Here is a 72089-nt window from a genome sequence, read left to right as displayed (position 1 = left end):
TCTTGTATTCATCAAGCATCGTCCGGGCCATCTCAATAAGTGTTCTGTTCTTGCATTCCACGACGCCATTCTGCTGCGGCGTGTATGGAGCTGAGAATTCATGTGTGATGCCCAAAGTATCAAGATACATATCTAGGCCAGTGTTCTTGAATTCAGTGCCATTGTCACTTCTGATGTGCTTTATCTTGACGCCATAGTTGTTCATGGCTTGATTGGTGAAGCGTCTGAAGACATCCTGCACTTCAGTCTTGTAGAGGATTATATGCACCCAAGTATATCTTGAATAATCATCAAAATGACAAAGCCATAGAGACAAGCAGTAATAGTAAGAGTTGAGTAATGAGTGGGACCAAAAAGGTCCCTGTGGAGCAGTTCGAAGGGTTGAGTCATTGTCATGATTGTCTTCGAGGGATGCTTGGCCCTCGTCATCTTTCCTGCTTCACAGGCACCGCATAAGTGATCCTTTTTGAACTTGACGCCCTCGATGCCTATGACATGCTTCTTTCTTGCAAGAGTGTGCAAGTTCCTCATGCCAGCATGCCCTAGCCTCCGATGCCAGAGCCAGCGTTCTGAAGCTTTTGCTAGAAGACATACGGCAAGTTGTGGTCTTGCTGAGAAATCTACCACGTACAAATCATCTTTTCGATACCCTTCAAAAACTAGAGACTTGTCAGATTCCATTAGAACAAGGCAATGATATTTTACAAACATCACAATCATGTTTAAATCGCAAAGCATTGAGACAGACATTAAGTTGAAACCAAGGGATTCAACTAGCATGACTTTACCCATGTGTTGATCCCTTGAGATTGCAACTCTACCTAGACCCAATACCTTTCTTTTACCAGTGTCAGCAAATGTGATGTGACTTTTGTCAGATGGACGTAAGGTTGAGTCCATAAGAAGACTTCGCTTGCCAGTCATGTGATTAGTACACCCACTATCAATAATCCATTCTGAAGCAGTTGGTGTCGTACCCTACAGTGCAGTTAGGGGGATAGGCTTCACGAAGAGAATTGTGAAGCATAAACATTTGATGAGCAAGTGGATTATGAAAGCTTAGATCAAGGTTAGGACTGATCGCGAAAGTAGCAAGCGACTCAGGAACAAAATACATAATAAGACCATTTGGGCATTTGATCTTGCGCCCTACAAGATGTTTAAGGTCCCCAGCAATAGCTTCAGACAATTTTGGTTTTCGGCTGGAGACCTTTCCCTGCAAAAGAGAGTTACGCTTTCTTAGCCACCCACATCTTCAAGGGTGGCTTCGAAGCAATGAGTCTAAGTGCAGCATCTGAAAACTTTGGCTTTGGAGCCCTAGCAAAAAGTCTTGCAGGTGGACAATAATACTCATAAGAATAAGCAGAGTAGTTCTTGGTCTTATGAACATGGCGGTTTGATGAAACGCGCTCATATTCATAGGCCTGAGTATGGCTTCCCTGCAAAACTTTTGCATTAGTGCGACGCAGGTGAGTCCTTTGTCTGTATGAAGCCTTTGGACCATATGAAGCCTGTGGTCTGGGGTTTGTCTTCTTCACTTGTGGTGTCATGACGACATTCATAGGAAGATTCTCCAAACACCTTTTCGGCACCCAGACTTTCTTCATAGGCGGCCCATTCCTGCAGTTAGTACCAACATACTTGGCAAAAACTTCACCATTCTGATTCTTAAACAATTTATAGTTTGCATCAAAGGATTCATCAATAACAATGGCATTAGCACAAGTGAAGCCAGATAGGGTGGATGGATCCACTGAAGGTTCCTTTGCAGTAACCCATGTGGTTTGGGGTACTGCTCAGGTTTCCATTAAGAGCCATCAGCATTCATTTTCTTTTCGAACCCAACACCCTCTTTCCTAGGGTTTCAGTTCAGGATCTGCCTTTTGAGAACATCACATAGTGTCTGATGCCCTTTGAGACTTTTGAACATACCTGTTTCAAGCAATGTCTTCAACCTAGCATTCTCATCAGCAATAGCAGTGGTATCCTCAGTAGAGGGGTTAGTTACCACATCAGCAGTTGAAGATATTGAAACAGAAGCAGCAGTAGAACATTCAGCAACAGAAGTACCGTTATCACGCTCAATGCATTTAAGACATGGTGGTTCAAATCCTTCCTGAGTGGAACTGAACTGTTTGGCGCGAAGTGACTCATTTTCCTTTTGAAGATCTTCATTACCCGCTCTCAATTTCTCAAGATCTTGCTTCCTTTGAAGATAATCATAGGAAAGCTTTTCATGAGTTGTTGAGAGCGTTTCATGACGACTTTCAAGTTCCTCATACTTAACATGAAGATTTTTTATGTCTTCAATTAAGGACTGAGATCGAGTCATTTCAGCGTCTAACAGGTCATCGCTTTTGTCTAATAGTTTTTGAATATGTTCCATAGCTTTCTGTTGTTCAGTTGCAATTTTAGCAAGTGTTTTGTAGCTGGGTTTGGAACCACAATCAGAGTCATCTTCACTTGATGTTTGATAGTGAGTGGTGCGTGAGTTTACCTTGGCACCGCGTGCCATGAAGAAGTAGGTGGGAGTGGAGTTGTCCTTGTCATTAGCATCGGCGTTGGTGATGAAGTCATTGTCTTCAGGGTTGAAGATGGACTTGGCAACGTAGGCTGTAGCCAGACTTGCAACGCCAGAATCAGACTCCTCCTCAGACTCCACCTCTGCCTCCTCAGAAGCAGACTCCTCCTCTGAATCCATTTCCTTGCTGACAAACGCGCGGGCTTTGCCAGATGAGCTCTTCTTGTGTGATGAAGACTTTGAGGAAGACTTGGAAGAAGACTTTGAGTATTTCTTCTTCTTCTTCTTGTCGTCAGAATCATACTCCTTTCTCTTCTTCTTCTTCTTCTTCTCATTGTTCCACTGCAGACACTCAGAGATGTAGTGACCAGGTTTCTTGCACTTGTGGCATGTTCTCTTCTTGTAGTCATGAGCAGAAGCTTCATCATTTCTTGAGCTGGATCGTGAAGACTTTCTGAAGTCTTTCTTCTTGGTGAATCTCTGGAACTTCTTCACAAGCATAGCAAGCTCCCTTCCAATGTCTTCAGGATCATCAGAACTCCAGTTAGATTCTTCATCAGATAAGGAAACAGCTTTTGCCTTCAAGGCGCGAGTTCGCCCATAGTTGGGGCCGTAGATGTCTCTTTTCTCAGAAAGCTGAAACTCATGTGTGTTGAGCCTTTCAAGTATGTCAGACGGATCGAGTGTCTTGAAGTCAGGACGTTCTTGAATCATTAGGGCTAGGGTGTCAAACGAGGTGTCAAGTGATCTCAGGAGTGTCTTGACGATTTCATGCTTGGTGATCTCAGTAGCGCCAAGAGCTCGAAGCTCATTTGTGATGTCAGTGAGGCGATCAAACGTGAGCTGGACATTCTCATTGTCGTTTTATTGAAGCGGTTGAAGAGGTTGCGAAGGACACTGATTCTTTGATCTCTCCGGGTTGAGACGCCTTCGTTGACCTTGGAGAGCCAGTCCCAGACTTGCTTGGATGTTTCCACAGCACTCACACGGCCATACTGTCCTTTGGTCAGATGACCACAGATGATGTTCTTGGCAGTGCAATCCAGTTGAACAAACTTCTTGACATCAGCAGCGGTGACACCTTCACCAGCCTTGGGAACACCATTCTTGACGACATACCAGAGGTCGACATCAATGGGTTCAAGATGCATGCACATCTTATTCTTCCAGTAGGGATATTCAGTTCCATCGAAGACGGGGCACATAGCGAAGACTTTGATTATCCCTGCAGTCGGCATAGCTAAAACTCTAGGTGGTTAAACCGAATCACACAGAGCAAGGGAGTACCTTGCTCTGATACCAATTGAAAGTGCTAGTGATCGACTAGAGGGGGGTGAATAGGCGATTTTTATGAAAGTCTTCAAAACATGGAAGTTTTGAAGACAAACGATAGAAATAAACCTATTACCATGCAACGGAAGGTAGACTACACTAAGCAAGCCATAGTCAAGTATTCATTGAAGTGAAAGCACAATGACTAATAGCAGCTAGGCAGTATAGATCAGGTAGGAAGATAGTGTGAAGCCAATCAGAACAATCAGTTACTAAGTGAAGACAAAAGATAATGCAATGACTTCACCAGGGTCAACAGTAAGTAAAGGAATGGGAAGGACGAAACCAGTGACTCGTTGAAGACAATGATTTGTTGGACCAGTTCCAGTTGCTGTGACAACTGTACGTCTGGTTAGGGAGGCTGAGATTCAACTCAGAAGACCGCGTCTTCACCTTATTCCCCTTGAGCTAAGGACACCCAGTCCTCACCCAATCACTCTGGTAAGTCTTCAAGGTGGACTCCCAAACCTTCACAGAATTTGTTCACCGGCGATCCATAATGACTCTTGGATGCTCAGAACGCGATGCCTAACCTGCTGGAGGATTCACAGTCCTCAAGTGTAATAAGTCTTCAGATCACACAGACAGGAAGACTTCAGTGATGCCTAACACTCTTTGGCTCTGGGTGGTTAGGGCTTTATCCTCGCAAGGAATTCTCTCTCAAAGGCTTCGAGGTGGGTTGCTCTCAAACGACAAAAGCCGTACACTAACTCTGAGCAGCCAACCGTTTATGGTTGTAGGGGGTGGGCTATTTATAGCCACTAGGCAACCCGGCCTGATTTGTCCGAAATGACCCTGGGTCACTAAGGAACTGACACATGTTCCAACGGTCAGATTTCAAACACACGCGGCAACTTTACTTGGGCTACAAGCAAAGCTGACTCATCCAGCTCTGGATAAGATTTGCTCTCATTGTCTTCATTCGAAGACATAGGATTTTGGTTGAGCATCACTTCAGTCACTCTAACTTTGTTCACTTGGACCCCACTTAACAGTACGGTGGTTCCTATGACTCAACAAAGAATAAAAGGAGACAACGAAACATCTAAGTCTTCGCGCCCATAGTGTTCACGCAATGTCTTCTCTTGTCATAGTCTTCAATGTGAATATCTTCACATACCACCATTGTCTTCAATGTCTTCATACATTTTTAGGGGTCATCTCCGGTAGATAAAGCGAATCAATGAGGGACTACTACCTGTGTTATCCTGCAATTCTCACAAACACATTAGTCCCTCAACCAGGTTTGTCGTCAATACTCCAAAACCAACTAGGGGTGGCGCTAGATGCACTTACAGAGGTTGGTCACTGGTCGAGGCAGTCGAGGCCTCAGGAGCTTCGTCCTGAGGGGCTTGGTCTTCTATTGGGGTAGTCGAGGCCTTAGGAGTGCCATCCTGGAACCGGTCCGTTCCAGCCGGCCGCGGGGTGCTGCTTTGGGAGTCCTTGGCCGGGCGTTCCTCCTAGAGCGCCATCAGCACCACGCTGGCCGAGTGACGGGTGGCGGCCAGGTAAAGTACCAGCGGCTCGAGGTGGGTTACGTTACCATCACTGGTGGGCTCATGAGGTACATCTTGAGGTCTTGGAACACCGCATCGGCCTCCGGAGTCCACTCGAGTGGTCCCTTCTTTTTCATCAGCTTGAAGAATGGGATGGCGCGCTCCCCCAGCTTGGAGATGTAGCGCCCTAGCGAGGTTACACTGGCCGCCAGCTTCTGCATATCCTTGAGGGTCTATGGCGGGCTCATCCCTTCTATGGCCTTGACCTTCTTGGGCTTGGTCTCGATTCCCATATGCGACACCAGAAAGCCCAGCAGCTTGCCGGAGGGGATGCCAAACATGTATTTCTATGGATTGAGCCATAGATCCACCTTGTGCAGGCTAGCGAGCATTTCCCCCAAGTCTTCAATGAGATTCCTTGCCTCCCAAGATTTCGCCACTATATCATCAACATAGGCCTCAGCGTTCCACCCGAGCTGCCGGCCTAGAGTGATGTGCATCAGCCGCTGGAAGGTTGCTCCGGTGTTACGCAGCCCGAATGCATGTAGGTGTAGCAATACACCCCGCATGGGGTCAGGAAAGCCGTCTTGCACTACCATCTAGATTTGGTGATAGCCTGAGAAGGCGTCCGAAAAACACAGCAGGTCGCAGTCAGCGGTGGAGTCGATGATCTGATCGATGCGTGGAAGCGGGAAGGGGTCTTGGGGGCAAGCCTTGTTGAGGTTGGTGAAGTCAACGCACATGCGCTCCTTCCGACCCTTCTTGGGGACGACAATCGGATTCACCATCCACTCTGGGTACCACGCCTCCCGAATGACACCGGCTTCTTGCAGTTTGCGTGTCTCCTAGACGATGAACGAATGCTTTTCTTTGGACTGCCACCGCGCCTTTTGCTTCACTTGGTGCACATTAGGGCATACCCTTAGGTGATGCTCGATTATCCACCTTAGGATCCTGACCAGATCCTTCGGCTCCCATGCAAACACATCCTTGTTCTTGCGCAAGAAGCTGACCAATGCCTCCTCTTGATCTGAAGGGAGGCCGGCACCTATGGTGAAGGTGGCGCCCGATGCCCCGTCCTCGTCAACTGGTTCTTGCTTCATCTTGGCGCGATCATGGGAGAACAGTTGCTTCTTCTTTGCTGGCGCAGCCCCAGAAGCCTCTAGGGCTCCTTCCTCACCTGGCCGCATGGCAGCCGCGGCCCTGAGGGCGAGCTTGAGGGCCGACAAGGCTTCCTTGGTGTCCACGGGCACAGTGAGGACACCGCTGCTCCCCGACATCTTCATGAGATTGTAGGCGGGGTGGGTCACTGCCATGAACTGGTCCAAGGCCGGGTACCTGAGAATGGCATTGTAAGGGAGGCCAATGTGGGCGATGTCGAAGTCGATGAGCTCGGTGCAGTAGTTGTCGCGGGTGCCGAAGGTAACGCGGAGGAGGATCTGCCCCAAGGGGCTAGTGGAGCCGTCGACGACCCCCGGAGAAGGGTTTGGCGGGGTGGATCCGACCATGTGGTACATGAAGCAAGCCGAACACCTCCACAGAGAGCACATTGAGGCGGGCTCCACCGGCAATGAGGGTCTTGGTGACTGCCACATTGCAAATGGAGGGGGTGCAGAACATCTGGAGCGCGCCGGTGCCCGTGGTGCTCCCGGGATGGTCCCTCGAGTCGAAGGTGAGGTCTGTGTTGGGTACCGCCCAACCCAGCGGAGGCCCCCATTGCTCGCAGGTGGCACCCACCTGGCGAAGGAACTTCTTGACGTGGCAGTCCGAGGGAGGTGCCCACAAACCACTGAGTAGGGCTGCGACAGCGCGAGGCGCCAGAGCTGCGAAGCGCGCGGTGAAGAGGCTGCGCAATTCTTCCTAGGAGGCCATAGAAGACCCCGGCAGGTTAAGCAGCCAGGCGCGCCTGCGAGGGCCATAGGAAGCCAGTTGGCCATTGCCTTGTCGTCGCCGCCGGCCGTCAACACAGCTTCCCTGTACGCCTGGAGGAAGACTGTCGGGTCAGCCGCGCCGTTGTATCGGGGCGGCAGCTCTAGCTTGAACTTGGCTGGCCACTACACCTGGCATAGGGCGGGAGTGAAAGGTCGGAGGCCCTCGGCCTCCATGAAGGTGCGCATCAATTCGGTCTATCGATGAGCGGCCGCCATGAGAGCCGACAGCGGATCGCAGCGGACAGAGCGGCGGCTCTTCGATGCACCCCTACCTGGCGCGTCAAATGTCGAATTTGGGGTTCCGCAGACCCTTGAGAGGTTTGAACTCTGGGGTGCATGTAAAGAACTCGTCCTCCCCAGTCTGCCTGCTCGCTAATCTTACAGCCTTGCTCGACGAACCGAATGGACAAGAGTCACAGCAGTTTACCTAGTTTCGGGCCACCTTGCGGTGTAAAACCCTACTCCTGCTTTGTGGTGGATTGACCTCGAGGGGCTGAGGATGAACTAGTACAGTGGAGAACGACCTCAGGAGGAGAGGTGTTCTTGTGCTTGATGAGCTGGTGGGTGTGAGGATGATCTGAATGACCCGTCCCCTCTATGGTGGTGGCTAGGTCCTATTTATAGTGGCCTTGGTCCTCTTCCCAAATGAAGGCGGGAAGGGATCCCACAACGACCAAATTTGAAGGAAGCCAACTAGTACATGCTATCCTGACAAAAGTAGTCTTCACCTGCAAGAGTCTCTAGTGGTGACGCCACGGTGGGCGCGGTGATAACCTCCATCCTGCCGTCCTGTCGGCCTTGGTCTTGTTGCACCTGAATGGAAACCTTTGCTTGATTCCTCGGGACTCCGCACCCGTGATTGCCTCCTTAGCACCAAAGAGGAAACTAGTACATTGCACCCACCTGGCCTTGGTCATCATGGCTCACGTCATCTGAACCTCACGACGTGAACCTTGCATAGATATCTCCGCTCCTCGGGAGCCATCCTGGGGAGGCCGCCCCACCTAGAGGTCCCAGTGTCGTCCACCTTGCGAGGCTTGGCCCCTTGCAAGGGTCTTGAGTTGTTGATGTTGAAGCTGGGCCGTACTAGGCCATCGATGGAGCCACACCATGGGCCACAGGCAAGCAAGTATGGGTACCCCCGTTGCCAGAATGCCGATAGGCTGGTTGAATAGTAGTCGGTTGAGGGCTGGATGAACAGTAGCCCGTGGACGAACAATAGCTGGTGGAGGTAGAAGGAAGACGCGGTGGATGAATAGTGTAGGTGGAGGCTGAAGGAAGTCGACGGTGGGTGAAGTGTAGCCCATGGAGTCCTGTTTTGTGGTACGCCACACCCCTCCCGTTGAACAGAACCCCCGTTTCGACCGTAGCACTCCAACACAAGTCTGTTTCCTCCGTTTTGCAGTACTCCACACCCCTCCCGATGAACAGGATGCCATTTCGACCGTAACCGGTCGAAGAGAAGGCCGTTTCCTCCATACTGCGGTATGCCAGACCCCTCTCAATGAGCAGGATGTCGTTTCGACCATAGCCGGTCGAACATAAGGCTGTTTCCTTCGTACTGCAGTAAGCCAGGCCCCGTTTTGGCTGTTCCGTCCAAGTTGGTTGGCTCCTGTTGAACAGGATGCATTCCAACCCAGTCTGTTGCCTCCCGATGAACATGATGATGTATCTCCGTTCCGACCCAGACGGTTGGCTACCCGATGAACATGACGTCGTTGTTGTCGTCCTTTGCCTCTGCATGTACACGAGCCCTCGCTGTACATATGCGTGAGTAGGCGTTCGTGACGCCCCCCCACATGTACGTACGTGGCCGTATTTTTTGGCATGTGGTTGTATGTATGTGTACAAGGTTTAGAAGGAACTGCCTGAACTGGTACGTCAGGGGCTCTACTACTACACGTGCCGCTGCTTCCTCGACCATGGTTCATCGTTGCAGAGAGACCGATTGACCAGTATGTACGTACACGTTCACGACTAGAATGACAACGCTACGTACGCTTCAACCAAGTGGGTCCTGGCTATCAGGGAGGATAAGGAGGCATTTGCTTGCGTGCGAAGTTATTGATGGTGGGTCCGAGCTATCAGGGGGAGGATTCATTTTTTTGCGTCTAATATGGAGGCACTTCCTTGCGTCCCAAGATATAGCTGGTGGGTCCCAGCTGTCATGGGGAAAACGTTTTTTCGAAAAATACTGAGGCCCTTTCGGTAGGTCCCCGCTGTCAGGTGGAGCCATCATTATTTTGCGCGTAATAAGGAGGCACTTCCTTGTTGCGGCCGTGGACCCAGCTGTCAGTCTCTCCACATGCAGTCCTCTTCCGATGTAAGTCGTTCCTTGACCACGTTGATCACACCACACCGAGAGCACCAAGGCAGTGGACGATGGCGAGGCCTAGGAAGGGAATGACCCGGAGCCAGGGAAGACTCGGCAGCTGTTTCCCACGCGGAGGGGAGTACGAGGGTTTACTAGTTGGGCTGCAGTGTGAGGTTTCCGTCACCAGAGAATAACAGGAGGTCTGGGTGAGTATAGGGATGGCCAGGCTAGCGATGGGAGTAGGGTGGGGCGGTGAGGCCTGCACGGAAGCTGAGTCGACCACGGGAGGCAGGAGTAGGAGGCACAACCGGCACTGGTTTGGGCAGCTGGAGCAAGAAGACTAGACCTCGTGTTATTCTCCGGTGACGGCATCCTCACACTGCAGCCCAACTAGTATTCTCGAAGGGTCTCTCATAACAATTACATGTAGTATCATGAGCAAATTCAACAATATAGCTATCACAAAACATATTCTTAACACGATCCACATGTATGCAAAGTTGACACTCTTCCAAAATAGTGGGATTAACATTAACTAAAGTCATGACCTCTCCAAACCCACTTTTATCAAAAACTTCATAAGATTGAACATTCTCCAAATATGTGGGATCTAAAGTGGAGACTCTTCCAAACCCACTTTCAATATTATTGCAAACATTATAATCAATCACATATTCATCATGGGGCTTAAATAAATTTTCAAGATCATAAGAAGAATCACCCCAATCATGATCATTGCAACAAGTAGTGGACATAGCAAAGCTAGCATCCCCAAGCTTAGGGTTTTGCATATTATGAGCACAATTGACGTGTTTTTGGCATGTGGTTGTATGTATGTGTACACGGTTTAGAAGGCACTGCCTGAACTGGTAAGTCAGGGGCTCTACTACTACACGTGCTGCTGCTTCCTCGACCATGGTTCATCGTTGCAGAGAGACCGATTGGCCAGTATGTATGTACATGTTCACGACCAGAATGACAACGCTACGTATGCTTCGACCAAGTGGGTCCCGGCTATCAGGCAGGATAAGGAGGCATTTCCTTGCATGCAATGTTATTGATGGTGGGTCTGAGCTATCGGGGGGAGGATTCATTATTTTGCGTCTACTATGGAGGCACTTCCTTGTGTCCCAAGATATAGCTGGTGGGTCCCAGTTATCATGGGGAAAAACATTTTTTCGCTAAACACTGAGGCCCTTTCGGTAGGTCCCCGCTGTCAGGTGGAGCCATCATTATTTTGCGCGTAATAAGGAGGCACTTCCTTGTTGGGGCCGTGGACCCAGCTGTCAGCCTCTCCACATGCAGTCCTCTTCCGATGTAAGTCGTTCCTTGACCACGTTGATCATGTCACACCGCGAGCACCAAGGCGATGGACGACGGCGAGGCCTAGGAAGGGAATGACCCGGAGCCAGGGAAGACTCGGCGGTTGTTTTCCACGCGGAGGGGAGTACGAGGGTTTACTAGTTGGGCAGCAGCGTGAGGTTGCCGTCACCGGAGAATAACAGGAGGTCTGGGTGAGTATAGGGATGGCCAGGCTAGCGATGGGAGTAGGGTGGGGTGGTGAGGCCTGCGCGGCAGCAAAGCCGGCCATGGGGGGCAGGAGCAGGAGGCACGACCGGCGCTGGTTGGGGCAGCTGGAGCAAGAAGACCAGAGGTTGAAGAAGCACGACGGTCGTTGGATGGACATCGTACGGTCACCGCAGCTAGAATCGTTTATATTGACTAAGTTGACAAAGCCTTGCATCCGCGTCAACTTAGTAGGCCCACAAGTTAGCCTCCAAATATGGTGGGTCCCACTTAGCAACGGGGGTATTCATTTTTGTGTGCGTAATAAGGAGGCACTTCCTTGCGTGCGAAGATAAAGGTGGTGGGTCCGAGCGGTCAGCGAGGGATTTTTTTTTATGAAATACAAAGGCCCTTCCGGTGGGTCCCCCCTGTCAGGTGGTGGAATCATTAGTTTGCGCGTAATACGGAGGCACTTCCTACTCACAAAAAAGGAGGCACTTCCTACTCACAAAAAAGGAGGCACTTCCTTGCGTGTGGCCGTAGACCCAGCTGTCAGCATCTCCACATACAGTCCTCTTCCGATAGATGTCGTTCGTTGACCACGCCGTGCCGATAGCACCAAGGTGGTGGACGACGGCGAGGCCAAGTAAGGGAACGACCCAGAGCCGAGGAAGACTCGACAGTTGTTTCCCACACGGAGTGTGCACGACCGTATGAGGGTTTACTGGTTCGGCTGCAGTGTGGGGCTGTCGTCGCTGGAGAATGTCAAGAGGTCTGGGTAGAGGGATGGCCAGGCCAGGGATGCGAGTAGGGTGGGGCTGTGAGGCATGCCCGACAGCACAGCCGGCCACGGGAGGCGGGAGCAGGCGGTTCCGCCGGCACTAGTTTGGGCGGCTGGAGCAGGAAGATTGGAGAGTGAATAAGCACGATTGCCATTGGATTGACATCTAACGGTATGACGCTGGTAGAGTCAATTGTTGACTAAGTTTCTTTTTTTGAGAAACCTTGTGTACGCAGGAACTTAGTTGGCCCATAAGTCAACCTCCAAATCTGTGGCAGACAACATAGAGCACATATGCTATTTTTTAATAATTTGTAGCCCATTTGCTAATTCTTAAGGAATTTATAACAGCCCATTTTCTTCCCAGCACCACGGTCAAAAAGTTCAACCTAATTTTGCATATTTGGGTGGAGTACGAACTGTTTTAATCCAGAAATGACAAACATTTATTTTTTAAGAACTTATTGATTTGCCAAAAATTTGTTTTATTTTTGTAAGCTAATAAGACGTGCGACAATTGAGTTGGTTTTAGGGAAAACCAGTGGTAAAAAAACAGCGCTGGGAAGGAAAACAACCACTACTGCAGGATGCTGCTAAGGCGACACTACAATCAGAGACCCTTCGACGAAACTGTGCGCGATGCAATAATTCCAAACGGTGGTGTAAAAACCCGTCAAAAATGTGCAAAACATTTGCGATGGAGGATGCATCAAACAAGGTTCAGATTTTAGTTGCGTGTGCGATGTAGGGCATACAGTTCAGTTCAATTAATTGTTTGATGAGGAGGGACAAAAGAAACGGGTAGCCAGATGAATGTGTGTGCGATATACAACATACGGTTCACTCGGATGAACTATTTGTGATTAGGAAACACAAAAGAAACGGTCAGTCAGATCAAGGTGTGTGCGATATATGGCATGCGGTTCACTTGGATGAACTGTTTCCGTTGAGACAAGAGAACAGAAACGGTTCAATATAACAAGATGTGTGTGATATGCGGCAAACAGGTCTATAATCAGAAATGTGTGCGAAGACTGATAATAACACAGACGATTGCTTCTAATAAGACGTATGTCATATGCTCTGTCTACACAACATCTATTGGCCATTGGGGGACGGGCGGTCATCCGTATACGCCATAAGTATGCGAAGAGCCATCCTATATCAGCAAGGACTAGTTGTTCCACCAGTAGCTTATGTAAGAGAACTCTAAAGTTAAGTGTGCTCAGGCTGGAGCAGCCATCAGATGAGTGACTGGATGGGAAGTTGTGTTGATGTTAAATTAATTGATAGGATGGGTCATATTTGTCAAATTAAATGACTGATACGACCCATCCCATGGGTTAATTTAACCTCGAGGTCCTTGTTTTATTATTTTTATATTTTTTAAGACATGTTAAAGAAGGTCTACCACATTAATTTTTGACAATGTGCGATACGTGGCATACAGTTGATCCATGCGACCTGTTTGTGATGGAATAATCCGTGTGTGATGTGGGCAAACACTTGCTAGTATTCAACCGTCTGCGATTGATGAATTCATCACCGACGGGTTCCCTAGTGTGGTCCGTGTTCATCTGATTAGCATCTACTTCTTGTGCTAGCTCGATGTTCCTTCTATCCTAAGTTTCCATTAACTAGTGGCATTTTACGAACACGCCACCGTTTCCCGCCATTTCCTCACATGTTTCCCGCCACACTACGATATTGTGCATAAACCTAGGCGGCGCGTGATGCACGGAGGCGACAAGTGCAGCCTGTAGCACATCCACCTTTTCCAAGCATGCCAACCCACCAATGCGCCGCCTCTGCCATCAACCTCGTCGACGAGGAAAATGAGCAGGCGCCATGGCCCGTCGAGGCCGAGGCGCTCCTCGGAAACGCGGTGGACGACGCCGTGATGTGCGTCATCGCCAGGGTTGAGCGGACCTTTGGCGCACGACGCTTGAGCGCCGCGGATCAAGATAGGCATGTCAGTGCCGACAGGCTGCAGCTTGCCGCACAACATGATCGATGGCGCGCCGCAGAGCAAGCTAGGCGCATCCGCGCCGATAGGCTGCGGCTCGCGCATGGTGAGACCGTTGGAGTGCCGCAGAGCGAGAGGCGCAGTGCGCCGCACAGAAAGAGCGGATCCATCGGCGCTTGCATGCTGTCGACACGGCGTCACAGCTGGGTACACGTCCCGTAAGTACCCCCATTCCTCGCCAAGAGTGGGCAAAGGCCCTCAGCGCCATACTTGCATCGAACGCCCTCCGCGCCGTTCACGTGGGTGGCTCCATTCGCCTTGTCCGCGGCCCACTGGATACCAACGCGCTGGTCTGTAGGCTCGACCGCCTCCTTGGCCCAGGTGTCCACCTGGGTGTAGTAGAGGAACATGGCCGTCGCATCCTTGAGCTGGTGATCTCTGGTAAAATAGCCAACTTGGAGCTCGAGATCGCGCTCCAGATGTACCGCGAGCATGTCGACCGCTTGGACGAATGCCTACACGAGTTCAGGTAGAGCCAAGAGCTACCATAGGCAAGGGCTGCTGGTCATGGTCTCACGGACGCATTTTATTTTGTTGAGTCATTTCGACGTGCATAGCTATGTATTCAGAGCAATCATAATATTGCTTTGTTTATTCTATGTTTCAATGTGTGTACTCTGTTTTCCATTCATATATGTTCTGTTTCAATGTGTGTGTATATACGCTTTCCATTCTGTATATGTGGATGATAACAGCTATATTCAAATTAGTATACAAAAACAGTTATAAAATGGAATTCATAATATATATATTAATTGTTCATTAGTCCATCAAAGAATATATATATATATAATATCATCACATATACGTGATGATACTTAACTACTAGGTACAATGCATAAAATTGGAAATGAACAATACTAAAACTAATAATCCCTCCTGGGGCCAGTATTCCGGCAGCCCTTCACCAGCAGCTCCCTGGTGCGTGGCGTCTTCCCAGTGCGAAGGCAGTACTCCGCCTCCTGCGCCTCGCAACGTTTGACGTACTGATCTGCCTATTCCTGGTGGACGCACACGAACGATCCTGCCATTTCGTTGGGCACCCACCGAAGCTCCTCATCGGTGGCACGCTCGAGCTTATCGGCCCACCTTCATGCAGCGACGAGGTGCCCAGCGCCTATGACCTTCCTCGCGAAGTACCCGTCTTCGTACACCTCCTCAGCACGAGGACGCGCCCGCCCCCAAAGCTCCGTTGCCTCCTTTTTCCCGGTGGCATCACGGACTTCACAGGCCGCCTGGTAGCTGGCTTCCTCCTCTGCCATCTCCTTCTTGAATGCCACTTGCCTGGCTTTCTCAGCCGGTGGCAGCGACTTCCACACACAAAGATTGTACTGGCCCCAAAGCCAATCCAAAGTTGGGGGGGCCGGCGCAACCTCGTCTGGCGGTGCGTAGGGGTCCTTTTCGGTGATATTCGAGTGAGCATCCTCGGGGGGCGGCAACTCCTCGTCGGCACGTGGGCTGACCGGCGGCGCCATGGCAGAGATTTGAGAGAGAGAGAGAGAGGTGCGAGCAAGGGGAGGATGTAGATGAGAATGCAGGGGGGACGTGAGGAAGTTAGTATTTATTGGTGGCCAGAATCTAGATCGACGGGGATAGTACACACGCCGGTCGCCAAAATTTACGAGTATTGTAGTTTGAATTACACACGATTCCCGCAGCAAAATGAGTGTGTGATCATAAAAGCTGACGGTTTCCAATACAGAACCGTGTCTGATTAATGATCCCCGCCACTCACCTACCAAACCTCGAGCCGCGAGATAGAGTGCCAATCGTGTGGGGGCGGTTGTCTTGCCAGATCTTTACATTTTCTTTTCTGAACACCAGATATTTACATCGTCTAATAAATTTTTAACTCGCACACAAGTACACAAAATATGATTTTTCAAACCTTCATGGTTAGGCGTTTCATGTAGATGTAGTTCAAATTTGAATTATGGTAATTAAATGGCTAGAAAATCACTTAATTGTCTTTAAAAGGTCAAATTACCCCTGAAATTTTGCAAATTTTCACACGACAGTTATATTAGTGCACGTTAAACATAGAAAAAATTCAAAGCCCGTAATAGGAAGCAATCTCCCGTTCATCATCAAACATGCATTGTTGCCTCTCGAAACCACGAACCTTCTAGTGAGTTGCTCCGGTTTATGAGGGGTGTATGTCCAAACTTTTGTCACACATGCCAATTTTTTTACCACATCATCTTGGTGGCATGACATTACATCAAGCAAGGTTTCCTGTTTTTCCGATCAATTTTTAATTTTTTGGAATTTAAATGCCATGGCACTCCATGCATGTGCCTATGCCGTGAGACCAATATGTTTGAAAAATCCTTCTAACTTACTGCACATGGAATTAACTCGCACACAAGTACACAAATGTGATTTTTCAAACCGTTATGGTTAGGCGTTGCAGGTTGATGTAGTTCAAATTTGAATTACGGTCGTTAAATGGCTAGAAAATGACTTAAATGTCTTTAAAAGGCTAAATGACTGCTAGAATTTTCCAAATTTTCACAGTATAGTTGTAGTAGTGCACGTTAAACGTAGAATAAAATTTGAAGCCCGTAAGAGGAAGTTATCTCTTGTTCGTCATCAAACATGCATTCTTCCCTCTTGGAACCACGAGCCTTCTAGTGAGTTGCTCCGGTTTGTGAGGGGTGTGTGTCCAAACTTTCGTCACACATACCAATTTTTTTACCACATCATCTTGGTGGCATGACATTACAGCAAGCAAGGTTCATGTTTTTCTGGTCATTTTTTAATTTTTTGGAATTAAAATGCCATGGCACTCCATGCATGCGTATGCATGTGTCCATGTCGTCAGACCAATATGTTTGAAAATTCCTTCTAATTTAGTGCACATGGAATTAACTCACACACAAGTACACAAATATGATTTTTCAAACCGTTATGGTTAGGCGTTGCATGTAGATGTACTTCAAATTTGAGTTACGGTCATTAAATGGCTAGAAAATCACTTAAATGTCTTTAAAAGATCAAATGACCGCTAGAATTTTCCAAATTTTCACATTATAGTTGTAGTAGTGCACGTTAGACATAGAAAAAAATTGAAGGCCGTAAGATAAAGCTATCTCCCGTTCGTCATCAAACATTCATTATTCCCTCTCAGAACCACGAGCCTTCTACTGAGTTGCTCCGGTTTGTGAGGGGTGTGTGTCCAAACTTTCGTCAAACATGCAATTTTTTTACCACATCATCTTGGTGACATGACATTACATCAAGAAAGGTTTCATGTTTTTCGGATTTTTTTAAATATTTTGGAATTAAAATGCCATTTCACTCCATGCATACATATGCATGTGCCCATGTCGTGAAACAAATATGTTTAAAAATTCCTTATAATTTACTACACATGGAATTAACTCGCACACAAGTACACAAATATGATTTTTCAAACCGTTATGGTTAGGCGTTGCATGTAGATGTAGTTCAAATTTGAATTACAGTCATTAAATGTCTAGAAAATCATATAAATGCCTTTAAAAGGTCAAATGACCCCTAGTATTATCCTAAATTTCACATTATAGTTGTAGTATTGCACGTTAGACGTAGAAACAATTGAAGGCCGTAAGAGTAATCTATCTCCCATTCGTCATCAAACATGCATTGTTCCCTCTCAGAACCACGAGCCTTCTAGTGTGTTGCTCTGGTTTGTGAGGGGGTGTGTGTCCAAACTTTCTTCAAACATGCCATTTTTTTACCACGTCATCTTGGTGGCATTGTTGTGGAACGTAGTAATTTCAAAAAAATCAAATGCACACGCAAGATCATGGTGATGCATAGCAACGAGAGGGGAGAGTGTCGTCCATGTACCTTCATAGACCGTAAGCGGAAGCGTTATGACAACGTGGTTGGTGTAGTCGTACGTCTTCACGATCGACCGATCCTAGTACTGAACGTACGACACCTCCGTGATATGCACACGTTCAGCTTGGTGACGTCCCACGAACTCATGATCCAGTAGAGCTTCGAGGGAGAGCTTCATTAGCACAACAACGTGGTGACGGTGATGATGTTGCTACCGGAACAGGGCTTCGCCTAAGCACCGCTACGATATTACCGAGGTGGATTATGGTGGAGGGGGTCGCCGCACACGGCTAAAGATCAATGATCAACTTGTGTGTCCATGGGGTGCCCCCTGCCCCTGTATATAAAGGAGCAAGGGGGGAGGCCGGCTGGCCCTAGGAGGGCACGCCAAGAGGAGGAGTCCTCCACCTAGTGGGAGTAGGACTCCCCTTTCCTAGTCCCACTAGGAGGGGGAAGGAAGGAGTGGGAGAGGGGAAAGGAAAGGGTGGCGCCTCCCCCCTTTCCTTGTCCTATTCGTACTCAAGGGGAGGGGGCGTGCGGCCTGCCCTGCCCGGCCCCTCTCTCTCTCCACTAGGGCCCATCAAGGCCCATTAGCCCCCGGGGGGTACCAGTAACCCCTCCGGCACTCCGGTTTTCTCCGAGATCACCGAAAACCCTTCCGGTGTCTGAATATAGCCATCCAATATATCAATATTTTTGTCTCGACCATTTCGAGACTCCTTGTCATCTCCGTGGTCACATCCGGGACTCCGAACTACCTTCGGTACATCAAAACACATAAACTCAAAATACCAATCGTCACCAAACATTAAGCGTGCGGACCCTACGGGTTCGAGAACTATGTAGACATGATCAAGACTCATCCCCGGTCAATAACCAATAGCGGAACCTGGATGCTCATATTGGTTCCTACATATTCTACGAAGATCTTTATCGGTCAAACCGCATAACAACATACGTTGTTCCCATTGTCATTAGTATGTTACTTGCCCGAGATTCGATCGTCGGTATCTCAATGCCTAGTTTAATCTCGTTACCGGCAAGTCTCTTTACTCATTCCATAATACATCATCCTGCAACTAACTCATTAGTTGCATTGCTTGCATGGCTTATAGTGATGTGCATTACCGAGAGGGCCCAGAGATACCCCTCCGACAATCGGATTGAGAAATCCTAATCTCCATCTATGCCAACTCAACAAGTACCATCGGAGACACCTCTAGAGCACCTTTATAATCACCTAGTTACGTTGTGACGTTTGGTAGCACACAAAGTGTTCCTCCGGTATTCGGGATTTGCATAATCTCATAGTCATAGGAACATGTATAAGTCTTGAAGAAAGCAATAGCAATATACTAAGAGATCAAATGCTAAGCTAACGGAATGGGTCAAGTCCATACCATCTTCACTCTTTGGGTAACATAATTTCCAGCAAGAATACCAATGCATTTTTCTTATTTTCCTCATCATCTCCCCACCAGAAACTAGCGATAATATCTGTGATTTCCTTGCAAATACCTTTTGGTAGACAAAAGACAGACATAGCAAAAATAGGAATAGCTTGTGCCACAGCTTTAAGAAGAATTTCTTTACCTCCAAATCATAATTGTTTTTCCATCCATCCTTGTATTGTTTTTTTAATCTTATCAATGAAGTGCTTGAAACAGTCACTACGATCAGCTCCTACCATAGCCGGAAGGCCTAGGTACTTATCAGATAATGCCTCAGTATCAATATGTAATTGTTGGCAAACTTCAGATCTTGAAACTGCACTGGTATTAGGACTGAAAAGAACACTAGACTTTGCCAAACTTACCAATTCTCCAGAATTTTGGCAATAGGTATCTAGCACTTGCTGTAAGGAAGCTGCATTTAAAACATCCACGCTCATGAGAATCAAAGAATCGTCAGCAAATAAAAGGTGTGAGACTGACGGTGCATTCCTGCACACTTTAATTCCATCAATGACACCATCTTCTTCTTCATACTGCAATAGACTAGAAAGACCTTCTGCACAAAGGAGAAATAGATAGGGAGAAAGGTGGTCTCCCTGCCTAATTCTCTAGTAGGTATGAATATCTCAGTTTCTTGCGAAATTGTACCTTACTTTGTATCTTGCAGATCCAACGCAAGCCATCATCATTTGCACGAAACTTTCATGAAATCCCAACTTCAACATCACGTTCCTTAGAAACACCCATTCTACTCGATCATATGCTTTATGCATATCCAACTTGACTGCACATAGACCTGATCAGCCCACTCTTTTATTTTTTATTTTACGAATACATTCATAAGCAATGAGAATGTTATCAGTAATGAGCCTCCCAGGACCAAAGGCACTTTGGGTTGGAGAAATAATATCAGGAAGAATTATTTTCAACCGAGCGGCAAGCATCTTTGATATAATCTTGTACAAAACATTGCAAAGGCTAATGGGTCTGAACTGAGTTACCATCTCTGGAGTGTCAACTTTAGGAATCAAAACAATCATTGTATCATTCCATTCAGCTGGGATCTGCCTTGCATTAATTGCAATAAGAACTTCTTGTGATATCTCCTCCCCTAATATATGCCAGTATTTTTTGAAAAGACTGCATGGAGGCCATCAGGCCCTAGTGCCTTAAGATCACCGATGCTAAAAACAACTTTACGAACATTATCCGGAGTATAAGGAGCTAATAACATGTTGTTCATCTGAGCTGTAACTTTGGAATTGACCTTAGAAAGAATAGATGGATCGGTGTATTATACCTCCGACGTAAAAAGGTTGGAGAAGTAACTCTGAATATGTGGGTTTAGTTCTGTTGTACGTTCCATCCAATTTCCATCTGAGTATTTCAACTATTTGTTAAAATTTATTTTTCTCCTTGCCGAAGCATAGGCTTGAAAGAAGACCATATTTCTATCACCATTTTTCAGCCAAGAAATACGTGACATTTGCATCATATGAATTTCTTCAAGTTCTAGTAGGTATTCAATTAGCTCTGAAAGCTCTTTGTGCGCTTCTTCACTGTCGTCATTAATTGGGCCTCTCATCACCCTCTCAAGACCACGCTGCGCCTTATGGAGGCGCTGTTTAGGTTTCTTCAAAACCCTCTGGTTCCAATCGTGGAACATCGCATGCATGCGATTTAACTTCTCATAAACCGAATTGGCTGTAGGGTCCGATCCTACTTTCTGCCAAGCGTCCATTATAGTATCATTGAAATTTGCTTCTCGCAACCACCTCGACTCAAATATCAATGGTCTTGCATCGCCATGAACGGGCACAGTATAGTGTTCAGTGTTGATCAACAATGGTCTATGATCCGAGTGGTTGTACTGTAAGTTTTCCAAAGCTGCCATGGGGAAAAGATTATCCCATGCTTCATTCACCAAACCCCTGTCTATTCGTTCTCGGATCCGTCCTCGATGCCATGTGAATTTATCACCCAAAAACCCATATCCCTTAGCTCACAATCATCAATAGCATTTTGAACTGCATACATATACTGTTGTGGGCGTGGATTCCCACCCTCTTTTTCGTGTAGAAACTGAATTTCCTTTAAGTCCCCAATCAGCAACCAGGGAAGATTGTGAGCATGATGGAGATGGTGCATGCGATCCCAGGTTTTGTACTTGTTTTCCCATCTAAATTCACCATACATGCCCGTAATTCTCCACACCAAGCTATTTGAGTCTTCCACTGTCATGTCTATATACATCGGATCTAGGTTCAGCCGCTGCACTTTGATATCCTTTTTCCAAAACAAGATCAGTCCTCCCTTTCTACCATCTCCAGGGCACAAAAAATTTTGGTCCATGTGCAATCTCTTCCTCAAACACTCCGATGGATAACTTTCAAGATGTGTCTTTGACAAAAACATCACCTCAGGGTTGCATGCTCGCTGGACATCCAGTAGAGCTCGAACGGCCGCAGCATTCCCAAGCCCGCGACAATTCCAACTCAAGACTTTCATGATGACCAGTCCACCTGCGAGGAGGAGACCGTACACCCGGTATTCGACAAAGAAGAAACTCTCGGTCAGCACAGCCGCCGGAGGACAGCAGATCTCCACTTTACAGCGGTGATTAACGAAGAGGACTCACGGTCAGCGGAGCCATCGGAGGACATCAAACCCTAGCTTCGTCTGCTAGGGGATAGAAAATTGAGTAGGGAGTACCTCATCAGTACATCAAGCTAGCCTCACGAGAAGGCCACAGCCCACAGGATCAGCGGCCGCCGCCGGAGGCGGCGACGCACTAAACCTAATCGCCAGGAACTTCGCTTCCAGAAAAAACGCTTCAAGGCTAGTATTGCTAGCGGTGCTTCCAGGACGTAATTCTTCTGTGCAGCAATGAGGATAATACTCAATTCACGGACCCAGTCTGTGTAATCGCTACCATCATCTTTCAACTTTGCTTTCTCAAGGAACGCATTAAAATTCAATGGAACAACAGCACGGGCCATCTATCTACAACAACATAGACATGCAAAATACTATCAGGTACTAAGTTCATGATAAATTAAAGTTCAATTAATCAAATTACTTAAGAACTCCCACTTTGACAGACACCCCTCTAATCATCTAAGTGATCACATGATCCATATCAACTAAACCATGTCTAATCATCACGTGAGATGGAGTAGTTTTCAATGGTGAACATCACTATGTTGATCATATCTACTATATGATTCACGCTCGACCTTTCAGTCTTAGTGTTCCGAGGCCATATCTGCATATGCTAGGCTCGTCAAGTTTAACTCGAGTATTCTGCGTGTGCAAAACTGGCTTGCACCTGTTGTATGTGAACGTAGAGCTTATCACACCCGATCATCACGTGGTGTCTCGGCACGACGAACTTTCGCAACGGTGCATACTCAGGGAGAACACTTATACCTTGAAATTTAGTGAGAGATCATCTTATAATGCTACCGTCGATCTAAGCAAAATAAGATGCATAAAAGATAAACATCACATGCAATCAATATAAGTGATATGATATGGCCATCATCATCTTATTCCTTTGATCTCCATCTCCAAAGCATCATCATGATCACCATCGTCACCGGCGCGACACCTTGATCTCCATCGTAGCATCATTGTCGTCTCGCCAACTATTGCTTCTACGACTATCGCTACCGCTTAGTGATAAAGTAAAGCAATTACATGGCGGTTGCATTTCATACAATAAAGCGACAACCATATGGCTCCTGCCAGTTGCCGATAACTGTGTTACAAAACATGATCATCTCATACAATAAAATTTAGCATCATGTCTTGACCATATCACATCACAACATGCCCTACAAAAACAAGTTAGACGTCCTCTACTTTGTTGTTGCAAGTTTTACGTGGCTGCTATGGGCTGAGCAAGAACCGTTCTTACCTACACATCAAAAACCACAACACGGTATAGTGATTGCTTTTTGATCTTCAGAAAGAACCATGTTCATTGAATCTGATTCAACTAAAGCTGGAGAAATAGACACCCACTTGCCACCTGTGTGCGAAGCACGTCGGTAGAACCAATCTCGCGTAAGCGTACGCGTAATGTCGGTCTGGGCCGCTTCATCCAACAATGCCGCTGAATCAAGAATCAACTAGTGACGGCAAGCAATATGTATATACCCACACCCACAACTCCTTTGTGTTCTACTCGTGCATATAACATCTACGCATAAACCTGGCTCGGATGCCACTATTGGGGAATGTAGTAATTTCAAAAAAACTCCTACGCACACGCAAGATCATGGTGATGCATAGCAACGAGAGGGGAGAGTGTCGTCCACGTACCCTCGTAGACCGTAAGCGGAAGCGTTATGACAACGCGGTTGATGTAGTCGTACGTCTTCACGATCGACCAATCCTAGTACCGAATGTACGCCACCTCCGCGATCGACACACGTTTAGCTCGGTGACGTCCCACGAACTCACGATCCAGTAGAGCTTCGAGGGAGAGCTTCTTTAGCACGACGGCCTGATGACGGTGATGATGTTGCTACGGGAACAGGGCTTCGCCTAAGCAACGCTATGATATTACCGAGGTGGATTATGGTGGAGAGGGGCACCGCACACGGCTAAAGATCAATGATCAACTTGTGTGTCCATGGGGTGTCCCCCTGCCCCCGTATATAAAGGAGCAAGGGGGGAGGCCGGCCGGCCCTAGGAGGGCGCACCAAGAGGAGGAGTCCTCCTCCTAGTGGGAGTAGGACTCCCCTTTCATAGTCCCACTAGGAGGGGGACGGAAGGAGTGGGGGAGGGGAAAGGCAAGGGGGCGCCGCCCCCCCTTGCCTTGTCCTATTTGGACTCAAGGGGAGGGGGCGTGCGGCCTGCCCTGGCCGGCCCCTCTCTCTCCACTAGGGCCCATCAAGGCCATTAGCCCCTGGGGGGGTTCCAGCAACCCCTCCGGCACTCCGGTTTTCTCCGAGATCACCAGAAACCCTTATGGTGTCCGAATATAGCCGTCCAATATATCAATCTTTATGTCTCGACCATTTCGAGACTCCTCGTCATGTCCGTGATCACATCCGGGACTCCGAACTACCTTGGGTACATCAAAACACATAAACTCATAATACCGATCATCACCAAACGTTAAGCGTGTGGACCCTATGGGTTCAATAACTATGTAGACATGACCGAGACTCATATCTCCGGTCAATAACCAATAGCGGAACCTCGATATTCTACGAAGATCTTTATTGGTCAAACCGCATAACAACATACGTTGTTCCCTTTGTCATCGGTATGTTACTTGCCTGAGATTCGATCGTCGGTATATCAATACCTAGTTTAATCTCGTTACCGGCAAGTCTCTTTACTCGTTCCGTAATACATCATATTGCAACTAACTCATTAGTTGCATTGCTTGCAAGGCTTATGGTGATGTGCATTACCGAGTGGGACGAGAGATACCCCTCCGACAATCGGAGTGACAAATCCTAATCTCGATCTATGCCAACTCAATAAGTACCATCGGTGACACCTGTAGAGCACCTTTATAATCACCCAATTACGTTGTGAAGTTTGGTAGCACACAAAGTGTTCCTCCGGTATTCGGGATTTGCATAATCTCATAGTCATAGGAACATGTATAAGTCATGAATAAAGCAATAGCAATATACTAAACGATCAAATGCTAAGCTAACGGAATGGGTCAAGTCAATCACATCATTCTCTAATGATGTGATCCCGTTAATCAAATGAAAACTCATGTCTATGGTTAGGAAACTTAACCATCTTTGATTCAACGAGCTAGTCAAGTAGAGGCATACTAGTGACACTTTGTTTGTCTATGTATTCACACATGTACTAAGTTCCCGGTGAATACAATTCTAGCATGAATAATAAACATTTATCATGATATAAGGAAATATAAAATAACAACTTTATTATTGCCTCTAGGGCATATTTCCTTCAGGCATGACATGACATCAAGTAAGGTTTCATGTGTTTCTAGTATTTTTTTTATTTCTTGGAATTAAAATGCCATGTCACTCCATGCATACATATGCATGTGCCCATGTTGTGAGACAAATATGTTTGAAAATTCCTTCTAATTTACTGCACATGGAATTAACTCGCACACAAGTACACAAATATGATTTTTCAAACCGCTATGGTCAGGCGTTGCAAGTAGATGTAGTTCATTTTTGAATTACAGTCATTAAATGGCTAGAAAATCACTTAAATGTCTTTAAAATGTCAAATGACCCCTAGAATTTTCCAAAATTTCACATTACAGTTGTAGTAGTGCACGTTAGACGTAGAAAAAAAATTGAAGGCCGTAAGACGAAGTTATCTCCCGTTCGTCATCAAACATGCATTATTCCCTCTCGGAACCATGAGCCTTCTAGTGAGTTGCTCCAGTTTGTGAGGGGTGTGTGTCCAAACTTTCGTCAAACATGCCAAATTTTTTACCACATCATATTGGTGGCATGACATTACATCAATGAAGGTTTTATGTGTTCCTGATATATTTTCATTTTTTTGGAATTAAAATGCCATGTCACTCCATGCTTAATTGTGTCATAGACGTTAGACCAATATGTTTGAAAATTTCATCCAATTTACTGCACATGGAATTAAATCGCACACAAGTACACAAAATATGAGTTTCCAAACCATTATGGTTAGTTGTTGCGTGTATATGTAGTTCAAATTTCAATTACGGTCATTAAATGGCTAGAAAATCACATAAATGTCTTAAAAGGTCAAATGACCCCTGAAATTTTCCAAAATTTGACATGACAGTTGTATTAGTACTACAAAATTTCTCGTACATTTAAAACACCATCCGTTGCCACTTTACTCCAAATTTGTCTTTCACAGCTAATAAAAAATATCTACAACATCACATACAGTTGTTTTCTACGAACCGTTTGCAATGAAAATATTGAGTCTATTTAAGTCTCCCTCTTAAGATTCGCCAACTCGTCAGCTCCAGCGCCGGCAACCCCCGAATCCACGAATCCCGATCCCCATTCCCGCACCCCCTTCTTGCAAAGATGACGCCGTGGAAACGCTTCGTGAAGGCCCATATGATGGCCGCGTCCCCTCGAGCACCGCCGCCTGTGCCGAGAGCGCGGCCGCCTACGCCGGGAGTGCCACCGCATCCGCATTAAGCATGGCCGCTTCCAATGAGAGGGTGTCTGCTGCAGCCGACAGGGCAGCTGCAGCAGCCGAGATGGCTACAGATGCTACTGCGATGGCGGCTGCAAACACCGAGAGCGCTCGAGCTCCCATCCGTGCCACCGATGTCACCCTTGCCCGGGTCGAGGCCATCCACGCAAAGATCGAGGATGCAAACGCCAAGATATTCTAGGACACCTCAGACTCCACATACAACCCATGTCTGAAAAGGTGGCGGTGGCCATGGAGCCCCTTCTTCCTCATGAGGTCACCGAGCGGGAGCTAGAGATGCAGGAGATGGCGGAGATCAAGGAGCGCCGGGAGGAGGAGTTGCGCATGGCCGAGGTTGAGGTAGAGAAGAGTCTGTTCGTCGACGAATCGGCGTTGGAGTACCAACGCGAGCTCTGGCACAACCACTACTATGAGTACTACAACCTTGAGGGCGGCGCCGAGGACGAGGACGAGGATGCGGTTGACTTCAGCAGGGGGACACAGAGTACACCAACGGCAGCATGTCGCCAGGACAAGTCATCGACATCTCATCTCACAACGGCGATGCATAGGCCGGCGCGGCGGCTGATTTGTTAAAATTATGCGTACTTAGGATTTGTTTTTAATGCTAGTCTTTTGTTAGAGCAATGTTTAGGTCAACTGGCTCTGTTTAATTACTAAAATTGCTCGATTTAGTAAGTGTGGTCTGTCTGCTGTACGCTCTTTTGTGTGCCCAAATTAGCAAGCGATGCTTAAATTATGCAATGACGTACCCAGGGAAATTTCCACCAAAAATTGAATTATCAAACTCATCCCATGTGCGTAAAGCAGAAGAATCATTTGTGATGCACACAATTGTTCAAAGTGAATGGTCCAACGGCACCGCGCGCAAAGTTTCCCTCCACATTTCCAAAATTTTGGCCTACCGCCAAAATATCTACCCCCGCCCCCTCCCCCTTCCCCACCCCCTTTTCTCCCCGACCACAAGTCACATTTCCCCTGTTTCCTCCTTCCTTCCTTCCTAAGCTATAGCTGCTTCCTCGCTCTCGTCGTCTCGCATCCTACCACCGGGTCGCCATGGTCTTCTTCAAAGACCTCTCTAGCGGTTCCTCCTCCGGCGACGACTACTTCACCACCCGGGTATGCCTCTCTTCTCTCTCTCGGGCTATGACTTGGAATGAAGGATTTTTACCCGGCGATCGATTTGAGTCATTCTTCCTCTTGTAACTCCCTAGGACCATCAGTGGCAACGAATGGAGTGGGGTGGCTGAAGATCTCTCCGCTCGTTGTCACCATCAATCTCCATGCGTGAAGCTAGTTGCGTTTGAATCTGTGGATAGTGGGAGGAAGTTTCTGGCATATGTAGAGAAGGTTAGACCCTCTTTCGTTGTTACAAATCATTTGTTAGATGTGATTCAGACACTGTCATGGTCCCAACCCATTCATACCACACCTTCAACCAAGCGCATCCTAAGACAGTGTCACAATTTTTACCTAGTATCTTAAATTGTTGACATCTCATCAGCGGTGCCATTAGAAAATTATTTGGCACCACTTTAGTAGTTTGTGCAGCCAACTTTGGTCCACACATCCGAGCAGCCAAGCAGTAAAATACTAAATCTTTATGGCATGAACGGACTAGGCATCGAAGCAACTACGTGCTCCGGAGTCCGGGTCCGTGATTTTTTCCGCTACATCGGCTCGCCAGTGCAGGGCACCGGTGCAAGATGTAGCAACAGTTGTCTTTACCCCAGTTTTGGCATACATAGTGGACAGCCTTAGTGCTATTAGTTCTATGTTACTAAATTTGTGCATGTACACACCTGTTAGTATCAATTTGCTGTCATCCAAACACTGTCTCTATGCTGTTGCAGTTATACTTACCTTCCTCATAGAATGCTCAATTTTTTATTTATTGTACATGAGTAAGAACTTGTAGCGTTGTTGTAGTTAATTATAGCTTCTGATGTTCCAGAATTTGGTTGTTGTCTCGGTAGCAATTAATTCATTTGCACATTGATCTTTTTGAGAAGATATGTCATAGTTAACATGTTTCTTCAGTTTTTCAAAATAAGCATTGGTGATTTTCTATGTTGCTATAAACCCATTTCCCCTACAATTGTTACTGATCTAGTTTTAAATATTATAGGATGAATGGAAGTGTTCTTACTTGGAGTGGGTTGATCAAGAGTGGCCACAATCTTTAAAGATGTGCCTAGTGAAGCTCATGAGCATGTATGACGAAGAGAGCAGACGTAGGCTTAGACAAACTGTTGTCAAAGCTGAAGAATATTTGAAGATGCGGGATAAAAAGTGGAAGGTGGAGAATGAGCTCAGATTTTTTAAATCAGACTTTGCTAAGATGGTGTTGGCGGAGGAGGAGGCACTTCCCAGTTGGCCCGTGCAAAATAGGTTCTTACTGAACTGAAAGCAGAGGTGGATAAGATGAGCCTGGATGATCTCGATTAGAGAAATGAATATATTGTTCTAATATTATTCTCATGAAGTTGAACTACCTATATGTTGTACTGTGCTGTTTTCATGTAGCTATCGTACTATGATGTTATAATATATTTATGTGCCTAATATGAAATTGGCACGCAGCTGTTCGATATGAAATGTGAATTTTCGTAATACTAGAATTATTAATTGTAAACTAACAAACCTGCTAAATGTGTCATGGAACTTTGCAAACAGTTCTAGCAGTAAAAGCGCTTGTGATGGATAGCCCAATGCCACACAATTTTCTTCATCAAATCATGTGTGATGTAGTTGATAAAAGCAAATAGTTAACCAAGGCAGAGCGTATGTGATAGTTAGACCTTTCACACACGAGGCTACACATAAATATGTGTGGGATGTACATACGAACGGAAATGTTTTCCCTAGATTGACTGTGTGGGATGTACATAAGAACGAAAACGTATTCCTTGGATTAACTGTGTGTGATATACATATGAACGGAAACGTTTTCCCTGGATTGACTATGTGGGATGTACATAAGAACGGAAACATATTCCTTGGATTGACTGTGTGTGATATACATACCTACGAAAATATTTTTCTGGGATTCATCGTGTGGGATGTACATACCTATGAAAATGTTTTTCTGGGATTCATCGTGTGGGATGTACATACCTAGGGAAATGATTGGGTTTTGATGCCTCACCCAATCGCACATGAGCTCATTTGGTGTCCCAGGAGGGCCTATCCCCGACGATTTCTGGGTCGTGTGGGAAGGATCTCCCTATCGCCCACACTCACTTTGCGACGGTTCCAAATGCCGCCACGGAAAGGGGTTAGAAACCATTTGTAAATATGAAAAGGGAACTTTACGTATTTTCAATATAATTATACATGTATGTGAACTAGTAAAACTATTGGTACAAATTATAAAACGGAAGTAGGACATGGCGTTTCAAGAGGAAATAGAACTGGGCTGTGTGTTTTCTTTAGTAAAAAAACTGCCCGAGGATGTTCTAAGAGAAAATATAACTAAGGCTGGCGGGGAAAATGCCAGTTGATGCCTGTTGGATCTTTGTGCCCCATTATCATCATGGATTGGGCCTGTTAAAAACAAAACCAAGCCTGGGCAGTCTACAGCCCAGTTGAAACTTACTTGACCTGAAAAAACAATATACCTGCTGGATCCTAGTTATCAGTCTGTACTTGCAGAATTGTCTCGTTTATTGACTACATTGAAAATTTCATACGTGTCTCAGACGTCAGCATTATTTTTCCATTGTTAAAATAAGTTCATGCACTTGCTTGTGTACGGCCATGGCCTGCTGGTTCCCTAGGGTCAGGCTTTGTATGGACAGCTGTCTTGTGGTTCCACGGACGAATTTCATGCAAATCGGATGGTTTTCAGTAAAACTTGACCAAATTCATTGCATTTTACATGTTTCTTTTTATTATGGAATATTTTACATATTTCAACTAATAATAACCGACTAGGCCTTTTTTGAGTCCATGGGAGGCGCTTCACGCGATCGAGGTCGCGACACTTAACTGTTCCGGAAGGCCCAATTCCACCGCTCCTCTCTTTTAACAATTTGCAGCTGGGCATGCCACAGCCCCGTCCCGATATGCTGCGTCCAACTATCAGTCTGTCAAACTGGATGGATCCCGTGCGTACTTCGAAGATGTAAAAAATTTCGGAGAACTGGGAATTTGAATGGCAGGTGCTTATGCTACCCATCAAATAAAAATCAGGTGCCTAAAAATTCGTTTTGAAACAGATGATTCGACTTCATATCCACGTCGCCCCTCGACATGATAGTTGGAAGCAAATTCAAGTTCACACCGAAAGATCCTTAACAATAATACCAACTTGCAGACGACCAGGTAGTACAAGTATACCAATACCAAACTAACTTATAATCTTTTTAGTCCTGTCCATAGTGTTGGTCTGGTAGAAAATCTTGCAGACGATCAGCTCCTGCTCCTTCTCTTGCTCGAGGTCCCCAAGGTGGTACTGGTGCATCACCCAGTTGGTCCTGTGCTGGTCGATGTTCTTGTTGGTGTGTAGTACCAGAACCTTTTTGCAGCCTATCTGCCGGCCGTTGACCATCACTAGCAAGGTATTTCTAGTCTTGTGCCACATCGCATGCCCCTTTTGAATGCCCTGGAGTTGCACTGGAAGGAATGCTTGCTTAGGCCACTCAGTGTGATACCTGCAGTATTGGCGAATACAAGTTTTAGGGTACGTAGTTGGCATTTTCATAACATCTTTGGCATGTTGCAGTCACTTGCTTCACTTTTTATTAACTATCTAATTGCAACTGCTTCACTAGGTCTGCGTCTAAAAACAAAAATAGAGGTATAAACAAAGGAATATGTTTGTGCAAGTAGATGGTGGATTGGTGTCTCACCTAGAAGTTTCTCAGGATGGGTGTAGCATATGCCGTGCTCGCTGTTGATGGTTGGTATGAACAAATTGATGAGAGGGTGAGATCTCGTGCTGTCAGCACTCACTTTGTCCTCAAGTTGCCCGATCAGCTCTTGATTTGTGGGACCAGCTGGCAGCCGGCCGATAGTTGATACATCTCCAACGTATCTATAATTTTTGATTGTTCCATGCTATTATATTATCTGTTTTGGATGTTTTATATGCATTAATATGCTATTTTATATGATTTTTGGGACTAACCTATTAACCTAGAGCCTAGTGACTGTTACTGTTTTTTCCTTGTTTTAGAGTTCCATAGAAAAGGAATACCAAACGGAGTCCAAACGGAATAAAACTTTCGTGATGATCTTTCTTGGACCCGAAGACACTGAGGAGACTTGGAGTGCAAGTCAGAGGAGCCACGAGGAGGCCACAAGGGTGGAGGGTGCTCTCGGGAGGTGGGGCGCACCCCCAACCTTGTGGGTCCCTTATAGCTCCCCTGACCTAATTCATTCGCCTATATATACTCTTATACCGCAAAAGCATCCAGGGGAGCCACGAAACCACTTTTCTACCGCCACAACCTTGTGTACCCATGAGATCCTATCTTGGGGCCTTTTCTGGCATCCTGCCGGAGGGGGATGATCACGGAGGGCTTCTACATCAACATCATTGCCTCTCCGATGAAGCGTTAGTATTTTACTTCAAACCTACGGGTCCATAGCTAGTAGCTAGATGGCTTCTTCTCTCTCTTTGATTCTCAATACCATGTTCTCCTCGATGTTCTTGGAGATCTATTTGATGTAATGCTCTTTTGCAGTGTGTTTGCCGAGATCCGATGAATTTTGGATTTATGATCAGCTTATCTATGAATATTTTTGAATATTCTCTGAATTCTTATATGCATGATTTGATATCTTTGCAAGTCTCTTCGAACTATCGATTTGGTTTGGCCAACTAGATTGGTTTTTCTTGCAATGGGAGAAGTGCTTAGCTTTGGGTACAATCTTGAGGTGCTCGATCCTAGTGACAGAAGGGGAACCAACACGTATTGTATTGTTGCCATCAAGGATAAAAAGATGGTGTTTTCATCATATTGCTTGAGTTAATTCCTCTACATCATGTCATCTTGCTTAAGGCATTACTCTGTTCTTTATGATATTAATACTCTAGATGCATGCTGGATGGTGGTCGATGTGTGGAGTAATAGTAGTAGATGCGGAATCGTTTTGGTCTACTTGACATAGACGTGATGCTTATATTCATGATCATTTCCTTAGATATCGTCATAAGTTTGCGCTTTTCTGTCAATTTCTCGGCAGTAATTTTTCACCCACCGTAATAACTTCTATCTTGAGAGAAGCCTCTAGTGAAACCTATGGCCCTTGGGTCTATTTTACATCATATAAGTTTCTGATCTACAATTCTAGTTTCCTATTTACTTTTCGTTCCATAAACCAAAAATACCAAACATATTACTTTACCGTTTATCCATCTCTATTAGATCTCACTTTGTGAATAACTGTGAAGGGATTGACTACCCATTTGTCGCGTTGGTTGCAAGTTGGTGTTTGTTTGTGTAGGTATTCAGTGGCTTGTTGCGTAGTCTCCTACTGGATTGATACTTTGGTTCTCAAAACCGAGGGAAATACTTACGCTACTTTGCTGCATCACCCTTTCCACCTCAAGGGAAAAACCAACGCATGCTCAAGAGGTAGCAAGAAGGATTTTTGGCGCCATTGCCGGGGAGATTTACACCAAGAAAAGACATACCAATTACCCATCATAAACTCTCATCTCTTGCATTACATTATTCGCCACTCGCCTCTCGTTTTCCTCTCCCCCACTTCTAAAATGATTTTCGAAAAGATTCGCCTTTTCTTCGCCTCTCTTCTGTTTGTTTTCTTCGCTTGCTTTTTGTGTGCTCGTGTGTTGGATTGCTTGCTTTGTCACGATGGCTCAAGATAATACCAAAGTGTGTGACTTTTCCAATACCAACAACAATGATTTTTATTAGTACTCCGATTGCTCCCAATGCTAATGCGGAATCTTGTGAGATTAATATTGCTTTGCTGAATCTTGTTCTGAAAGATAAATTTTTCGGCCTTCCCAATGAAGATGCTGCATCACATCTTAATAATTTCGTTGACTTGTGCGATATGCAAAATAAAAAATATGTGGATAATGATATTGTTAAATTCAAGTTATTTCCGTTCTCGCTTAGGGGTCGTGCTAAAACTTAGTTTTCATCTTTGTATAAAAATAGTATTGATTCATGGAATAAGTGTAAAAATGCTTTTATTTCCAAGTATTTTCCTCCAGCTAAGATCATGGAACAACATTATGAATTTTAATCAACCTTAACATGAACATGTTGCACAATCTTGGGAGAGGATGAAACTGATGATTAGAAATTGCCCTACTCATGGTTTGAATTTGTGGATGATTATACAAAACTTTTATGTCGGATTGAATTTTGCTTCTAGAAATCTTTTAGATTCGGCTGCGGGAGACACTTTTATGGAAATTACTTTAGGAGAAGCTACTAAACCCCTAGATAATATTATGGTTAACTATTCTCTATGGCATACTGAAAGATCTTCCACTAGTAAAAAAGTGCATGCAATTGAAGAAATAAATGTTTTGAGTGGAAAGATGGATGTGCTTATGAAATTTTTTGCTATTAAGAGTGCTCCTATTGATCCTAATGATATGACTTCGTCTACTTTGATTGAAAACAATAATGATTCTATGGATGTGAATTTTGTTGGTAGGAACAATTTTGGTAATAACGCCTATAGAGGTAATTTTAATCCTAGGCAGTTTCCTAGTAATTCCTATAATAATTATGGTAATTCCTACAACAATTCTTATGGAAATTATAATAAGATTCCCTCTGAATTTGAGAATAGTGTTGAAGAATTTATTAGTTTGCAAAAGAATTTCAATGCTTTGATTGAAGAAAAATGCTTAAGATTGATGATTTGGCTAGGAACGTGGATATAATTTCTCTTGATGTTGATTACACCTAAGCATGATATCAATGAGTCTCTCAAACCATGAGAGTTTCCATTGATGAGTGCAAAGAAAGAACTACTAAGATGCGTTCTAAGAAAGATTGGTTTATAAAAGCGTGTTCTTCTAGTTTCCGTGAAGATAATGATGAAGATCTAAAAGTGATTGATGTGACTCCTATTGAATCTTTGTTTTCCAACGTAAATCTTGATAAATATGGGACTGGAGATGAGTCAACTTTAGTTAGAAGGCGTCCCAATGATTCGGAATTTTTAGATCTTGATGCAAAAATTGATAAAAGTGGGATTGAAGAGGTCAAAACTTTAGATAGAAATGAGCCCACTATTTTGGATTTCAAGGACTTTAATTATGATAATTGCTCTTTTATAGATTGTATTTCCTTGTTTCAATCCATGTTGAATTCCCCTCATGCTTATAATCAAAACAAAGCTTTTACTAAACACATCATTGATGCTATGATGAAATCTTATGAAGAAAAGCTTAATTTGGAAGTTTCTATTCCATGAAAACTTTATGATGAGTGGGAACCTACTGTTAAAATTAAGATTAAAGATTATGAATGCCATGCTTTTGTGTCATTTGGGTGCTAGTGTGTCCACAATTCCGAAAAATTTATGTGATGCGTTAGGTTTCCGTGAATTTGATGATTGTTCCTTAAATTTGCATCTTTTGAATTCCACTATTAATAAACCTATGGGAAGAATTCGTGATGTTATTATTGTTGCAAATAGGAATTATGTGCCCATAGATTTCATTGTTCTTGCTATAGGTTGCAATCCTACATGTCCTATTATTCTTGGTAGACCTTTCCTTAGAACGGTTGGTGCAATTATTGATATGAAAGAAGGAAACATTAGATTTCAATTTCCGTTAAGGAAAGGCATGGAACACTTTCCAAGAAAGAAAATTAAATTACCTTATGAATCTATTATGAGAGCCACTTAGGGATTGCATGACAAAGATGATAATAGATCTATTCATGTTTTTATTCCTAGCTAGGGGCGTTAAACAATAGTGTTTATTGGGAGGCAACCCAATTTTATTTTTGTTCTTGCTTTTTAGGTCCTGTTTTGCTTTGAATAAATCATCTAGACTCTGGCTAGATGTGTTTTTTGTGTTTTAATTAAATTTTGTGCCAAGTAAGTCCTTTGGGATAGCTTATGGTGATAATTGATTTGATCCTGCTGAAAAACAGAAACTTTTGTGCCCAGGAGATTAGTTTTAGTTTTTAAGAGTAGTGTGATAAAATACTGATTCTTTTTGCAGAGGATTTATGAATAAATTATATAGGACTTCCTAATTTCTAAGAATTTGTCGAGTTACAGAAGTACTCGAAATACCCATATTTCTACAGACTGTTCTGTTTTTGAAAGATTCTGTTTTCATGTGTTGTTTGCTTATTTTGATGCATCTATGGCTAGTATCGGAGGTATGAACCATGGAAAAGTTGTAAATAAAGAATGAGTTCACAACAGTACCGAAAGTGGTGATTTATTCTAACGGAGCTTATGAGATTTTCTGTTGGAGTTTTGTGTTGTGAAGTTTTCAAATTTTGGATAAGTATTTAATGGACTATGGAATAAGGAGTGGCAAGAGCCTAAGCTTGGGGATTCCCAAGGCACCCCAAGGTAATATTCAAGGATGACATAAAGCCTAAGCTTGGGGCATCCAATCATTCATCTTCGTCTATTAGTAACTTTACTTGAGGCTATATTTTTATTCACCACATGATATGTGTTTTGCTTGGAGCGTCTTGTATGATTTGAGTCTTTGCTTTTTAGTTTTCCACAATCATCCTTGCTATACACACCTTTTGAGAGAGACATGCATGAATCGTGATTTATTAGAATGCTCTATGTGCTTCACTTATATCTTTTAAGCTAGGCAAAATTTTCTCTAGTAATTCACTTATATGTTTTTACAGCACGACGGTGGTTTTATTTTATAGAAATTGATGAACTCTCGTACTTCACTTATATTATTCTGAGAGTCTCTAAACAGCATGGTAATTATCTTAGGTTATAAAATTAGTCCTAATATGATAGGCGTCCAAGAGGGATATAATAAAAAAATCATATAAAGTGCATTGAATATTATGAGAAGTTTGATTCCTTATGATTTTGAGATATGAAGATGGTGATATTAGAGTCATGCTAGTAAGTAGTTATGAATTTGAGAAATACTTGTGTTAAAGTTTGTGAGTCCCGTAGCATGCACGTATGGTGAACCGTTATTTGATGAAGTCGGAAGCATGATTTATTTTTGATTGTCTTCCTTATGAGTGGCGGTCGGGGACGAGCGATGATCTTTTGCTACCAATCTATCCCCCTAGGAGCATGCGCGTAGTACTTTGTTTCGATGAATAATAGATTTTTGCAATAAGTATGTGAGTTCTTTATGATTAATGTTGAGTCCATGCATTATACGCACTCTCACCTCTCCGCCATTGCTAGCCTCTCTAGTACCGCGCAACTTTCGCCGGTACCATAAACCCACCACATATCCTTCCTCAAAACAGCCAACATACCTACCTATTATGGCATTTCCATAGACATTCCGAGATATATTGCCATGCAACTTTCCACCGTTTTGTTTATTATGACACGCTCCATCATTATCATATTTCTTTGCATGATCATGTAGTTGACATCGTATTTATGGCAAAGCCACCATTCATCATTTTTTATACATGTCGCTCTTGATTCATTGCACATCCCGGTACACCTCCAGAGGCATTCACATAGAGTCATATTTTGTTCTAAGTATCGAGTGGTAATTCTTGAGTTGTAAGTAAATAAAAGTGTGATGATCTTCATTATTAGAGCGTTCTCCCATGTGAGGAAAGGATGATGGTGACTATGATTCTCCCACAAGTCGGGATGAGACTCCGGACGAAAAAAGAGGCCAAAAAATGTGAGAAGGACCAAATAAAAAATGAAGAAAAAGAGAGAAGGGACAATGTTACTATCCTTTTTGTCACACTTGTGCTTCGAAGTAGCACCATGATCTTCAAGATAGAGAGTCTCCTATGATATCACTTTCATATAGTAGTGGGAATTTTTCATTATAGAACTTGGCTTGTATATTCCAATGATGGGCTTCCTCAAATTGCCCTAGGTCTTCGTGAGCAAGAAATTTGGATGCACACCCACTTTGTTTTATTTTTGAGCTTTCATAAAATTATAGCTCTAGTGAATCCGTTGCATGGCAATCCCTACTCACTCACATTGATATCTATTAATGGGAATCTCCATAGCCCGTTGATATGTCTAGTTGATGTAAGACTACCTCCTTCTTTTTGTGTTCTCCACAACCACCATCTATTCCACCTATAGTGCTATATTCATGGATCACGCTCATGTATTGCGTGAAAGTTGAAAAAGTTTGAGAACATTAAAAGTATGAAACAATTGCTTGGCTTGTCATCGGGGTTGTGCATGATTTAAATATTTTGTGTGGTGAAGGCGGAGCATAGCCAGACTATATGATTTTGTAGGGATAAGCTTTCTTTGGCCATGTTATTTTGAGAAGACATTATTATTTTGTTAGTATGCTTGAAGTATTATTGTTTTTGTGTCAATATTAAACTTTTGTTTTGAATATTACAGATCTAAACATTCATGCCACAATAAAGAGAATTACATGGATAAATATGTCAGGTAGCATTCCACATGGAAAATTCTATTTTTATCATATACCTACTCGAGGACGAGCAGGAATTAAGCTTGGGGATGCTTCATACGTCTCCAACGTATGTATAATTATTGATTGTTCCATGCTATTATATTATCTGTTTTGGATGTTTTAGATGCATTAATATGCTATTTTATATGATTATTGGGACTAACCTATTAACCTAGAGCCAAGTGCCAGTTTCTGTTTTTTCCTTGTTTTAGGGTTTCGCAGAAAAGGAATACCAAACGGAGTCCAAACGGAATAAAACTTTTGCGATGATTTTTCTTGGCCCAGAAGACACCCAGAAGACTAGGAGTGCAAGTCAGAGGAGCGTCGAGGCGACCACATGGGTGGAGGGCGCGCCATGGGGGTGGGGCGCACCCCCGACCTTCTGGGCCCCTTGTATCTCCCCTGGCCTAATTCTTTTGCCTATATATACTCTTATACCCCAAAACATCCAGGGGAGCTACGAAACCACTTTTCCACTGCCGCAACCTTCTGTACCCGTGAGATCCCATCTTTGGGCCTTTTCCGGCATCCTGCCGGAGTGGTAATCGATCATGGATGGCTTCTACATCAACACCATTGTCTCTCCAATGAAGATTGAGTAGATTACTTCAGACCTACGGGTCCATAGCTAGTAGCTAGATGGCTTCTTCTCTCTCTTTGATTGTCAATACCATGTTCTCCTCGATGTTCTTGGAGATCCATTCTATGTAATACTATTTTGCGGTGTGTTTGCCGAGATCCAATGAATTGTGGATTTATGATTAGCTTGTCTATGAATATTATTTGAATATTCTCTGAATTCTTATATGCATGATTTGATATCTTTGCAAGTCTCTTCGAACTATCGATTTGGTTTGGCCAACTAGATTGGTTTTTCTTGCAATGGAGAAGTGCTTAGTTTTGGGTTCAATCTTGCGGTGCTCGATCCTAGTGACAGAAGGGGAACCGACACATATTGTATTGTTGCCATCGAGGATAAAAAGATGGTGTTTTCATGATATTGCTTGAGTTAATCCCTCTACATCATGTCATCTTGCTTAAGGTGTTACTCCATTCTTTATGAACTTACTACTCTAGATGCGTGCCGGATAGCGGTCGATGTGTGGAGTAATAGTAGTAGATATAGAATCGTTTCGGTCTACTTAACACAAACATGATCCTTATATTCATGATCATTGCCGTAGATATCGTCATAACTTTGCGCTTTTCTATCAATTTCTCGGCAGTAATTTGTTCACCCACCATAATAACTTCTATCTCGAGAGAAGCCTCTAGTGAAACCTATGGCCCTCGGGTCTATTTTCCATCATATAAGTTTCTGATCTAAAATTCTAGTTTCCTATTTACTTTCCTTTGCAATCTTTTACTTTCCGTTCCATAAACCAAAAATACAAAAAAAATATTACTTTACCTTTTATCCATCTCTATCAGATCTCACTTCACGAATAACTGTGAAGGGATTGACAACCCCTTTGTCACATTGGTTGCAAGTTGGTGTTTGTTTGTGCAGGTATTCGGTGGCTTGTTGCATAGTCTCCTACTGGATTAATACCTTGGTTCTCAAAACTGAGGGAAATACTTACGCTACTTTGCTGCATCACCCTTTCCTCTTCAAGGGAAAAACCAACGCATGCTCAAGAGGTAGCAGCAGCACCGACAAATCTTTCTTGGACTTGCGTCGGTTAATTCCAGTTAAATGGTACTCAATGTATGATCAATCAACTGTTTTAAGTAAAAGATGAAAGATTTTGACAGGTAAGTGGTACTCGAAATCTGAAGTCCACAATACCTGAACAAACTAGGGCATCAGCTTCATTACTACATGCAGACTCTATAGACTTGAAAACCCCCATAAAGATCGAAATCATCATATAGGGCAACGGGACGAATACTCATAGGAGGGGCCTCACTGGTTCCATCCTTCATCCGGCTAGCTTGAAGAGCATCCTTCTTGAGATCAATTTTTTCAACATCTTCCTTTTGACTACTTGCAATGAAGTATAGAAGCTCCAGTAGCTCATCACTCATCGTACCAAATGGAACGAAACAGGGTGGCAGATGGGAGGCGGGGAGATCGGGAGAGAATGTGAGAGTGATTTTGTAGAGAATGGGAGAGTGTTGTTGTACTACGAGAGGGGTGAGGCTCACTTTGGGGAAGCGAATGATAACCCACAAGTATAGGGGATCACAACAGTTTTTGAGGGAAGAGTATTCAACCCAAATTTATAGTTTCGACACAAGGGGAGCCAAAGAATATTTGAAGGTATTAGGAGCTGCGTTGTCAATTCAACCACACCTGGAGATTAATTATCTGCGGCTAAGTGATCAGTAGCAAAGTAGTATGATAGTTTTGATAATAGTAGCAACAGTAACGGTAACAGTAACAGTGATAGCAATAGTTTCTGTCACTTAGCAAGAACAATATAAGATAAATTCATAGGCACTGGATCGGTGACTTGTTGGATGATATTCATCATGAGACAGTTATAACCTAGGGCGATACAACACTAGCTCTAGTTCGTCAATATAATGTAGGCATGTATTCCATAAATAGTCATATGTGCTTATGGAAAGAACTTGCATGACATCTTTTATCCTACCCTCCGGTGGTAGCGGGGTTCATACGTCTCCAACGTATCTATAATTTTTGATTGCTCCATGCTATATTATCTACTGTTTTGGACATTATTGGGCTTTATTATCCACTTTTATATTATTTTTGGGACTAACCTATTAACCGGAGGCCCAGCCCAGAATTGCTGTTTTTTCCCTGTTTTAGGATTTCGAAGAAAAGGAATATCAAAAGGAGTCCAAACGGAATGAAACCTTCGGGAACGTGATTTTATCAACGAACAAGACCCGGGATACTTGGACCCTACGTCAAGAAAGAAAAGAGGAGGCCACGAGGTAGGGGGCACGCCTACCCCCACCAGGCGCGCCCTCCACCCTCGTGGGCCCCCTGTTGCTCCACCGACGTACTCCTTCCTCCTATATATACCTACGTACCCCCAAAACGATCAGATACGGAGCCAAAACCCTAATTCCACCGCCGTAACTTTCTGTATCCACGAGATCCCATCTTGGGGCCTGTTCCGGAGGTCCACCGGAGGGGGCATCAATCACAGAGGGCTTCTACATCAACACCATAGCCTCTCCGATGAAGTGTGAGTAGTTTACTTCAGACCTACGGGTCCATAGATAGTAGCTAGATGGCTTATTCTCTCTTTTTGGATCTCAATACAATGTTATCCCCCTCTCTTGTGGAGAACTATTCGATGTAATCTTCTTTTTGCAGTGTGTTTGTTGAGACCGATGAATTGTGGGTTTATGATCAAGTCTATCTATGAATAATATTTGAATCTTCTCTGAATTCTTTTATGTATGATTGGTTATCTTTGCAAGTCTCTTCGAATTATCAATTTGGTTTGGCCTACTAGATTGATCTTTCTTGCAATGGGAGAAGTGCTTAGCTTTGGGTTCAATCTTGTGGTGTCCTTTCCCAGTGACAGTAGGGGCAGCAAGGCACGTATTGTATTGTTGCCATCGAGGATAACAAGATGGGGTTTTCTTCATATTGCATGAGTCTATCCCTCTACATCATGTCATCTTGCTTAAGGCGTTACTCTGTGTTTAACTTAATACTCTAGATGCATGCTGGATAGCGGTCGATGAGTGGAGTAATAGTAGTAGATGCAGGCAGGAGTCGGTCTACTTGTCTCGGACGTGATGCTATATACATGATCATACCTAGATATTCTCATAACTATGCTCAATTCTGTCAATTGCTCAACAGTAATTTGTTCACCCACCGTAGAATACTTATGCTCTCGAGAGAAGCCACTAGTGAAACCTATGGCCCCCGGGTCTATCTTCATCATATTAATCTCCTACTACTTAGTTATTTCCTTTTCTATTTACTTCGCCTTTAATTTACTTTGCATCTTTATCATAAAAATACCAAAAATATTATCTTATCATATCTATCAGATCTCACTCTCGTAAGTGGCCTTATAGGGATTGACAACCCCTATTTGCGTTGGTTGCGAAGATTTATTTGTTTTGTGCAGGTACGAGGGACTTGCGCATAGCCTCCTACTGGATTGATACCTTGGTTCTCAAAAACTGAGGGAAATACTTATGCTACTTTGCTGCATCATCCCTTCCTCTTCGGAAAAAACCAACGCAGTGCTCAAGAGGTAGCAAGAAGGATTTCTAGCGCCGTTGCCGGGAAGGTCTACACAAAAGTCAACATACCAAGTACCCATCACATACCCTTATCTTCCGCATTACATTATTTGCCATTTGCCTCTCGTTTTCCTCTCCCCCACTTCACCCTTGGCGTTTTATTCGCCCTCTCTCTCTCTATCCTCCCTCTCTTTCTCTATTTGCCTCTTTTTGCCCGCTTGCTTTCTGTTTTCTTGTGTGTTAGTTTGCTTGCTTGTCATGATGGCTCAAGATAATACTAAATTGTGTGACTTCACCAATACCAACAACAATGATTTTATTAGCACTCCGATTGCTCCTCTTACCGATGTTGAATCTTGTGAAATTAATACTGCTTTACTGAATCTTGTCATGAAAGATCCGTTCTCCGGCCTTCCTAGTGAAGATGCCGCTACCCATCTAAATAGCTTCGTTGATTTGTGTGACATGCAAAAGAAGAAAGATGTGGATAATGATATTGTTAAATTGAAGCTATTTCCTTTTTTGCTTAGAGATCGTGCTAAAGCTTGGTTTTCGTCTTTGCCTAAAAATAATATTGATTCATGGAACAAGTGCAAAGATGCTTTTACCTCTAAGTATTTTCCTCCCACTAAGATCATCTCTCTTAGAAACGATATTATGAATTTTAAGCAACTTGATCATGAACATGTTGCACAAGCTTGGGAGAGAATGAAACTAATGATACGTAATTGCCCTACTCATGGTTTAAATTTGTGGATGATTGTTCAAAGATTTTATGCCGGATTGAATTTTGCTTCTAGAAATCTTTTAGATTCGGCCGCGGGAGACACTTTTATGGAAATCACTTTAGGAGAAGCTACTAAACTCCTACATAATATTATGGTTAATTATTCTCAATGGCATACTGAAAGATCTACTAATAAAAAGGTGCATGCGATAGAAGAAATTAAAGTTTTGAGTGGCAAGATGGATGAACTTATGAAATTATTTGCTAATAAGAGTATTTATTCTGATCCTAATGATATGCCATTGTCTACTTTGATTGAGAATAATAATGAATCTATGGATGTGAATTTTGTTGGTAGGAACAATTTTGGTAACAACGCGTATAGAGGAAATTTCAATCCTAGGCCTTATCCTAGTAATTCCTATAATAATTATGGTAATTCCTACAACATTTCTTATGGAAATTATAATAATATGCCCTCTTATTTTGAATCTAATATTAAAGAATTTATTACTTCGCAAAAGAATTTTAATGCTATGATTGAAGAAAAATTGCTTAAGATTGATGATTTGGCTAGGAACGTTGATAGAATTGCTCTTGATGCTCATTCTTTGAAACTTAGATCTATTCCACCTAAGCATGATATCAATGAGTCTCTCAAAGCCATGAGAATTTCCATTGATGAGTGCAAAGAAAGAACTGCTAGGATGCGTGCTAAGAAAGATGCATTTATAAGAGCGTGTTCTTCTAGTTCCTATGAAAATAAAGATGAAGATCTAAAAGTTATTGATGTGTCCCCTATTAAATCTTTGTTTTGCAATATGAATCTTGATAATTATGGGACTGATTATGATCCACCTTTACTGATGAGGACATGAATACCTTGGATACGACCAAAAATATTGCATACATGCATATTTGTTAGGTGATTTCTAATGCAAACTATTCAATAATCTATTTATGTTATCCAGAACAAAAATACTTCACACACTTTTGTGTTTTGTCTAATTGCAGGTGTATGGGACATTTGTACAATCCACATATGAAGATAAGGGAAAAGGAGAAGTTTAGGTTGTGTTCAAAAAGTCCTCTCACGTCACTTTTGGGCCAAGAGAAGATAGAGTCCAAGTCTCTCACGTTCTGGATTCAGATTCGGACTGCACAGACATACCTGACTCAAAACGCCAACAACTTTTTCATACGGACTCCGAATTGGGTGATTCTTTTTTTGTTGGAAACTAGATTTCGTGCTCTTTCCAACCCAATTGCATTCACCTTCAAATTCGTCCGGAGCGTTGAGTTACGGACGAAACAATCTGACGTTGCAGCAGAATCCGAGTCAAACTACAAGCCCAAAGGTGTTGCATCACCTCCACTTGGGCCCATGAGCCTTGTACGACCTAGGGTTAGTTTTAGGCTGCCTTGGGACGTCCTCCCACCTCCTTGGCCGCCACCCCTTGCTCCTATATAAGTAGATCCATCTAGTAGCTTTTTCCTTGGGATTTGTTTAGTTAAAAGTTAGCCATTGCAACTTCGTGTACTTTGTTTGTGTCCAACGACCAGACCAAGACCGCTTCCGGATCCCCACCATTATCAATACTTCATATTTATTTGCAATATTCATATTCTTGCTCGTTCTTTGATTGCTTGCAGGAATAGACCTTCGTGGTCAGGCTGACCGTGCTTCCAGCATCGTCAGTAACCTTAGGAGATTGGTTTAGCGATTGCTAAGGCGCAACGTCGTGCACGTTTGTAGTCGGATCGTCAAAGTCGTCTCCACCAAAGCGATAGTTATCATCTCATCGAAACATCGGGACCCTCGTCTCTATCAAGTGGTATCAGTTTTCAGGTTGCTCGGTGAGAATTTCCAGTTTTCCTAGATTAGATTTATTTTCTTACCTATTGTCCAAGAAAAAGCCACAAAAAAGAGTTAGATCTATTCATCCTTGGTCCAAGCCAGTCTGAGCCTTTGCAATTTTCTTTTCATTGCTTGCATAGTTGAATTATCGGTTGCATCGTCGTGTCGAGTTGCTGGTCTTAGTGTCTAGTTCGTTTAGAGTTTCGAGTTCTGTTCACATTAGTCACGCCACTGCTGCATCATTATCTCTTCCGCTGTCCACCACCCATCCATCAATTTCCACCACGTGCTACCCACCATTCATTGTCATAATAATAGTTGAGATCGTTCACATCTTCACTTGATCCAATCTGCATCTTATCTAGTTTGTGTTGGAAAGAGGGAGAAAAAAAAGAGAGAAAAAAAAACGAGAGAAAAAAAAGAGAAAAAAAAGTCAGAGAAAAAAAGGAGAGAAAGAAAAAAAAAGTGCGAGAAAAAAAAGAGAAAAAAAACAAAATTCAGATCTTTTTAGACTCAATCTCGTAGTTGAATTCGGATTGGAATCTGTTTTGTGCACTGTTCAGTAAAACAGCTTGGCTGTTGTTTCACATCATTATCTTTACTGCCGTTGTGATCTTCACTTATATCTTGCTGTCCAGAGCTACTTAGTATCCTTCATTGATGCTGGTTGTGCTACGACGTGACCTCATTAGTGTTCTAGGCTCGCGTCTCTAGTTCGGTCTAGCCTAGGACCAGCACAGTACCGTCGTTGAGCGTTTATTCAACATTGCATCTCTGAATTGATTATTGCTAATCTTTTGCTACCATATATAGCCAACCCAGCTCCACATATTTCTACACCGTGTATACGCACGTTCCCCTGGCAATCGCTTTACACAATCTTCGGAGTTATTTGACACCGCTGGTTGCCTGTCACCACCTGCCGCATGGTAAGAACTTGTAAGATATTGATATTTGCTTTACTGTGAGCACTTTACAACCACATCCTAGTAGTTCATAGGAACATTATTCTCGAATTTTGGTTCTTGTTTCTACTAATCATGACAGGTTCCAGAGATAGAAGTTCTTGGACGACGGACACATCTTCACCATCACGAGAGTTGGGACAACACACACAAGCACATGGTCAGGTTATCTTTTTACCGTCATTTGAGGGTAGATTTAATCCTACTACTTATCTAGCTTGGGAGCTTGAAGTAGAACAAGTTTTTAGTCACCATGATTTTTCTGAACTTGAGAGAGTTACGAGCTACCATTAGAGCATTTACTGGTTTTGCTTCTGTTTGGTGGAGTGTACATTGTAAGAAAAACATTGATAACCAACCCACAACTTGGAAAGTTTTGAAAGCTGTAATGAGACAACAATTTTTCCTCCTTACTATCGTCGTGAATTGCGTTGCAAATTGGAGCAATTAAAACAAGGCAGTAACAATGTTCATGCTTACTACCAAGAGTTCAAATCTTATATGCATCATTGTGACATAGAAGAATCTGAGGATGATACAATGAATAGATTTTTTGGTGGTTTGAACCATGATATTCAGGCAAGATTTCGGTATATTCCTCGTTGCATTACTGGTATGTATGTCCGTGCTTGTACCTTTGAGAGACAGATACAGGAGGATGCATTGGGTGACTACAACAACTACTATTCCAGTTCATGCTCACCATCGCCGGTTGGTTACTCCACTATTGCACCTACTAGAGCAGCCCCACCTCGGATTGTGAGCGCAATTCATCTCAAGAGTATGGTACATTGTCAACGTCCGTACCTACATCAGCTACATCTCTGCGAGGTAACAGTAAAGGTATTGATGATATAACTTCACATGAGAATGAAGCATGCCTAGTTAACTTGAATGCATCATGTGTTGAGTTACCTGTTGATTTGAGCACACCACCTATTTTAGAGACTCTTGTTACTGTCATGAATGCGTCATGTGATCAAACAACTGAAATATCAACAATTTTGAGTGCACCCATTGAATTAACTGTTGATGCAAAAGAACCAATGTTTAATCATTTTGATATGACCTCTAATCTTGATGATGATTCTGTGTCCAATGACTTATTGCATGTTTGCTTATTTAAGCATGTTGTAGCATGTAAATTTGATGCAAGTAAGGTTTATTCACCAAAGTTAGGATGGTTTAATGATGAACATTGCCAATCTTTTGAAAGAATAAGAGCTTCACTTATATGTGCAAACTGAGTTCTAATATTTTCATGCCTTCTACTTCTTGTGATAATTTTTTGGCTTTAGTTTTTATGAACTATGAAAGTTACTCATGTATACATGTGTCATACGTGCAAAAATCAAGGGAAGTTAAACTGGATGACATATACATATACAACATGTACATCTTGTCTCTTTTGTTAGCCACATTTCAGATTAAGCAACGCCGAGGACGGCTTTGTTTTCAAAAAGGGGAGGATGATGAGGACATGAATACCTTGGATACGACCAAAAATATTGCATACATGCATATTTGTCAGGTGATTTCTAATGCAAACTATTCAATAATCTATTTATGTTATCCAGAACAAAAATACTTCACACACTTTTGTGTTTTGTCTAATTGCAGGTGTATGGGACATTTGTACAATCCACATATGAAGATAAGGGAAAAGGAGAAGTTTAGGTTGTGTTCAAAAAGTCCTCTCACGTCACTTTTGGGCCAAGAGAAGATAGAGTCCAAGTCTCTCATGTTCTGGATTCAGATTCGGACTGCACAGACATACCTGACTCAAAACGCCAACAACTTTTTCATACGGACTCCGAATTGGGTGATTATTTTTTTGTTGGAAACTAGATTTCGTGCTATTTCCAACCCAATTGGATTCACCTTCAAATTCGTCCGGAGCGTTGAGTTACGGACGAAACAATCTGACGTTGCAGCAGAATCCGAGTCAAACTACAAGCCCAAAGGTGTTGCATCACCTCCACTTGGGCCCATGAGCCTTGTACGACCTAGGGTTAGTTTTAGGCTGCCTTGGGACGTCCTCCTACCTCCTTGGCCGCCACCCCTTGCTCCTATATAAGTAGATCCATCTAGTAGCTTTTTCCTTGGGATTTGTTTAGTTAAAAGTTAGCCATTGCAACTTCGTGTACTTTGTTTGTGTCCAACGACCAGACCAAGACCGCTTCCGGATCCCCACCATTATCAATACTTCATATTTATTTGCAATATTCAGATTGCTTTATCATATTCTTGCTCGTCCTTTGATTGCTTGCAGGAATAGACCTTCGTGGTCAGGCTGACCGTGCTTCCAGCATCGTCAGTAACCTTAGGAGATTGGTTTAGCGATTGCTAAGGCGCAACGTCGTGCACGTTTGTAGTCGGATCGTCAAAGTCGTCTCCACCAAATCGATAGTTATCATCTCATCGAAACATCGGGACCCTCGTCTCTATCATTTACCTAGAAGGCGTTCCAAGAATTCGGAATTTGTTGGTCTTGATGCTAAATTTGACAAAAGTGGGATTGAAGAAATTAAAACCCTAGATGTTGCTAAACCCACTATTATGGATTTCAAGGAATTTAACTATAAAAATTGCTCTTTGATTGATTGTATTTCCTTGTTGCAATCCGTGCTAAATTCTCCTCATGCTTATAGTAAAAATAAAGCGCTTACTAAACATATTTTTGATGCCTTGATGCAATCTTATGAAGAAAAACTTGAGTTGGAAGTTTCTATCCCTAGAAAACTTTATGATGAGTGGGAACCAACTACTAAAATTAAAATTAAAGATCATGAATGCTATGCTTTTATGTGATTTGGGTGCTAGCGTTTCCACGATTCCAAAGACTTTGTGTGATTTGTTAGGTTTCCGTGATTTTGATGATTGCTCTCTAAACTTGCACCTTGCGGATTCCACTATTAAGAAACCTATGGGAAGAATTAATGATGTTATTATTGTTGCAAATAGGAATTATGTGCCAGTAGATTTTATTGTTCTTGACATTTATTCTCGGTAGACCTTTCCTTAGAACGATTGGTGCAATTATTGATATGAAGGAAGGAAATATTAGATTCCAATTTCCATTAAGGAAAGGCATGGAACACTATCGTAGAAAAAAAATTAAATTACCTTATGAATCTATTATGATATCCACTTATGGATTGCCTACCAAAGATGGCAATACCTAGATCTATTCTTGCTTGTTTTGCCTAGCTAGGGGCGTTAAACGATAGCGCTTGTTGGGAGGAAACCCAATTTTATTTTTATTCCTTGCTTTTTTCCCCTATTTAGTAATAAATAATTTATCTAGCCTCTGTTTTGGTTGTGATTTTTGTGTTTAATTAGTGTTTGTGCCAAGTAGAACCTTTGGGAAGACTTGGGGAAAGTCTTGTTGAACTTGCTGTAAAAAACAGAACTTTAGCGCTCACGAGAACTACTGCCATTTTTATTTGGAAAGCGCTATTTAGTTAATTCTTTTTTCAGATGATTAATATATAAATTAATCTCGTCCAGCAATTTATTTTAGAATTTTTGGGATTCCAGATCTTGCGCTAGCTACAGATTACTACAGACTGTTCTGTTTTTGATAGATTTTGTTTTTCGTGTGATGTTTGCTTATTTTGATGAATCTATGGCTAGTAAAATAGTTTATAAACCATACAGAAGTTGGAATACAGTAGGTATAACACCAATATAAATAAAGAATGAGTTCATTACAGTACCTTGAAGTGGTCTTTTATTTTCTTTCGCTAACGGAGCTCACGAGATTTTCTAATTTAAGTTTTGTGTTGTGAAGTTTTCATGTTTTGGGTAAAGATTTGATGTATTATGGAACAAGGAGTGGCAAGAGCCTAAGTTTGGGGATGCCCATGGCACCCACAAGATAATCTAAGGACACCTAAAAGCCAAAGCTTTGGGATGCCCCGGAAGGCGTCCCCTCTTTCCTCTACTTCTATCGGTAACTTTACTTGGAGCTATATTTTTATTCGCCACATGATATGTGTTTTGCTTGGAGCGTCTTGTATTATCTGAGTCTTTGATTTTTAGTTTACCACAATCATCCTTTCTGTACACACCTTTTGAGAGAGCCATGCATGATTTAGAATTTGTTAGAATACTCTATGTGCTTCGCTTATATCTTTTGAGTTATATAATTTTGCTCTAGTACTTCACTTATATCTTTTAGAGCACGGTGGTGGATTTGTTTTATAGAAACCATTGATCTCTCATGCTTCAGTTAGATTATTTTGATAGTCTTAATAGCATGGTAATTTGCTTTAAATCCTAATATGCTGGGTATTCAAGAATAAAAAAAAATCTCTTATGAGTGTGTTGAATACTATGATAAGTTTGATACTTGATATTTTCTTTGAGATATGGAGATGGTGATACTAAAGTCATGCTAGTTGAGTAGTTGTGAATTTGAGAAATACTTGTGTTGAAGCTTGTGATTCTCGTAGCATGCACGTATGGTGAACCGTTATGTGATGAAGTCGGAGCACGATTTATTTATTGATTGTCTTCCTTATGAGTGGCGGTCGGGGACGAGCGATGGTCTTCACTTACCAATCTATCCCCCTAGGAGCATGCGCGTAATACTTTTCTTTGATAACTTGTAGATTTTTGCAATAAGTATATGAGTTCTTTATGGCTAATGTTGAGTCCATGGATTATACGCACTTTTCTCACCCTTCCACCTTTGCTAGCCTCTATAATACCGCACACCTTTCACCGGTATCATACACCCACCATATACCTTCCTCAAAACAGACACCATACCTACCTATTATGGCATTTCCATAGCCATTCCGAGATATATTACCATGCAACCTTCCACCGTTCCGTTTATTATGACACACTCCATCATTGTCATATTGCTTAGCATGATCATGTAGTCGACATCGTATTTGTGGCAAAGCCACCATTCATAATTCTTTCATACGTGTCACTCTTGATTCATTGCATATCCCGGTACACCGCCGGAGGCATTCATATAGTCATATTTTGTTCTAAGTATCGAGTTGTAATTGTTGAGTTGTAAGAAAAATAAAAGTGTGATGATCATCATTATTAGAGCATTGTCCCAGTGAGGAAAGGATGATGGAGACTATGATTCCCCCACAAGTCGGGATTAGACTTCAGACGAAAAAAAAGAGAAATAAAAGAGGCCATAAAAAAGAGGAGAAAAGGCCCAAATAAAAAATGAGAGAAAAAGAGAGAAGGGACAATGTTACTATCCTTTTACCACACTTGTGCTTCAAAGTAGCACCATGATTCATAGTAGAGAGTCTCTCATGTTATCACTTTCATATACTAGTTGGAATCTTTCATTATAGAACTTGGCTTGTATATTCCAATGATGGGCTTCCTCAAAATGCCCTAGGTCTTCATGAGCAAGCAAGTTGGATGCACACCCACTTAGTTTCTTTTGTTGACCTTTCATATACTTATAGCTCTAGTGCATCCGTTGGATGGCAATCCCTACTCACTCACATTGATATCTATTGATGAGCATCTCCATAGCCCGTTGACACTCCTAGTTGATGTGAGACTATCTTCTTCCTTTTTATGTTCTCCACAACCACCACTCTATTCCACCTATAGTGCTATATCCATGGCTCACGCTCATGTATTGCGTGAAGATTGAAAAAGTTTTGAGAATGTCAAAAATATGAAACAATTGCTTGGCTTGTCATCGGTGTTGTGCATGATTTAAATATTTTGTGTGGTGAAGATAGAGCATAGCCAGACTATATGATTTTGTAGGGATAACTTTCTTTAGCCATGTTATTTTGAGAAGACATAATTGCTTTGTTAGTATGCTTGAAGTATTATTATTTTTATGTCAATATGAATAATAGTCTTGAATCTTTCGGATCTGAATATTCATACCACAATTAAGAAGAATTACATTAAAATTATTCCATGTAGCACTCCGCATCAAAAATTCTGTTTTTATCATTTACCTACACGAGGACGAGCAGGAATTAAGCTTGGGGATGCTTGATACGTCTCCAACGTATCTATAATTTTTGATTGCTCCATGCTATATTATCTACTGTTTTGGACATTATTGGGCTTTATTATCCACTTTTATATTATTTTTGGGACTAACCTATTAACCGGAGGCCCAGCCCAGAATTGCTGTTTTTTTGCCTGTTTAGGGTTTCGAAGAAAAGGAATATCAAACGGAGTCCAAACGGAATGAAACCTTTGGGAATGTGATTTTCTCAACGAACAAGACTCGGGAGACTTGGACCCTACGTCAAGAAATAAAAAAGGAGGGCACGAGGTAGGGGGGCACGCCTACCCCCACCAGGCGCGCCCTCCACCCTCGTGGGCCCCCTGTTGCTCCATCGACGTACTCCTTCCTCCTATATATACCTACGTACCCCCAAACGATCAGATACGGAGCCAAAACCCTAATTCCACCGCCGTAACTTTCTGTACCCACGAGATCCCATCTTGGGGCCTGTTCCAGAGCTCCGCCGGAGGGGGCATCGATCACGGAGGGCTTCTACATCAACACCATAGCCTCTCCGATGAAGTGTGAGTAGTTTACTTCAGACCTACGGGTCCTTAGTTAGTAGCTAGATGGCTTCTTCTCTCTTTTTGGATCTCAATACAATGTTCTCCCCCTATCTTGTGGATAACTATTCGATGTAATCTTCTTTTTGCGGTGTGTTTGTTGAGACCGATGAATTGTGGGTTTATGATCAAGTCTATCTATGAATAATATTTGAATCTTCTCTGAATTCCTTTATGTATGATTGGTTATCTTTGCAAGTCTCTTCGAATTATCAATTTCGTTTGGCCTACTAGATTGATCTTTCTTGCAATGGGAGAAGTGCTTAGCTTTGGGTTCAATCTTGCGGTGTCCTTTCCCAGTGACAGTAGGGGCAGCAAGGCACGTATTGTATTGTTGCCATCGAGGATAACAAGATGGGGTTTTCTTCATATTGCATGAGTCTATCCCTCTACATCATGTCATCTTGCTTAAGGTGTTACTCTGTTTTTAACTTAATACTCTAGATGCATGCTGGATAGCGGTCGATGAGTGGAGTAATAGTAGTAGATGCAGGCAGGAGTCGGTCTACTTGTCTCGGACGTGATTCCTATATACATGATCATACCTAGATATTCTCATAACTATGCTCAATTCTGTCAATTGCTCAATAATAATTTGTTCACCACCGTAGAATACTTATGCTCTCGAGAGAAGCCACTAGTGAAACCTATGGCCCCCGGGTCTATCTTCATCATATTAATCACCTACTACTTAGTTATTTCCTTTGCTATTTACTTTGCCTTTAATTTACTTTGCATCTTTATCATAAAAATACCGAAAATATTATCTTATCATATCTATCAGATCTCACTCTCGTAAGTGGCCTTATAGGGATTGACAACCCCTATTTGCGTTGGTTGCGAGGATTTATTTGTTTTGTGCATGTACGAGGGACTTGCACGTAGCCTCCTACTGGATTGATACCTTGGTTCTCAAAACTGAGGGAAATACTTACGCTACTTTGCTGCATCATCCCTTCCTCTTCGGGGAAAACCAACGCAGTGCTCAAGAGGTAGGAGGGGTCCATATTGGAAACTATGGGATATTAAGGCCTCCTTTTAATAGAGAACCAGAGCAAAGCATTAACACATAGTGAATACATGAACTCCTCAAACTACGGTCATCACCGGGAGTAGTCCCGGTTTCTGTCACTCCATGAATGCCGGATCATAACACGTAGTAGGTGACTATAACTTGCAAGATCGGATCTAGAACATGGATATAATGGTGATAACATAAATGGTTCAGATCTGAAATCATGGCACCCAGGCCCAAAGTGACAAGCATTAAGCATGGCTAAGTCATAGCAACATCAATCTAAGAACATAGTGGATACTAGGGATCAAGCCCTAACAAAACTAACTCGATTACATGATGAATCTCATCCAACTCCTCACCGACCAGCGATCCTACGAAGGAATTACTCACTCCCGGTGGGGAGCATCATGGAATTGGCGATGGAGAAGGGTTGGTGGTGACGAAGAACGAAGATCGCCCTCTCCGGAGCCCCGACTCCAGATCCGGCCTCCCGATGAAGAACAGGAGGTGACGGCGGCTCCATCTCGTGGATCGTGATAATTCTTTCTCCCTGATTTTTCTTGGAAAAATAGGATTTTATAGCATCGGTTTCAGGGTTTGCGAGGCCACCAGGTGGGGACAACCCACCTGGGCATGCCAAGTGAGGGGGGTCGCACCCTGGTGGGTTGTGCCCACACAGGTGCCCCTCTCCGGTGGATCTTGGCACCAGAAATTCTTATTTATTGCATAAAAATTCCTCGCAAAGTTTCGTTCCATTTTGAGAACTTTTATTTCTGCACAAAACAACACCATGGTAGTTCTGCTGAAAATAGTGTCAGTCCGGGGTTAGTTTCATTCAAATCATGTGAATTAGAGTCCAAAACAAGAGGAAAAGCGTTAGGAAAAGTAGATACATTGGAGACGTATCAACTCCCCCCAAGCTTAAACCTTTGCTTGTCCTCAAGCAATTTAGATGATAAACTAAAAGTGAAAAAGAAAAACTTTTACGAACTCTTTTGCTCTTGTTTGCATAAATAGGCTTAAACAACACCCAGGTTTTCAGCCAACATTATAACTAACCATGCTGACAATAACTCTTAAAGATTATTTTATCTCATAACAATGACATAATCAGCTAGCGAGCAATAATAAGACATCTCAAACAGCAACATGTTGTCAAAACAACCATGATATAATATGACAATAGTGGTATCTCGCTAGCCCTTTCTGAGACCGCAAAACATAAATGCAGAGCACCTCCAAAGTCCAAGCAGCAACTAGACATTGTAATTCATGGTAGAAAAGATCTAGTCATGATGCCCCCAACATTAGCTACACACAATGCATAAGTCATGACAACTGTGCTATCAGGTTCTAGCGCTTGTTTTAGAAGGTGACGATACAACATAAAAGTAAATAGATAGTCCCTTCGTAGAGGGAAGTAGTGATCTGCAGAGGTGCCAGAGCTCAAGTTTTTAAAAGAGATAAATGATATTTTGAGACATGCACCCTTCTCATTTACTTCACGACCACCAGTTATCAATATCTCCCATGCTAAAGAAGCTAGTGGTGGTTCCCAAGAGATAAAAAGTAAAGGTTTTGACTCCATTGGGAGTTTGTGTTTGATTATTTGACAGATTAACTCTTTTTGTGTTTTGTAGTTTGGGACTGGGCACCCTATTACCGCCCTTTTCTCGTGCGATGGTGAGTGAATAAACACTTGACCTGAGAATAACCAACTTAGCATGGAAGATACCGACCACCTCCTGTTGTTCCATGAACGATCCAGGCACATAAAAAGGATATTTTTTTAGAAGTTTTTAGAGGTGGCACATGCAAATTTACTTAGGACTGCAGGGTAATACCGCATATAGGTAGGTATGGTGGACTCATATGGAATAACTTTTGGGTTCAAGGTTTTTTGATGTACAAGCAGAATCCCCACTTAGTACAGGCGAAGGCTAGCAATTAGATTGAGAAGCGGCCAGCTAGAGAGAAACAACAATCATGATCGTGCATTATGCATAAGTAACATTGGACACTAGCATGAGTAGGATATGATCACCATGAACATAAATATCATAGAGGCTATGTTTGTTTTGATTCAACTACATGCATGAACATGTGCCAAGTCAAGCCACTCGAACATTCGGAGGAGGATACCATATCATCATACTACATCACAATCATTTTAACGCAATGTTGATATCCAAGATAGATCATTATCCACTCCCAGCTACTTATGCATGGCATGAGAAACTATAATCTCTAATTTTCATTGCAAACATGTTTAATCATAATGGGCTGAATCATGGATACTAGGTTAAACATATTTACACAAACAGAAGAAGTCGAGTTCATACCGGTTTCTCTCTGCCACGGCCAGTTCATCAAATATCGTCATTATTGCCTTTCACTTGCACGACCGAACGATGTGAAAATAATAATAGTGCAAGAGTGCCATGGACTAAGCTGGAATCTGCAAAATATTTTATTCAACAGGAGAAGACAAGGTAAAATGTGCTCTTTATTAGTTCAACAATTATTCATATGAGAGCCATTCAACATTTTCATCGTGGTCTTCTCCTTGGTAGAACTCGAATAAAAGGAAAAGAAATTCAGAGAAACACACTGAAATATTTTTGGACTTTTTGGTTTTCTTGAACAAGCAAATAAAAGGGAAAAGCAAAAATGAGAAAAACTATTTACACGGGAAAACTCCCAACAAGCAAAAGAAGAACAAGGAAATCTTTTTGGGTTTTCTTTTTAATACTACAGCTAAGCATGCAAAGAAAGTAAACTAGCCACAACTAATTTTTTTTTGTTTTTCTAAAGTTTTTCAAACACACAAGAAGAAACCCAGAACAATAGAATTTAAACATGGATGATACAATGAAAAAGTGTGAACCCTGACAAAATGAATTAGTGGACATGAATGTAATGTCGGTGAGAACACATACTCCCCCAAGCTTATGCTTTTGGCCTAACTTGGTAATCGATCAGTAGCCGGGATGGTAGTAGGGGTACTGAGGAGCGGGCATCCACTAATCCCAGTGCCGAGGCTCCTCCACTGCCTCTGCGGCAGCCTGAGCATTTCGGTAGGTGATGATGTCTACATGCATAATCCTATATCCGCCCCTGGCAATAGGATCAAACAAAGCAGGAGCTGGCAGTGGAATAATATCATGAGTTTCAATGCTAAAAACCAGGTTATAAGGAATAGGAATGTGAGGAGATTTATTAGCAAAATGGTGGTGATCCGTGGCAGCACGGTCTAGGTGAACCTTGGTTAGAGGGTAATCAAGAGGGTGTATCTCAAACTCAAAGTGAGCCGCCAAACGAGTAGCATAAATTCCACCATGAACTTTACCCTTGGATTTATTAAGGTGGAGGCGATGAGCCACAATAGATCCCAAGCTATATGTGTTGTCACTCTCTAATGCACGACGCAGAACAACAAGGTCTGGTGAGCTGAGCGCACCCACCTTCTCCCAAGCAAGCAAGCATTTTGCAATGAAAAGAGCAAAGTAATGAACCAGAGGAAAATGCAAGCCAGTGGCAGTGATAGCTGACACCCCTCTCTCATCTCCCACTGTCAAAGTGCGATGAAAGGCCTCAAACTCATCCGGCCTAGGCTTGGCTAAGATCCCATCAGAAGGGATCATGCATATGTCACAAAATTCAGTAAGTGGTATCTGATGGTTTTCAGCAAATAAATCAAAGCTCACTTTAGGAGGATTATTTCTAGGCAGGAGAGTAAAGCTTTGAGCAAAGATATTTGTGAGGATTTGGTGCTGTTCACACTCATCTGTGATGAAGTCGGTGATGCCGGCATTAGCAACATATTGCGTGAACTCCTGAAGGATTCTAGCCTCTTCCAGGAACGGGGTGTGCGGCCATTCACATGGTTGTACTTCCGCCAACCTCCGAGGATGAAGATCACTATCGGATGACTCCCCAATAACACCATTGGAGTTCTTCTTAGAGCTAAATTTCCTAAAGATATTCATGGTTTTCCTATGAACAAAATTCTGAAATTTATTAGCCCACCAAATTTTCTCAACAAAACTTGACAAAAATGATACCAACTACTCATTGGGATACATAGAGGCCATAGCAAGCATTCAAACTACTTAGAACACTAAGAATTCATCATGCAAGCTCATCTACAGCAGCACCAAGAGTAGTTAAATATTCAAAATATAAACCACTAAAACAAAAATTAATTGGACAAACGGTGGAGTCACATACCAAGCAACAATCCCTCGAAACAGTTTCGAAAATGGAGCTTCGAGCAAAGAGATCGAAACCCACGGGCTTGAGAGCAACAACACGGGAGAGAGAGCAATGTAGAATTTTTCTGGAGGTAGGTGATGATGTGGTATAAAGAGATAAGTGAGGGGGCCCACGTGGGGACCACAACCCACCAGGGCACTCCTAGTGGTCCTGGCGCACCCAGGTGGGTTGTGTCAGCTGGTGCACCTCCCTCTGATGTTATTTGCACCAAAAATTCAGAAAAAATCAGAAAAAATCGTATTAAAATTTCAAGGCATTCTAAGAACTTTTATTTTTGGGTCATTTTTTTTATTTCACAGGAAAATCAGAAAACAGGCAAAACATGACATTTTATTTTAGTTAACTAATAAAAACAGAGAATATAAAGTAGGGACAGAAGGTAGTGCTTACTAAATTCATCAACTTCATAGCGCTGAAAAATGATCCATTAATAAGGTTGATCAAGTCTTATTAACAACCATTTTCGATTAGCATGAAACCGAAGAACTTTCGTAGATCACTAAGTTACTTCAATGGGGATATGAATGTCCCCAAGAATAAGCATTTCATATTTCTTTTTGGCAGTATGTAGAGTTATTTGAAAACTTCCAATAGTGATTGTGAGAGATTTTTCAATAACATTAATACCATTCACTTGGAATTGTTTCTTCGGAAAGTGCACCATATAATCATTACCATTGATATGAGAGGTGACCTTGGTTTTATTGCAATCAATAATAGCCCTGCAGTATTCAAGAAGGGTCTACCAAGGATAATCGACATGTTGTCGTCCTCGGGCATCTCAAGTATAACCAAGTCAGTCAAAATAGTAACATTAGCAACAACAACGGGCACATCCTCACAAATACCGATAGGTATGGTAGTTGATTTGCCAGCCATTTGCAAAGATATTTCAGTAGGTGTGAGTTTATTCAAATCAAGTCTTTTATATAAAGAGAAAGGCATAACACTAACTCCAGCTCCTAAATCACACAAAGCAGTTTTCACATAATTCTTTTTGATAGAGCAAGGTATAGTTGGTATTCCCAGATCTCCATGTTTTTAGGCACTCCATCTTTAAAAGTATAATTAGCAAGCATAGTGGAGATTTCAGCTTCCGGTATTTTTCTCTTATTTGTGATGATGTCTTTCATATACTTTGCGTAAGGAGACATTTTCAAGATATCAGTCAAGCGAGTACTAAAAAAGACGGGCCTCAGCATTTCAGCAAAGCGTTCAAATTCTTCATCATCATTCTTTTTACTCGACTTAGGTGGAAAAGGCATAGGTTTTTAAACCCACGGTTCTCTTTCTTTACCGTGTTTTTGTTGGTATAACAAACCCTGGGTCTGTTGCCCAGACTACGCACAGGCATGAGATCAAGATTGAAGCACCAACCCAAATCAGAGATTGAAGGACCAAGAGATTTGAAGAACCAACACGCAGCCCAGGGAGACCAATATCGAGCCAGAAGAGCAAGATATTGACAAGAGAAGGGCCTCCCTTGCCGGGCAGGCGAGCTCGGCAAGGGGCTAGGCCACCACAAAAAAGCAGGAAACTGAGGCACCCTACCAAGGTCTGCAGGGGCTCGCAGGTGCAGAACCACCCCACCAACCACTCAAGCGCGACCCACGTCGTCAATCAGTGCGGTGTCACGCCACAAGATAATTAAGTGGCAGCCGTTCACCACATGGAAACCATTTCCTATTGAAGAAGCCTACAGATGACACCCGTCCTGCGATGTGTCAAGGGAACAAGTGCGGAGCTGACAAGATAGCCCGGCAAGCCTTGTCGGGCGACCAACGATGTGACACTAAGCGACTCATTTAATGCACCATGTCTGCCCGCAGAGTTAGGTATGATAGCACTCTCCGCTATCATATGAGTGGATAATGACTACTTTGCCGTTGTGGTGATACCTTAATCTATAAAAGGAGGCCCATGGCACTCGTAGGAGGGGTTGGAAAGTTGAGGAACCCAGGCCACCATACTCGCATAGTCGCTGCGGCCCCAAGGCAAACCCTGCCGGGCAAGTGTGCCATGCATCACCATGTTCATTCCACCATCAATCCACCAAAGCAGGAGTAGGGACTTACGCCTCGCGGCGGCCCGAACCTGGGTAAATTTCTTGTGTGCTCTCTGTCGCGCTGCCGTACACCAGTTTGCTCTTTGTGCAACGCGACGTCCCCCTGTCGAACCAGTAAGGGGCCACCCGGTCCCATAGGTGGCCGCGAATATCTCGCGACATCTTTAGCGCGCCAGGTACGGGACCACTTGTGCAAACCTAAAAGTGTACACAACGCGTCATCTTCATCCTCGATAGCACCATCGACCATGGCACCCAAGAAGAATTCTGGTACCTTGGCCCAACATCCACTTCGAAGGCTCCACCGCCCACGGCCTCTAACACCACAGGGGATACGGGGCACGCAAGGACGTAGACGCTGCTGGGGACGTGGATGGGGCAGGTGGCGCCATTACCACCTCCCCCGCGGCCGACACTAGGGCCGGAGCTACCGGGAGAGAACAATATCAGTAGCATCTCGACGGTCAGGCTCTACAAGATGCGGGTGAGGGGGTCACTCCGTCCACGCCCCCTCCTCTCACCGACGAGCATAGCCACAGCAACGACGCTCGGTCCGGGGTGAGCCGTCGCCCTCCGATCGCCCACACCACGGGAGCGACCGCGGCACATGCGCCTCCTCGCGGACGAGCCAACCAGACCGCTGCACTCAACGGAGCCACTGATCTTCGAGCACCAGCGCCGCACACCCCCGTTGCCCCGGTGGTCGTCCCACAGCAGCATTGGCGCGCCACTCACGAAGATAGTCTCACATCAACTAGGCATATCAATGGACTATGGAGATGTCCATCAATATATATCAATGTGAGTGAGTAGGGATTGCCATTCAACGGATGCACTAGAGCTATAAGTGTATGAAAGCTCAAAAAGAAACTAAGTGGGTGTGCATCCAACTTGCTTGCTCACGAAGACCTAGGGCATTTTGAGGAAGCCCATCATTGGAATATACAAGCCAAGTTCTATAATGAAAGATTCCCACTAGTATATGAAAGTGACAACATAGGAGACTCTCTATCATGAAGATCATGGTGCTACTTTGAAGCACAAGTGTGGTAAAAAGGATAGTAGCATTGCCCCTTCTCTCTTTTTCTCTCTTTTTTTTTATTTGGGCCTTCTCCTTTTTTATGGCCTCTTTCTCTTTTTTTATTTGGGCTTCTTTGGCCTCTTTTATTTATTTATTTTCGTCCGGAGTCTCATCCCGACTTGTGGGGGAATCATAGTCTCCATCATCCTTTCCTCACTGGGACAATGCTCTAATAATGATGATCATCACACTTCTATTTTTCTTACAACTCAAGAATTACAAATCGATACTTAGAACAAGATATGACTCTATATGAATGCCTCCGGCGGTGTACCGGGATGTGCAATGATGCATGAGTGACATGTATATAAGAATTATGAATGGTGGCTTTGCCACAAATACGATGTCAACTACATGATCATGCAAAGCAATATGACAATGATGAAGCGTGTCATAATAAATAGAATGGTGGAAAGTTGCATGGCAATATATCTCAGAATGGCTATGGAAATGCCATAATAGGTAGGTATGGTGGCTGTTTTGAGGAAGCTATATGGTGGGTTTAAGGTACCGGCGAAAGTTGCGCTGTACTAGAGAGGCTAGCAATTGTGGAAGGGTGAGAGTGCGTACAATCCATGGACTCAACATTAGTCATAAAGAACTCATATACTTATTGCAAATATCTACAAGTTATCAAAGCAAAGTATTGCACGCATGCTCCTAGGGGGGTAGATTGGTAGGAAAAGACCATCCCTCGTCCCCGACCGCCACTCATAAGGAAGACAATCAATAAATAAATCATGCGCCGACTTCATCACATAACGGTTCACCATACATGCATGCTACGGGAATCACAAACTTCAACACAAGTATTTCTCAAATTCATAACCACTCAACTAGCATGACTCTAATATCACCATCTCCATATCTCAAAACAATTATCAATTATCAAACTTCTCATAGTATTCAACACACTCATAAGAGAATTTTATTATTAATCTTGTATACCTAGCATATTAGGATTTTAAGCAAATTACCATGCTATTTAAGACTCTCAAAATGATCTAAGTGAAGCATGAGAGTTCATCTACTTCTTCAAAATAAACTACGACAATGCTCTAAAAGATACAAGTGAAGCACTAGAGCAAATGACAAACTACTCTGAAAGATATAAGTGAAGATCAATGAGTAGTTTAATAATTATGCAACTATGTGAAGACTCTCTAACATTTAATAATTTCAAATCTTGGTATTTTATTCAAACAGCACGCAAAGCAAAAGAAAATGATATCTAAGAACAGCTAACATCATGTGAAGAAGCAAAAACTTAGGATCAACAGATACTAACCGATAGTTGTTGAAGAAGAAAGGTGGGATGCCAACCGGGGCATCCCCAAGATTAGACGCGTGAGACTTCTCGAAATATTATCTTGGGGTGCCTTGGGCATCCCCAAGCTTGAGCTTTTGTGTCTCCTTAATTCCTCTCATATCACGGTCTCCCTAAATCTCAAAAGCTTCATCCACACAAAACTCAACAAGGACTCGTGAGATAAGTTAGTATGAACCATTGCCAAAACCTTATCATACTCTACTGTAGCAAATCACTAAAATTATTATTCAACATTGCATACTAAATGCCTCTGCATATTTAATATTCCTATCCTCAAATAGAATCATTAAAGAAGCAAACATATGCAAACAATGCAAACATAACAGCAATCTGCCTAAACAGGACAGTCTGTAAAGAATGCAACAACATCCATACTTCCATTGCTCTAAAAATTCTGACAGAATATTCCCACTGTATTAAATTTATCAGATCTTAATATGCAAAAGGTTTCAACATTTTATCACATTCTGACTTTTCTAGGGAATTATTGCAACAGCGGTAAACTTTCTGTTTTCAAAACGCAACATGTATACTTGTAACATAGGCATAGTAAAGACTATTAATGTCACTTTTATTGAAATAAAAGATGCAAAACATTGTTCTAAATAACATAAAGAAAATCCTAACAAAATAAATTGATGCTCCAAGCAAAACACATATCATGTGGCGAATAAAAATATAGCTCCAAGTAAAGTTACCGATGAACGAAGACGAAAGAGGGGATGCCTTCCGGGGCATCCCCAAGCTTAGGCTCTTGGTTGTCCTTGAATATTACCTTGGGGTGCCTTGGTAATCCCCAAGCTTAGGCTCTTGCCACTCCTTATTCCATAGTCCATCGAATCTTTACCCAAAACATGAAAACTTCACAACACAAAACTTAACAGAAAACTCGTAAGCTCCGTTAGTATAAGAAAATAAATCACCACTTCAATGTACTGTAATGAACTCATTATTTATTTATATTGGTGTCAAAACTACTGTATTCAAACTTCTCTATAGTTTATAACCTATTTTACTAGCCATAGATTCATCAAAATAAGTAAATAATACATGAAAAACATAATCTGTCAAAAACAGAACAGTCTGTAGTACTCTGGATCAAACGTATACTTCTGGAACTCATAAAATTCTCAAATAAATTGCTGGACCTGAGGAATTTATCTATTAATCACCTGAAAAAAGAATTAACTAAATATCACTCTCCAAATAAAAATGACAGCAATTCTCGTGAGCGCTAAAGTTTCTGTTTTTTACAGCATGATCGCAAAGACTTTCCCCAAGTCTTCCCAACGGTTCTACTTGGCACAAACACTAATTGAAACATAAAAAAAATAAATCATAACAGAGGCTAAATAAATTATTTATTACTAAACAGGAGCAAAAATCAAGGAAGAAAAATAAAGTTGGGTTGCCTCCCAACAAGCGCTATCGTTTAATGCCCCTAGCTAGGCATGATGATTTCAATGATGCTCACATAAAAGATAAGAATTGAAACATAAAGAGAGCATTATGAAGAATATGAATAGCACATTTAAGTCTAACATAATTCCTACGCATAGGGATTTTGTGAGCAAACAACTTATGGGAACAATAATCAACTAGCATAGGAAGACAAAACAAGCATAGCTTCAAAATTTAAAGCACATAGAGAGGAAACTTGATATTACTGCAATTCCTACAAGCATATGTTCCTCCCTCATAATAATTTTCAGTAGCATCATGAATGAATTCAACAATATAGCCAGCACCTAAAGCATTATTTTCATGATGCATAAGCATAGAAATTTTATCACTCTCCACACAAGCAAAATTCTTCTGATTAATAGTAGTGGGAGCAAACTCAACAAAGTAACTATCATAGGATTGAAAATTGAAATCAAGATGACAAGTTTCATTGTTATTATTATTCTTTAAAGCATACGTGTCCTCACAATAATCATCATAGATAGGAGGCATGCTTTCATTATAATAAATTTGCTCATCAAAACTTGGGGGACAAGAAATATCATCTTGATCAAACATAGCTTCCCCAAGCTTGTGGCTTTGCATATCATTAGCATCATGGATATTCAAGGAATTCGTACTAACAACATTGCAATCATGCACATCATTCAAATATTTAGTTCCAAACATTCTAATGCCTTCTTCTTCTAGCACTTGAGCACAATTATCCTTTCCATCATACTCACGAAAGATATTAAAAAGGTGAAGCGTATGAGACAAAGTCAATTCCATTTTTTTGTAATTTTATTTTATAAAGTAAACTAGTGATAAAACAAGAAACTAAAAGACTCGATTGCAAGATCTAAAGTTATACCTCCAAGCACTCACCTACCCGGCAACGGCGCCAGAAAAGAGCTTGATGTCTACTACACAACCTTCTTCTTGTAGACGTTGTTGGGCCTCCAAGTGGAGAGGTTTGTAGGACAGTAGCAAATTTCCCTCAAGTGGATGACCTAAGGTTTATCAATCCGTAGGAGGCGTAGGATGAAGATGGTCTCTCTCAAGCAACCCTGCAACCAAATAACAAAGAATCTCTTGTGTCCCCAACACACCCAATACAATGGTAAATTGTATAGGTGCACTAGTTCGGTGAAGAGATGGTGAAACAAGTGGTATATGGATAGCAGATAAAGGTATTTGTAATATGAAATCATAAAAACAGCAAGTTAGCAAGTGATAAAAGTGAGCGTAAATGGTATTGCAATGATGGTAAGCAAGGCCTAGGGTTCATACTTCCACTAGTTCATGTCCTCTCAACAATACTAACATAATTGGATCACATAACTATCCCTCAACATGCAACAAAGAGTCACTCCAAAGTCACTAATAGCGGAGAACGAACGAAGAGATTATGGTAGGGTACGAAACCACCTCAAAGTTATTATTTCCAATCAATCCGTTGGGCTATTCCTATAAGTGTCACAAACAGCCCTAGAGTTCGTACTAGAATAACACCTTAAGACACAAATCAATCAAAACCCTAATGTCACCTAGATACTCCAATGTCACCTCAAGTATCCGTGGGTATGATTATACGATATGCATCACACAATCTCAGATTCATCTATTCAACCAACACAAAGGACCTCAAAGAGTGCCCCAAAGTTCTACTAGAGAATCACGACGAAAACGTGTGCCAACCCCTATGCATAGGTTCATGGGTGGAACCCGCAAGTTCATCACCAAAACATACATCAAGTGAATCACGTGATATCCCATTGTCACCACAGATATCCACGACAAGACATACATCAAGTGTTCTCAAATCTTTAAAGACTCGATCCGATAAGATTACTTCAAGGGGAAAACTCAATTCATTACAAGAGAGAAGAGGGGGAGGAGAAACATAAGATCCAACTATAATAGCAAAGCTCGCGATACATCAAGATCGTGCCAAATCAAGAACACGAGAGAGAGAGATCAAACACATAGCTACTGGTACATACCCTCAGCCCCGAGGGAGAACTACCCCCTCCTCGTCATGGAGAGCACTGGGATGATGAAGATGGCCACCGGAGAAGGACTGCCCCCTCCGGCAGGGTGCCGGAACGGATCTAGATTGGCTTTTGGTGGCTACGGAGGCTTCTGGCGGCGGAACTTCCGATCTATTGTGCTCCCGGATGTTTTTAGGGTATATCGAGATATATAGGCGGAAGAAGTACGTCAGGGGGGCCACGAGGGGCTCACGAGGGTGGAGGGCGCGCCCAGGGGGTGGGCACGCCCCCCTGCCTCGTGACCTCCTCGTAGATCCCCCGACGTGCACTCCAAGTCTTCTGGGCTTCTTTCCTTCCAAAAATGAGTTCCGTGAAGTTTCAGGTCAATTGGACTCCGTTTGATTTTCCTTTTCTTCGAAACCCTAAAACAGGGTAAAAACAGAAACTGGCACTGGGCTCTGGGTTAATAGGTTAGTCCCAAAAAATGATATAGAAGTGTATTATAGAGCCCATAAACATTCAAAACAGTAAATAATATAGCATGGAGCAATCAAAAATTATAGATACGTTGGAGACGTATCGCACCATCCAAAGCATGCTTTGTTTCGCTGAAGCTGGGGACTCTTGACGAGCTTTCCCACTACAACCTCCCCAAGCGACAGCCATCACCCGTACCGCTGGCCGTACGAAGGGGGCTGTCCCCATGATTCAGTCCCCACCACGGCAGCCGGCGAGGGCATAGTAGAATCAGGACCCCGATGACGTCTCGATGGCCTGTTCTGACCCTCAAGCACGTCCAGGCCAACATCGAACCCTGGAAGACAGGCGGCGGGGAGACGCGCGCGTCATCGCCGAACGGCGCCGCAACGACCCCCGCCAGACCGACAGGTGTGACGGCCTGAATGTCGATGAGCCTGCGCTCGGTGTTGGCGGGTGCCTACCTTTCAAGGTCGGCTACCCTGCCTTTAACGAGAGCTGCGGCAAGTCTGTTGGCCGTCCGTTCACATGTTCAAGCCAGAGATACCTGAGAAGTACAACAGGAGGCTGAACCCGGTAGAGTTCCTAAGCATGTACACCATCGCTGCTCGGGCTGCTGGGGGGAAGAGATGAGAAGGTGTTCGCCAACTACTTCCCTTGGGCCGTCAAGTCCAATGTGAGGTCTTGGCTGATGCACCTGCCGGAGAACTCCATTTCGTCATGGGCAGACCTGTGCCACGAGTTCATCGGTGCCTTCGCCGGTGGTCACCAAGAGCCCGGCAGGCCCAGCGACCTGCAGCTTCTCCAGAAGAAGAAAGGAGAAACCCTCCGTAAGTATTTGCAGAGATTTAATAAAGTTCATACAAATATTCCAAATATCCATCCGGCAACCGTTATAGCAGCTTTTCTAGTCCAATGTGCGCAACCGCCGCATTCGTTCCAAAATGAACGTGCGGTTGCCCAAGACTGTGAAAGAACTATATACGCTGGTGGATAAATGTGCCCGGATGGAAGAAGAAAGGAAATTGCCCGGAGAAGAAGATTGCATTAATGTTGATTCAGAAGATGAGGATGAATCAACTAGTCAGAAGAAGGGCAAGAAGCGCAATAAGAAGCCAAGGGATAAGGTAGTAATGATTGTGGAAGGATTGGGCATGCCTAGTACTGGCAAGAAGGCCAAGGTTAAGGCCCCAGCAAGGAAGCTGCCGCGTGCACTGGCTGCCGGGAAGCCACTGCCACCGAAAAAGTTGGGAAAGACGATGGGCCGTACTACAAGATCCACCGGACCAAAGGCCACGACCTTCAGGAGTATTATCAGGTTGAGCAACTCTTCAAGAAGCAGAGGGCAGAGTATGATAAGCGTGACAAGGAGAAAGGTTAGAATGCTGCTGGCGGTAAGGGCGGGGGTGGTGGAGCAAATCGCCCCAGTAGACCCTTTCGGAACCAACGAAAGCCCGCCAGGGGCTAAGAGAAGGAAACCTGTGATGATGCCGTTGATGGAGGGGATGAAGAGGAAACTAGTGAGGAGGAATTTCAGAAGGCTAGTGACGCCCTATGCATTGATGGGGGTGCATCTTTGCACACCTCTCATCGCCAACTCAAGCGATGGGCACGAGAGGTCAATGTCGTGGAACCAGCGCCAGAGGCCCGGAAACTGCTCAAATGGTCCCGCACACCCATCATCTTTGACAAAGAGGATCACCCTGATCGCACCACTGTGGTAGGGTGTTTGCCGTTATTGGTCTCCCCAACAATTCGCGGCCTCAAGGTTACAAAGATGCTAGTGGATAGCAGGGCCGGGTTGAATCTGATTTCCCCAGCAGTTATCAGCAAACATTAGATAGGAGAAGAAGAGCTAGAGGCCACCGCCACGTTTCAAGGAGTTAATCCCAGCAGGAGTCATCCTAAGGGGAAGATTACATTGCCGGTGACGTTTGGGGGGAGAACTGAACTATCGGACTGAGAAGATTGTGTTTGATGTGGTTGATCTCCCCCTACCGTACAATGGGATTCTTGGACGACCAGCCCTGGCCAAGTTCATGGCAGCATCCCTCTATGCTTACAACAGCTTTAAAATGCTTGGGCCACTGGGGGTCCTCACTATCCCATCTGATGAGAAGAATGCAATTATCTGTGTGGACAAGATGTATCGCGATGCAGTTGCAGTGGAAGCAGCAACAACGACAGTTCCCGCCAAGGAAAGCAAAAGAAAGAAGAGGGATTGTAGGACGTCTAGCAAGGAGTCCGGGAAGCGTGCCCCCTCCAAGTGCACGACACCCGTTGACGACGTACCGGAGTGTTCCAACAACAAGAGATCCAAGGTTACTGCACCCCGAGTGAAGAACGTCCCGGCAGGCCTGCCTGGCGTTGATGGTACCTTCACTATCAGTGAGACCCTCGATGACAAAAAGGAAAGCGCGCTCATTGCCTTCTTGCGGGTGATTATCGATGTGTTTTCTTGGCAACCATCTGATATCCCCGGTGTTCTCAGGGAGGTAATTGAGAACCACCTTGCTGTCTACCCACATGCCTGACCCATCAAGCAGAAAGTACGGGAGTAGGCCTTGGAGAGGCAGCAGTTCATTACCGAAGAGATCAAGAAATTGGAGGCGGCTGGTTAGGTCAGAGGAGTACTGCATCCTACATGGTTGGCAAATCCAGTAGTGGTCCGGAAGGCTAATGGGAATTGGAGGCTTTACATTGATTTCACAGAGCTCAACAAGGCTTGCCCGATGGACTCATTTCCCTTGCCATGCATCGACCAGATCGTGGATTCTACTTCAGAATGTGATTTTCTTTCCTTTCTAGATGCATACTCCGGGTATCATCAGATCTTCATGTCCAAGGAAGATGAAGAGAAGACATCATTCATCACTCCATGTGGTACATACTGCTTTGTCCGCATGCCGTTTGGATTAAAGAGTGTCAGGTCCACTTTTGCAAGGATGGTCCAGATCGGTTTTGAGCCACAACTGCACAGAAATATAGAAGCCTATATGGATGATATCGTGGTCAAAACCAAGGATAAGTCCACCCTTATCGAGGATTTGGAAGAAACATTTGCTAATCTACGCAAGATCAATCTGAAGCTTAATCCGGAGAAGTGTGTATTCGGTGTTCCCTCTGGCAAGCTACTTGGTTTCTTCTTCTCCCATTGGGGGATCGAAGCCAACCCCGACAAGATCAAGGCCATTGAGCAGATCCAAGCGCCAAGGACGATTAAAGATTTGAGGCACTAGACGGGATGTGTTTCCGCGCTGAGCAGATTCATCTCCAAGTCTGCCGGCTATGCCCTGTCGTTCTTCAAGGTTTTGAAGAAGGCATGGCCTATGAAGTGGACCCCGGAAGCATATGTAGCTCTACAAGAGTTAAAAGCCTACCTGTCGTCCATACCCACCTTGGTTGCGGCCAGACCTCAAGAACCGTTGTTGCGATACATGGAGGCAACCAACTAATACATCTCCGTCGTATCTACTTTTCCAAACACTTTTGCCCTTGTTTTGGACTATAACTTGTATGATTTGAATGGAACTAACCCGGACTGACGCTGTTTTCAGCAGAATTGCCATGATGTTGTTTTATGTGCAGAAAACAAATATTCTTGGAATGACCTGAAACTCCACAGAACATCTTAGAAAAAAATAAAAAAATCCTCACCAAAGATGAAGACCAGGGGGCCCACACCCTATCCACGAGGGTGGGGGGCACGCCCCCCCTCTAGGGCGCGCCCCCCTACCTCGTGGGCCCCCTGGATGCCCTCCGACGCCAACTCCAACTCTATATATTTGCTTTTGGAGAGAAAAAAATCAGAGAGAAGAAATCATCGCGTTTTACGATATGGAGCCGCTGCCGAGCCCTAAAACCTCTCGGGAGGGCTGATCTGGAGTCCGTTCGGGGCTCCGAAGAGGGGGATTCGTCGCCGTCGTCATCATCAACCATCCTCTATCACCAATTGCATGATGCTCACCGCCGTGCGTGAGTAATTCCATTGTAGGCTTGCTGGACGGTGATGGGTTGGATGAGATTTATCAAGTCATCGAGTTAGTTTTGTTAGGGTTTGATCCCTAGTATCCATTATGTTCTGAGATTGATGTTCCTATGACTTTGCTATGCTTAATGCTTGTCACTAGGGCCCAAGTACCATGATTTCAGATCTGAACCTATTATGATTTCATGAATATATGTGAGTTCTTGATCCTATCTTGCAAGTCTATAGTCACCTACTATGTGTTATGATCCGGCAACCCTGAAGTGACAATAATCGGGACCACTCCCGGTGATGACCATAGTTTGAGGAGTTCATGTATTCACTATGTGCTAATGCTTTGTTCCGGTTCTCAATTAAAAGGAGGCCTTAATATCCCTTTGTTTCCGATAGGACCCCGCTGCCACGGGAGGGTAGGACAAAATATGTCATGCAAGTTCTTTTCCATAAGCACGTATGACTATATACGGAATACATGCCTACATTACATTGATGAATTGGAGCTAGTTCTGTGTCACCCTATGTTATGACTGTTACATGATGAACCGCATCCGCCATAATTATCCATCACTGATCCGGTGCCTACGAGTTTTCCATATACTGGTTTATGCTTATTTACATTCCCGCTGCTACTGTTACAATCACTACAAAATACCAAAAACATTACTTTTGCTGTCTTTACTTTTGTTGCTGCTACCACCACTATCATATTACTATGCTACTAAACACTTTGCTGCAGATACTAAGTTTCCAGGTGTGGTTGAATTGACAACTCAGCTGCTAATACTTGAGAATATTCTTTGGCTCCCCTTGTGTCCAATCAATAAATTTGGGTTGAATACTCTACCCTCGAAAGCTGTTGCGATCCCCTATACTTGTGGGTTATCAAGACTAATTTCTGGCGCCGTTGCCGGGGAGCATAGCTCTATTATTTGAGTCACTTGGGATTTATATCTACTGGACACTATGAACAACTTGAAAGACGCTAAGACAACAATTTATCCCTCAACTACGAGGGGAGGTAAGGAACTGCCATCTAGCTCTGCACTTGATTCACCTTCTGTTATGAGTAAGCTAGCGACACCTAAACCTGCTTCTGCTATTCGTTCCGATATGTCGCATGTTATTGATGATGCGACTTCTGGTATGCATGATACTTATGATGAAACTGCTTCTATGCCTGATACTACTGTGCCCCTTGGTGAATTTCTTGATGAACAAATTGCTAGGGCTAGAGCAAAAGAAATTATTGAATCTGAATACGATGATGATAGTGATGATGAAAATATGCCTGTTAATCCTGAGGGTTATGTTTTTGATAAAGAATCTTCTTTAGCTATTTTAGCTTGCAGGGATAGATATGAGCTTAAGAGGTTATTAGTTAAATGGAACAAAGAATCACTTAAGAGATAAAATGAAACCCGACCCTGCTTTTGCTACTTCACCTATATGTGTTCCTAATAAGGATTATGAATTCTCTGTTGATCCTGATATAATTACTTTGGTTGAATCTGATCCGTTTTATGGCTATGAATCTGAAACTGTTGTGGCACATCTTACTAAGTTAAATGATATAGCCGCCCTGTTTACTAAAGATGAGAGATCGCATTACTTTTATATACTCAAAATATTTCCGTTCTCATTAAAGGGTGATGCTAAGATATGGTTTAATTCTCTTGATCCTGGTTGTGTGCGTAGTCCCCAGGATATGATTTATTACTTCTTTGCTAAATATTTCCCTGCTCATAAGAAACAAGCTACCTTGAGGGAAATATACAACTTCGTGCAAATTAAAGAAGAGAGTCTCCCACAAGCTTGGGGGAAGCTTCTCAAGTTACTTAATGCTTTTCCTGATCATCCTCTTAAGAAAGCTGAAATACTTGATATCTTTTATAATGGACTAACCGATGCTTCCAGAGATTACCTGAATAGTTGTGCTAGTTCTCTTTTCAGGGAAAGAACGCCGGTTGAAGCTGAAATTCTATTGAATAATATGTTGACAAATGAAAATAATTGGGCACCTCCTGAGCCAGCTCCTGCTCCAATTACTGAGTCTATTCCTAAACCAACTCCGAAGAAGAGAGGTGTTCTATTCCTCAGTCCCGAAGATATGCAAGAGGCAAAGAAATCTATGAAAGAAAAAGGT

This window comes from Triticum urartu, chromosome 1, assembly GCF_003073215.2.
Source record: "Triticum urartu cultivar G1812 chromosome 1, Tu2.1, whole genome shotgun sequence".
NCBI classification, from domain to species: domain Eukaryota; kingdom Viridiplantae; phylum Streptophyta; class Magnoliopsida; order Poales; family Poaceae; genus Triticum; species Triticum urartu.
Note: the sequence above shows the minus strand (reverse complement) of the source record.